Genomic DNA, 70,256 nt, shown 5'->3' with positions numbered 1-70,256 from the left:
GAGGATAAAAAGATGGGGTTTACATCATATTGCATGAGTTTATCCCTCTACATCATGTCATCTTGCTTAAGGCGTTACTCTGTTCTTATGAACTTAATACTCTAGATGCATGCTGGATAGCGGTCGATGTGTGGAGTAATAGTAGTAGATGCAGAATCGTTTCGGTCTAGTTGTCTCGGACGTGATGCCTATATACATGAACATACCTAGATATTCTCATAATTATCCGCTTTTCTATTAATTGCTCGATAGTAATTTGTTCACCCACCATAATACTTATGCTATCTTGAGAGAAGCCACTAGTGAAACCTATGGCCCCCGGGTCTATTCTCCATTATACAAGTTTCCAATCTACTTTATTTTGCTATCTTTTACTTTCAATCTATATCATGAAAATACCAAAAATATTTATCTTATTATTATCATCTCTATCAGATCCCACTCTTGCAAGTGGTCGTGAAGGGATTAACAACCCCTTTATCGTGTTGGTTGCGAGGTTCTTATTTCTGTATGTAGGTACGAGGTGACTCGCGCGTGGTCTCCTCCTGGATTGATACCTTGGTTCTCAAAAACTGAGGGAAATACTTACGTTACTTTACTGTACCACCCTTTCCTCTTCAAGGGAAAACCAACGCAGTGCTCAAGAGGTAGCAGTGTTGTTGGATAGGTTTGTAAGATAATAAAGAGCGCGTAAATAAAAAGTAGGGACTGTTTAGATGAAGGCACAACTAAGTTAGGTTTAGTAGAGAGCTTTTTGTCACACAAGAAAGTTATTTGTCCCTAGGCAATCGATAACTAGACCGATAATCATTATTGCAATTTTATTTGAAGGAGAGGCATAAGCTAACATACTTTCTCTTCTTGGATCATATGCACTTATGATTGGAATTCCAGCAAGCATCCGCAACTACTAAAGATCGTTAAGGTAAAACCCAACCATAGCATTATAAGGCATCAAGTTCTCTTTACTCCCATACGCAAACAACCTACTTACTCGGGTTTGTGCTTCTGTCACTCACGCCACCCACCATAAGCAAATCATGAACATATTGCAAACCCTACAGCGGGGATCCCTCATGCTTGCGCGACACGAAGAGCACCATAGGAAAGCACCAATAATAAAACATGCAACTCAAACCAATCACGATCATCAATTAACCCATAGGATAAAACAGATCTACTCAAACATCATAGGATAGCCATACATCATTGGAAAATAATATATAGCGTTGAGCACCATGTTTAAGTAGATATTAAAGCGGGTAAAATAGGGGTTACACCGCTTCATAGAGGGGGGAAGAGTTGGTGATGACGGTGGTGAAGTTGTTGGTGTAGATTGTTGTCGCGATGATGGCCCCAGCGGTGTTCGAGCGCCACCGGGAGAGAGGGGGAGAGAGCCCCCTTCTTCTTCTTCCTTGACCTTCCCCCTAGATGGGAGAAGGGTTTCCCCTCTGGTCCATGGCCTCCATGGCGGCGGAGGGGCGAGAGCCCCTCCGAGATTGGATCTGTCTCTCTGTCTCTCTCTGTTTCTGCGTTCCCTGATTCTGCCCTTTCACCGTTTCTTAAATTTTCGGAGATCCGTAACTCCGATTGGGCTGAATTTTGGACACAATTTTTATTTGGATATTAGCTTTCTTGCGATGAAAGAAGGGCACCAACCGCCTTACGGGGTGGCCACGAGGGCCCAGGGCGCGCCCCCTGCCTCGTGGCCCCCTCGGGCATCGTCTCGCATTGATTCTTCTTCCCAAAAATCACATATATTCCCAAAAAAATCTCCGCCAGTTTTTATCCCGTTTGGACTCCGTTTGATATGGATTTTCTGCGAAACAAAAAACATGCAACAAACAGGAACTGACACTGGGCACTGGATCAATATGTTAGTCCCAAAAATAGTATAAAAAGTTGCCAAAAGTATATGAAAGTTGTATAATATTGGCATGGAATAATAAAAAATTATAGATACGACGGAGACGTATCATGTACCTCATCTCTATCTCTTCTTCTCCCCTATCTCTCTGTAACGACCTTCCTGGTCAATCTCTCAATCTCTTTCTCTGTAACTTGTATGCCAAGGCTTTCGCCCAATATATACATGCGGCCCGAGACAAAGGGTTCTACGCTTCCCATATCGTTTTACACATTCTTCTCTTCGGTACATTAATAACAAGTGAAAAATCCATATATACTACTGAGAATTTGGTCAGTTCCAGATACGCCACTCAAAAAAGTCCCGACTCCAAGTGCACCACTCAAAATTTGAGCCAGTTCCAAATATACCACAATCGCTAGTTGACTATTAGTTGGCTGTGAAGTGTCTGCGGAAATCTTGCAGCCTCCATATTTGGAGGCTGGGATGCCAATATGAAGCTTGCTCCATAAACAACCGTCAGTGCGAGAGGAAAGTTTCAGCTTCTTTCACCCAGTGCCACATCCGGGTTTGAAGCGTGGCACCGCCATACACGCATATCCATGTCCCAATTAATCACTGGTGAGTGGGCTGCGTGATCGGTAACCATCGAGCCATTAATGGTGGCCACTGCTTCCCTCGATTCCCAAGGCGGACATTCGAATGGCCACACGGCTTCATTCTCGGCTATAAAAGCCCGACAGCGAGGCCTTCTCATCCACCGAGCCCTAGCCGCTTCCCCTCATCTCCATCTCCTTCTCATCGCCCCCCTCTAATCATCTCCTCCTCTCTTAGCGGCAATCTTGTCACGTCAGAACGCAACCTACTGGCCGAATGCACCGGCAGAGTGGAACGACCTGTCGTAGATGTCGTGCAACCGCGGGGCGAACATTCCCACAGAGCACTAATTAACCATGGCAGCCATCGGCTCCTCCTCTCACGGCGGCGGTGAACCCAATGCATCCAGTGGTTTTTGGCGACGGCCGTGGGGGGAGACTGCCCCCTCGTCCGGGTGAAGGAGGAGGATGAGGAGGACGCCGTCCCCATCGGCCCAATTGCTCCCTCGTCCGGGCGAATGACACCACCCTCGTCGCGGCCCAACCGGAGCCGGAGGTCCCGATCATCGCCGTGCTCGAGCTCATTACCCGCCAAGCTTGCAACAAGGCACATATCATCCGTGACACGGATAGCCCACACACATTGACTAGGAGGAACAACGGCGGCTTGCGATTGCCGCTCGTGAGTCCGACCCCTATGCGAGGGCGCCGACCACCTAGTAGTGTAGATAGTATATATAGCAATGTCGCTCGAACAACGACCTTGCTTAGGTTGAAAATGCCGTTAAACAACATTTGTAGTCGCTAATTAATGCGAAGGATTTTGGCCACTCTTATAGTTTATAATCTATCATGTTGAAACATGCGTCCTGTATGTCTAATTTGAGCTTAAATTGTCCCTACTTTTGATAAAGACAACAACAACAAAAAAATCAAATAAACGAAGGCCGCATTATGACGACTCTGTGTTTGCTCACACCCGCCACGACCTCTATGTGGCGGATGACGAACGTCCATATGACGACTTCGCTAGAGTTGCTCTTAGCCATTACAACACTCCTAAGAGCATCTCCAACAGACGCGCAAAAATTGCTCCGCGCACTAAAAACCGTTCTTTTTGGACGTGGAGATGCTCCAACAGATGTTGTAAAACAAGTGCGCGTGCAAAAAAGTATAGAACATGCGTTAAAAAGCACTATCCCACGCTGCAAATTTGGGGAGCCGGACCGCACACGCTTCATAATTTATACCGCTTGTTTTTTTTGGCGCGCGTTTTTGGACATCTGAAAAATCAATGTTGGCCGCGGCGCGCTAAAAGTGCTACAGTGACATTGTAAAACTATTTTTACGTGTTTGTTGGAGATGCTCTAACAAAACCGAGTTTTCTTTTGCGTTTGGTCATCTTTTTGTTGATGGATGTGGTAAAATGTAAGGAAATATAATAATAACCTAGCTAATTTCTCATACCGCAAAAGAAAGGAGAGAAGGATATCCGATGCGAGATGCCACTGCCATTGCCATTGAATGATCACGTGAATGCATTGCTCTCCATGCCCCATGCATGTCACGCGCACACGACTCTCAAAACTACATCTCGCATCATAGTTCGTGCTCTCATGAAAAGAAAATCGAAGATAAGATCTGGATCACATAATGCATGGACGCAGAGCACAACGTTTCTCAGAGTTCACAACGATCAGGTCAGATGCTATGCACATGCACGCGACGTGTCCGTTGGGGCGCTGCTTCCGTGGATGAGGACGACGAAGTTTCTTACACGTAATCACATGCACATACATATACGTACCAATAATGCTAAACATACAAAGAGTTACACGCACTTACATGCTTACTAGAATTTTTTTCATCTACTAACCAACCACAAACTTGCTCTTCTTAATTTTCAGGAAAGGGTGGGCCGCCTTCCCACCTATTGATCAATTAAATTAATCCTTTTTGTAAAACCTTGTAACTTGTTTGTACGTGTAGCATTATTCATATACGTACATATGTGTACTAGTCCTAACTACTCTAATAGCCCGCGCTCCATGCATGTCTCATGCAAGCACTAAACTTCATACACAAGTACGTAGTCGTACTGCCGCGTCCATCAAAAACGGATCTGGCATCACATCACATGCATGCATTAACAGGTACTCTCCTCGATCAGGTTAATCTCGTTGACGATGGGCGAACACGTGTCTGCGCCCCATGCATGGCAAGCTGCCACGTCGAATTCGATTACTGTGATCAGAACCCCTATATAAAGAGGGGATCATCACCTGTTTACTCCACACACACACACACAAGTGCACAACCAGCACCAGAAAACAAAAAGGATGAAGATGATGAGCACCAGGGCCCTCGTGCTCGGCGCGGCTGCCGTCCTCGCCTTCGCTGCGGCGACCGCGCAGGCCCAGAGGTGCGGCGAGCAAGGCAGCAACATGGAGTGCCCCAACAACCTCTGCTGCAGCCAGTACGGCTACTGTGGGATGGGCGGCGACTACTGCGGCAAGGGCTGCCAGAACGGCGCCTGCTGGACCAGCAAGCGCTGCGGCAGCCAGGCCGGCGGCGCGACGTGCACCAACAACCAGTGCTGCAGCCAGTACGGGTACTGCGGCTTCGGCGCCGAGTACTGCGGCGCCGGCTGCCAGGGCGGCCCCTGCCGCGCCGACATCAAGTGCGGCAGCCAGGCCGGCGGCAAGCTGTGCCCGAACAACCTCTGCTGCAGCCAGTGGGGATTCTGCGGCCTCGGTTCCGAGTTCTGCGGCGGCGGCTGCCAGAGCGGTGCTTGCAGCACCGACAAACCGTGCGGCAAGGACGCCGGCGGCAGGGTTTGCACTAACAACTACTGTTGCAGCAAGTGGGGATCCTGTGGCATCGGCCCGGGCTATTGCGGTGCAGGCTGCCAGAGTGGCGGCTGCGATGGTGTCTTCGCCGAGGCCATCACCGCCAACTCCACTCTTCTCCAAGAATGATGATCGATCTTGCTATGGCAGTATTGCAACGACGAATAATCCGTGGCAATCTCATTGCCACCTACGGTTTCCCTTCACTTACTTTTAGAGTACTAGTCCTTAATAATTCTCTAGCTTGCAATATGATGTGCAGGTTACTGCAGCAGAAACAAAATATTGCTGTCGTGCATGCATGGAAATATTGCAGTGAGAAAGTACTGTGTGGCAATATAGGGTGTACTATTGTTGCCGCAAATTAGTTTTCTTGTTATGACCTGTTGTCAGGATGCATGCATGGCTGTTGTAATGTTGGAGTACTTCGTGATTTCGTTGCAATATATTACCATGGTTCTCACGACATTACTCCCTTTGCTCAGTAAAAGTAAAAGTGGTAGTCTTGCATAAGTATTGTTAGATATTTGTACAAATGTTCAAATATTTTGTGTTTAGGTTGCATACTTGAAAACCATAAGTATACATATAGATTAGTTTATAAAAATATTTTCCCAATATGTAGTTCTTTTAGTACTAATAAAATGAATTTTGATACCTCGCTACAACCATAGTTTTAAATAGCAGGCTATGCCAAATAGCGGCACCCTGCTCAAACAACTATAGCGCAGCCATAGCGAGGCTATAGGTTGCTATTTTGTAATTTTATAGAACAATCACACATTAATACTATTTAGTGACACACTGTTCAAACCGATATAGTCGGCTATTTAAAACTTTTATTATAGCCAGTTTCATGAAAACCGGAAGCAAAAATGCCCTCAAATGCCGCAGTTTTCCGAAATGTACGGTCTACAAAAAATATTGAGCACAAAAATAAGTAGGAGGCTGACTAAAATACCTTTTAAAGCTTGTTTAGGAAGATCTGACTGCACGACCAGGATTGGCATCATGGCAATGACTGTGTGCCCCATCGTCACTTCCCGCGTTAAGACCTTCCTCTTCAAGAATGTCAACCCATTACTGTCATTCTCTGTCATATCAACTTCTTTGTTCAAATTCATTCACTTATTATCTCTGGGATGTTCTGGGAGAAATAGTTAGCATCACGGTGATATTTTTTTGTGTACACGCAATACGCTATGATGATTGGGGGTAGTCCCCACACAGTGGGCTACCTCAGTGGCCCTGCGATTGCCGGTGGTGAAGCCAACCATTGTCTCCTTCATCCATACAATGCGGCGAGGAGCTGCACCGCATAGAGGCGTCGCCGCCTGGGCACGACGAGGAGAGGCGATGGGTTGATCCAGAGCATGGGATAAAAATGAGGACAAGTTCAATTAATATTTACTCAAGCCATCTGATGGATTCATATAGAGATGTGATGACTTAGTGGCGGAGCTAGTGCCAAATCTCTGGAGGGGTAATGGGCTGAGGGTGGGCGAAATTATGAGGTTTGGGTTATTTTTACTACACTTATGAACCAAATTTTTTTAGGGGCACTTATGGCCCAAATACTAAGGAGTATTAGGAGATTTCTTCATGGGCCGGGGGGTGGGTGGCCCAGGTTGACCCCATGAAGCTCTGCCACTGTGATGACCCAAAGAAGTCATGTAGGGGACCTCCTATTCTCCGACCTATGAGGCGAAACATGGAAATGCACACCCTCCCCCCCCCCCCCCTCGGCAAAGCTGAATTGACCAGACCAACTAGGACAGTGAGAGCTATCGAGCTTGTCTGATGTGTTTTTTTGCTTGGTTTTCCAGCATCTTTTTGTTGCAGAAATGAGGTTTTTGCCAGTTTTTTAGATTTTGGCCCGCTTTCTATTTAAATCTTCATAAAATAAAAAAGGCTCACAGAATTTTTAAAAAACATGAATTTTGAAAAATGCTTCAAACTTTTTAAAAACTTCACCGATTCATCTTTTTTGTTAAATTAATACAAATTGTTCCCAGTTTAAAAAAATCACCGATTCAAAAAATGTTCGTGAACCTAAAAAACTGTTCCTGAATTTTAGAAAATTGTCCATGAACTTGGAAACTTCCCATGTTTAAAAATTGTTTGTGAATTTTAAAAATGTTTGCGAGCTTCAGTTTTTCCCCAAATTTTTAAAATGGTTGACTATTAAAAATTGTTGTGAATTTAAAAAATTGTTCACCGATTCAGAAAATGCTCGCAAATTCAAAAACTGTTCACAAATTCAAAAAATGTTCATGAATCCAAAAAATATTCACAACTTTGAAAAAAAATGTTTGCTAGTTTGCGAATAATGTTCGTGAATTCGAAAAATGTTCACAACTTTTAAAACATGTCTGTGAATTTGAAAATTGCTCATGATTTTAGAAAAATAAATTATGAGTTGAAAAGTGTTTCATGATTTCATGTTTTTGTTGCAAGTTTTTAAAAAGTTTGGAAATTTGTAAAGAAAATAAATAAAAATGAAGAGAAGAAACATATAAAAATCATAAAAGAAAAATAAAAACATAAAAAGAAAGAATAAATAGAAGAAAAAAAGAAAACCTGCTTCAAGAACTTTCCCAAAACCTTTGGGGAAACCCCGTAATGGGACGACCCATTCAAAGGACAAGGCACCTGGGGGTATGCGATTGATCTCTATTCCCGGACCTACCTACTCGGGGAATAGGATCTACCGTCATGGAGATAGTGCAGTGCTAGCTCACTGAGGAAAGACCAACAGTGTTCAATGTCTTTACAGAGACAATACCACATCAATGATGAACATGATCATCTCTTTTTTCAATGTGCAGTGGCTAAACATATCTAGAATACAGTTAGATGTGCATTTAGTTTGCCATCTATTCCTGTTAGTTTTGATGATCTTCCTAGATGATGTAACAACTTTAATTCGAAGTCTATAAATTAGTGGTTGGTGGTGTAGCGTCCCTTATCTTGACCCTTCCAAAAGCCCTTAATGATGCATGCTTTAGCAATGATTATCCTTCTAACCCTAGTAGCTTAATTTTTTTGTTTCTAATTACATATCATTTAGGGGGAATTGTAGAGAGTAAAAGTTCAAAAAACATAGTGCAATGGAGCAAAGCTACTAGGCCTTGTAGCCAATGTGGGTTTAATTTGGATAATAGGATGTGGTCCTCTTATTATCATATTAGAATGCTGATGGAAGTCTTTTTTGCTTGAAGATGGATATTGTTCGTGCTTTTCTTGTTATTGCTAATGGTGAAGTATGACTTGATGAATGTTTTGTGCCCGTGAGAGCTTATTTAACATGTGAACATTTAGATGATGAATGCAAAATTCATTTGTGATTTACTAAAATTCAATAATTCTCTCTGGAGATCAATAAAAGTATAATAAAAAATAAAATAGCCTAAATCACGCAAAAAAAGGAAAAAGCTGCGTGTAAGCTCTAGTCAAGTTATTAAGCTATATTACTCAAAAAATATATTAAGCCATATAAAAAAGAATAAATAATATTAGCCCTTAAAGTAAAGAACATAACAAACCTGAATGCATGGCAGATTTCGAAAGTACTTTTAGGGAACAATTGCACAGATTAGAAGATCTAGCAATGGCTGCTCAGCACGTGTGGCTGTCAAAGCTCCCTGTAAATGCATCATGTGTTGTGACCACCGATTTGGTTCGTCTGAGGTAATTGGAATGCAATGTGTTCCTTCTCAAAGAAAAAAGATCTAGCAACGACTATTGTCTGTACCTCATAAGCAACAAAAACATGTGGAATCTGCCTCATCTCTAAAATTGTGGCCGCAAAAATAGTGTTACATGTGTCACCATTGCTCTGTAGGTTGAGCAGGAAAAAGGCTAGTACATGAGAAAAAACTAATAGATTAAAAATGGAATTGCATAAGAACACAAATAGATATTGGTAAGTGTACGTAGATAGATAGATAGATAGATAGATAGATAGATAGATAGATAGATAGAGAGAGAGAGACCTTGGCATCTTTTCCTAAATAAAAAGATCAGATAATCGTAAAATGATAAACCTAAGTAGAAATAAACATAGGTGAAGAAGGGACATAATGCACATGATTCCCTAAAAAACATAATGCACATGAGAAATCGATGCCCAAATAGGCAGTACCGAATTCATAGCACGCCCCGCGCCTCGCCGCAAGACGCAGGCAGGCCGCGGGCCACCCTCTTCTTCACGTCATCGGGTCCTCTGCTCCTTCTCTCCACGGAACCATGCCATCGCTGGCCTCCTCATCCTGACCTCCATGGCTCCATCGAGTTGTTGCATGCTCCTCCGGAAAAAAATCTCGACACCGCATCCTTCACGTTGTCGAATCCTCGGCTCCTTCTCTCCACGGACCACGCCGTCGCTGGCCTCCTCCTCCCGACCTCCATAGCTCCAGCCTGCTCCTCCGGAGGAAAGCTCGACACCACATCAACGGTATTGAGCAGATGAATTAATAGTGGAAATTGCATTGTCCAAACCATTTGGTAGCTAACAAACTGGAAAAGTGAGCTCATGGAGGGAGAGATGTAGCACACCAGAGCCATGGATATAGGAGCAGTAAAAGGAATGTCCAGCCGTGGTGAAGGACGAACGGATAATTGGGTGGAGCATGGCCGACGGTCCATGGGGATGAAGAGTCATGCTGAGTATTGGTTTTAATGGCCCAAACGTCCCTTTGGACCCTTCATCAATTTTAGACATGGGCTACGCGATTCTTCCATTAGTTCCTTCTTGCTAGAGATTGTGGAGGAGAGGAAGTGGTGTTGTGCAACGTAAGGTCTTCCGTTTGTTTGTTACGGAGAAGAGAAAGAGCGAAGAAGTGACAGAAGCAGAGACAATTTTTTGCCGAGGTGGCATAAGAAACTAAAGGGAAATTGTCGATTAGCTGACCTCGCTTACATGGCATATGTGATGACATGGATAGGCTGCATGTAAGCAGAAATCAGATAGTGTGGATGGGCTTTTTAGGTATGTAGGATTAGTATCACCAAATACATAACAAAATACACTTTCATACCTATTTAATATTGTAGTTGCACTACCAGAATCGGCAACTTTGTTGAGTGCCAGTGTGTTTGCCGAGTGCATAATGTCAGGCACTCGACAAAGGTCCGTGATACTTACTACAGAAAAAAGCTCAGCAAAGATAGGACACTTGGAAAAGCCATGTTTAGTCGAGTGTTGCCCGCGTGGCACTCGGCGTGGCATTCCTTTGCCGAGTTCCTACCGCGTGGTACACGGCAAAAAAAATATTTATATTTTTCTTCTCCTTTCTTTTATTTCATTTCTTTTGTACACTATTTGTTTTCATTTTTCCTTTGTTCTTTTCTACATTATTTTTCTTATATTTTCTTTCTCCCTCTCTCTTTCCTTTTTAAGACATTAAGTGTATTTTCTAGGCATTTAATGCATATAATTCAGATTTCAAGTACAGGTGTATGAAAAAATGGGCACAAATGGGAAGTAAACATGTATTTAATTGAAATTTAGTGAATACAAACTGCAAGTGCATAAAAAAGTTGACAATATTGGGTTGATAAAAATCATGTTTGTTTCCTTTCATCTATGTTTAGGCCTTATCCAAGAAAAGGAAAAGAATTCCAAACATGGGGTGTCAAGACTCGATCCCAAACATGGAGGTTATTGGTTTTTAATTCCAAAAAATGAAAAGAAGTCTGAAAAACATGAACTTGTCATGGTTTCCTCGGATGACACCAATTTATTGTGGTAAAAATTTGAGAATGTTTCACAAAAGTTTTAATGTACACTGCTTAGAAACCGGAATAATATTTGTTACCATTTTGAATATTATTTACTAACTTATGCATCCGCACGAATAGTAATTGTGTATGCGTACTGTGATGAATATTCTTTTCACATATATCATGAGGCCATTAAAGCATATTCCATCAAGGATTTGGTTAAAACTACAGTAGTACCAAATAACATCATTAAATATACAGTAAATATATTTCATATCTATTTAATTAATGTTGTAGTTGTTGATAGTTTTTACTAAAAATGTTGTCAAATTTACACTGTTTGACTTCATACAAAATTCATACGCCTTGTAATTGAGCACAGATTTTCTGGATCCGTCACATCTCAAACATCATCCGGTTCCCCTAAAAAACATCATCCGGACATTAAAGGAAAAATAAATTACCACAAACAGATGACATACATATATACATTCTCAGGCTCATATGTCTACAAATCAAAAGTACACAACCTCGCAAAAGAAATATCATAAGTCCACAAACAATACACAGCCACTATGATAAGGCGAAAACATAAATATATACGAGAAAAATATGTAATCGGCAGTAAAGTCTGAATCAAAGCGTCAGTCTTTCTTGAGGATCCTGATCCCCTTCCAACGAGACTCCATGCAGCTGGAGTCATGGTTCTGCGCGTACACACCAAACTTGAAGTAATGTGAGTCGCCGCCACGGCCATTGACGTGCAGCTTCTGCTTGCCGTCGATGTACACGGTCACCGTCGACGCCTTGACATCGTGGACCACGTTAAGCCGGAACCATCTGTCATAGATGTCGTCTTCCACGACCTGGCGGTCGTAGTACCGCAGCGCACCGTTGTAAACGTGCAGCATGAGGGTGGTGGCTGTCTCGCCGGCGCCGAACACCTGCATGATGGACACTCCGGTCGTGCCTGAGGGGACGTAGCCGTGGCCCTCAAACTGCCACACGCCGGAGCTGTAGTCGTATCCCTGCAGCAGGTAGAAGAATAGCAAAAGCAACCAGTAAGATCTCTGATTTTATGTATACCCAAATACATATTGAGTAGAAGTAGTAATAGTTGGCACGTACTGCCATTCTGATCTCAGTTCTTGGGCTGGTATGGCTCTGGCGAGCGTGGGGCTTGTCGGAGGAGAGCACCCACAGCTTCCGGACGGTGCCGTCGAAACTGTACCGGGCGCCGCTGGTCTCATCGAACGGCCGCTGCAGCGCAAAGTTGCTCTCGCCGAGCCTCACCGCGGTGAACCCGGCCGTCGGGTCGTTGGTTTTGGGTGCCCGAGCGCCCCTCGCCGCAACGCATGACGACGACGCCAAGAAGATGAGCAGAGACACACTAATCCAAGAGAGAGCGTGAGGAGCCATGTGTGTGTACGTGCGTTATTCTACACGTGTAGCCGTGTAGGTAAATGGCTTGTGATGAACTGCAAGTAACCAAGCTCCCTGCCGAATATATAGTGTTCCTGCAAGCTTAAATAATATTTTCCTGATGCTTACACTAAAGAGGACTTGCCGGACTAAGTGACCATTAACTAATTAGCGTAGTAGCTAATATATTCTTGATGTTTACACTGAGAGGACTTGGCGGACTAACTGATCATTAAATTAGTGTAACATATACCGTCGACTTCACTACGCTAGTGTACTCCTACAAGGTAAGATTGGCGGCTCCGCTGCTTTGCTAATTTGATTTGTTTTGTTTTGTTTTGTTTTGTTAGGCCTGGATTTCACTAAGTGGAGCTGTTTTCTGTATATATGTTGTGAGTGACGATGTTACACTTTGTTGGGTGCTCCGTTGTGTGCTCTTTTCCGAGCATTGGAGTTATATCCCCAGCCGAATCTGATCGCCAATGCCAAAAGTAAACTTCCGGAACACTATCTCAAAAAAAAAATGCGTAGACAGTTGCACTGAGATGATTTGTCGAACTAATTGGTCACTAATTAAGTAGTGTAACGTATGATCCACTTTGGTGAGCTATAATAATGTGTATATAGTGTTTTCATATTATTTGGTTTGTTTTACTAAGTCTTGATTTGACTAAGTGGAGTTCGTTTTAGAGTTAAATGCACATGCTTTTTTTGCGGGGTAAATGCACATGCATCTGTTACCCTTGCAAACATGGTCTACACTAGGGCAATCCACTTCACCACCCTACATATTCATCATAATTGCAGACATCCTTCAACAACTCATAATCCAAAACAAAAACCCAGACAATGCTTAATCGCGTGGGATAATGTTTGCAAACTAAGAGAATTTGATGGTCTAACAATAAAAGGTATCCATACATAGAATATCTGCATACTCATGAATTTTTTCATTAAATTTCTCCTACCTACCAACAATCCTTGGGTGTGTTGGGCACAACTTCAGCATCCTAATGCCACTTGCACCCAGAATCATGACTCTTTTCTTCCAAATACTATTAACCAACAAATATCTAAACTACAATGGGTTTATTTCGTTACGATGAAAGATGGTCACTACACCGTCTTTGGGCTAGATACCAAACCTGTTTTTCACCCATTCCGTTGGACAAAACAATCTGGGTATCTCAGTCATGTTGAACAATGTAACGCCAAACCTGAGGAATCGCCTAACCCCAAGTGCCTTCCTTTAAATTATAGTTTCTCTTGTCTTAGTTGCATGACTTTCTGTTTGGTGTTAGGCAAGACAAATGTTTCCTCAACAAAGGCGCTCCCTTCTCCACCAAGCACACCTATGGCCTTTTCATGCACGAGGGGTTCATAGATCAAAATGTCGACTTCATCCGGGAGTCTTGGGTATGTGCTCAATAAAGTGAAGGTATTTGTGTAGCTCTTATTCTGCAAGTGCCTCAACAACAAGCTCAACCTCCACCACAAGCATATTGTCGTGTCAAGTTCTTGCCTAAGATGTCAACATCAAACTGAGTCAACAGAGCACATGTTTCTCTATTGTTCCTTTACTGTCAGGATATGGTAACACTTGGGAATTGACCTAAATGTCCAAGATATCAATGGTATTTGGGAATTCCAGCCGCCAATACCTCTGCTCCACCAAGTCTGGAACACCGCTATTCTCAACGCCCATTGAAAGATTTGGGAATGTGCTTGTATTCAGTGACATCGATCAAGATAGCTCTACCACATTACAAAATATGTTAAATGACTTCACCCTTTGGTTTCATAGGTTTAGGAAACTAGAACACAAGGACACCACCAATTCTTGGAGGTTATACCTTTCTTCTTGCCTACTTTTGATGATGTAACAAATTGGCCTTGGCCAACTTGAGTAATATTTTTAGTTGGGGACCTCCCCGCCCAACACACACACATGATTCCTCAAAACAAAGCTTCTAAGTATGGTTCAATCTAGTGATTGAACTAAGAAAATGTTCTTCTAAGTCCCTAAATCGCATCACGAGGTTTGTAAACACATGTCTCCTTCTGTAAACTATAGAAGTGTGCCATATCTGACATAATGGGGCTACCAAGACTGGCACATGGCGGTTTTTAAACAATAAATATGAAAAAAACCTCCTTTACTATGGTTTTGACCAGCCTAAACATTTGATCAATTAAATCAGTTTAATTGGATTCCCTAAATTAAATATTGGATTTAACTTTTGAAATGAACAATTTGATCAATGTACTAGGCGGATGAGTACTACAGTTCTATTTCGCAAATAGCTAAAATAATTAGTTGGTTTTAAAAAGAATTCCAAGAAGACATGAAATTCATAATGTTTTTCAAATAGCAATTCAGTTTTTATTCATCAAATATACATCCATGCTCAAGTTGTCCTTCCGATCATGTGGTGAGTCATGACACATGTTGAGTAGCAAAGGATCAGGCTTCAAATAAGATCTGCTACACATGTACTGATGATTGTCAAGAGATGCAACAATCTGAGGATGGTAGTATTTAGAGAGGTGGAACACTTGATTAAGAGATAGTAAATTGGAGAGCCATTTGAATTTCGATTCTTGAAGAATAGAACAGAGCATGACCACACATACACAAGATTTAAGTAGCCAAACTAGGCAAAATGCTTTGGTGCCATAGGATGTAGGACCACAAAAATTTAGTTAGTTTGACAATGACAAAGCGGGAAGGCGCAACACAGGTGCAAAGTACATTAAGAAAAGTAATTCTCATCAAAAATATTGATGGAAGAATGGATACTTTTGGACAAGGAGGCAGGATATAATGCACAGATAATCACCAAAGCCTATAATTTTGCATGGCAGCGCAAACGGTGATAAAAGAAGTTACTATATGAAATAAATTTGCCATTAAATATAAGTACTTTGGACTAAAGCCTAAAGATACACTTAAATTGGAAGTTTATTTTATCAAAATTTACCATGTTTCTTTGAGATGCATCTTTGGCTACAATGTTATATGTATATTGATTGGCACATAAAATCCAAGCTAGAGATAATATATCCAATAATAGTTAACAATACATGGCTGAAAATGATAGGAAAGGAAAGCATACTCACAATTCTCTGATTGGGCCAAGACCTTTATCTAACATGTGTGCTTATTTGTACAACTCTGCACCTAGTCAACTAGACAATAGAGTTTGTTAGCTCTTTTTACCCTCTATATTTAACATTTAACTAAAAATGCAGGGAAAATATGCAGTATGCCAAGACCTACTGTTTGTTTCGCCTCAAATGTATTTTTTAGTTACCAATATGACAACACATAATACATCTGGACACACAAATGAGCGGGTAATCCAAGCAAATCCATGTTAAAAGCAATCCCGGCAAAACAAAGTCTTGGGCATAGTAATAATATGCTCCCTCCGTCCCAAAATAAGTGTCGCTGATTAAGTACAAACTTCTACTAACTTTGCACTAAATCAACGACATTTATTTTGGGATGGAAGGAGTAGTAAGCATTGAAAATATTTGAGATCTGTAGAGTAAACCAAAGAGATGAATATTTTGAACCATTAATTTGAGAGTACTTGCTATGATACTCACACTACAGGAGGTCTTAACTCGAGCTTATATTGATGAACCAACATGTGGTTGAATGATTAGAAGGACAGTGGCATCCCCAGCCCACCAGAATTCAAGTATTTTTCTGGATTTATTTCAGGCCTTTCGACAATGTGCTTTTAGTAGGAGGAGACGTTCCCGCCAACTACGAAGGTGTCTGTAATGACTTCGTCAATCTTAAGATGATGTGCCCGCTCAGTTTCTTGGAGGTGATCATAGATGTAGGGAGTATCTGTGTGTATATGGGCATCTGCGTCTGTATTATGTTAAAAAAAACTCGAGCTTATATTCAATTGTACTCTAGCCAATTACTCTCCCGAGAAAAAAAATTGTAGCCAACTACTACTTCGATGGTTCGATCGACTGAACCAAGATGTGGATCAGGCCTGCCTTACCATCGCAATATTCCTAACAACCGACCATTTTTCCTAACAAAGGATATCCGGTGCGAGATGCCACTGCCATTTTTTCCATTAACTGGTCACGTGCATGCATTGCTCTCCTCTCCATGCGTGTCACGCCCACACGACTCTCAAAACTACATCTAACATCTCGCATCATAGTATGTGCTCTCATGAGAAGTAAGAAAAAAAGATAAGATCTCGATCATATCATGGACGCAGAGCACAACGTTCGCATCGATCAGATGCTATGCACGCGACGTGTCCGTTTGGGTGCTTCTGTGGATGGGGACGACGAGGTGTAATCACATGCGTATGCGTACGTACTAGTCCTAAGTTAGTAGTCTAATAGCTCGCGCTCCATGCATGTCCCATGCAAGCATAAACAGCATATAAACATTACGAATCTTACGTACAGTGCAGTGCCACATCTATCAAGAACGGACCCGGCATCATATCACATCGCATCCATTAACAATCTCCTCGATCAGACGACGATCAGGTTAAGATCGTTGACAATGAGTGAAACACGTGTATGCGCGCAATTGCATGGCAAGAGGTGCCACATCGAATTGGACTGTAACCAGAAGTTCAGAGCGCCTATATAAAGCGGGGATCATCACCTGTTTACTCCACAGACACAAGCACACAACCAGCCCTAGATCGACAAGAGAGGAAGTAAAAAGGAAGAAGATGATGAGCACCAGGGCCCTCGCTCTCGGCGTGGCTGTCGTCCTCGCCTTCGCGGTGACCACGCACGCCCAGAGGTGCGGCGAGCAGGGCAGCGGCATGGAGTGCCCCAACAACCTCTGCTGCAGCCAGTACGGCTACTGCGGCATGGGCGGCGACTACTGCGGCAACGGCTGCCAGAACGGCGCCTGCTACACCAGCAAGCGCTGCGGCAGCCAGGCCGGCGGCGCGGTGTGCCCCAACAACCACTGCTGCAGCCAGTACGGGCACTGCGGGTTCGGCTCCGAGTACTGCGGCGCCGGCTGCCAGGGCGGCCCCTGCCGCGCCGACATCAAGTGCGGCAGCCAGGCCGGCGGCAAGCTATGCCCGAACAACCTCTGCTGCAGCCAGTGGGGTTACTGCGGCCTCGGCTCCGAGTTCTGCGGCGTCGGCTGCCAGAACGGCGCTTGCAGCACCGACAAGCCGTGTGGCAAGAACGCCGGTGGCAGGGCTTGCACAAACAACTATTGTTGTAGCCAGTGGGGATCCTGCGGTATTGGCCCGGCCTACTGCGGTGCAGGCTGCCAGAGCGGCGGCTGTGGCGCTGTATTCGCCGAGACCATCGCCGCCAACTCCACCTCCACGCTTCTCAAAGAATGATCTCGCCATGGCAGTATTGCAACGACAAATAATCCATGGTAGTCTCATTGCCACCTACTGTTTCCCTTCGGTTACTTTTAGTAGTACTAGTCCTTAATAATTCTCTAGCTTGCAATATGACATGCAGGACTGCAGCAGTAACAAAATATCGCTGCAGTACATGCATGGAGATATTACAGTGAGACGTACTGTGTGGCAATGTAGGGTGTGCTATTGTTGCCACAAATTTAATTTTTCTTGTTACCTTCGGTTGTCAGGATGCATGCATCCCGGTTGTAATGTTGAAGTACTTCGTGATTTCGTTGCAATACATTACCATGAGTCTCACATTATTACTCCCCTCGCTTTTGCAGGAAGAATAAGGTTAAAATGGAATTTAGACTAGTATAGTATATCTCTACAAATATTTACATTTTTTATGTTTAGGCTGTATACTTGCATATGAATTTCTGTAGGAAAGTACTTTCGCAATATTTAATTCTTTCACTACTAAAAAAATGGACTTTTGACCCCTCCACAATCACAACCGGTTTCATGAAAACCGGCGGTGAAAATGCACCCAAGTGTGGCGGTTTTCCGAGATGAACACACTGCAAAGAAATAACGGGATCGACTAGAATACATTTTTGAGCTCTTTTATGGTACCCTGTATTGAATACAGGCCGTCCAATGGCAAAGATCCAAGGATAGTTAGATATCTGTACTGGTGAAACCGGATCAGCAGTATTGCTAATACTGCGTGTCTCTCGTCCACCGGTATATGTGCTTGCAGTTTATTATGGGGAGATCACAGTCTTCACCCGGCGAGATTGATCAACCTGACCCAGCCGTTCTCCTTGTTAAATCGGTGACTCTCTGCACCTCCGACAGATGCCCCCGGCCGCTCGTCTCCTCTTCGACCGCACGCCCGCCGGCCCGCTGCGCCACCATGTGGACAGATGCTTCTACGGTTATGACGTTATGGCCCGTCGCCATGCACCCCATCATCACCCATAGCATCACGCTTAGTGTGCCTCATGCATGGCGGCAGCACATGGCAAACCACCCTGTGTCGCGGACGAGCTCGCCGCCGTTGACGATGAGGTCAGGATACGCCCGAAGAGCTGCGGCTAGGTGAGTGCCTGAGCGTGGTGGAACTGAGGTGGCAGCGACTAATTCATCCCACTCCCCTCAAATCCTGGGGTGGGGCTCCATTCCCTCCAATCTTTTAATGACACCCCTTTCCGTAAGCTTAAGTCTGTTAAAAACTGCCTGTAAGTGTATCATTGCTCGTGGTGGAACCTCGTGCTAGTTCGTGCTAACCTTGTCCTCGCTAGGCTCATGGTCGTCTTTTTTCATTTTACTAGTGCTCTACTTCGGCCGCATCTCGCGGGACGTGGAGCTGCTCATCTACCTTTGATGTGAGATCGACAACCACATCGTGTGCTAGAATGCTCACCCAGGCATATTGCTCGACCTTCTTGTGTCCTGGTCATCACCGCCGTTGTCATCGGCGTGCACGATGGCTCACCAGAGCAATTCCCTTTATGAACAATAATAGTTTTCAACGTAAGTTTTCTGATGAATCAGAGATGTATGTAGTACTATCCTTAAAAATCACGATGGGATCACACATATACTGCTCGCTTCCCAGTAGCAGTATAGGGTACCGTAAAAACCCTCACATTTTTAGCTAGTTGACGAAGAACTGAGTGCATGATCGGTAATGGCATCATGGCAAAGCCAGCGCACCCCACAGTCACTTCGAGTGTTAGAGCCATCCTCTTCTAGAATGGCTACCAATTAGTGTCCTTCCTTGTCAATATCAGTTTCTCTGTTCGTATCCTTTCAGTGTTTTTCTCTCGCATGTGTTAGGACAAATTGTCACCATCACACTGAACATTTCGTCTGTTAGTTGTCAAATTAAGGGCACCTCTAGTTCCTAATTGTAGTCCTATTAGCCGATGCCTGGGAATCTGCCCTCAACTCTCAGAAAATACTATTGTTACTATTGAGAGTTAGATCACTCTAGCAAATTCCCAAAAGGTACTTAAAACCCCCAAGAAAAGGGAGTTCAAAAAAAGGACTCGCAAACTTGCGATAAAGTGCTCACCCTCAATATACCTCGCAAAATGATTTGTTTTGTGGATGAAACTTCCACGCTAATAACCGCTACCTACACCATCTCCTTTCCTTTTGTCGCCGGTGTTGTTAAAATTGTTCCAGCACCAGCAGCCAGCCGCCATGCCGCAAAGCTCCTCTTCAATGCCTAGATTCTTGTTGGGACGCTCCTAATAACCAATTATTTGGAATTTGGAAGTTAAGTTTACGGGATATTTTCGAGTTGCATTAACACAAGATGGGGGGTCGGGGTCGACCAAACTGGAAGGTGGTTTAATTAACTTGGAAAACTTTTTTTAACACAGTACAAATGCAAGCGCTCATATATACGTAAATCCACAACTTCTTTTGAAATGGGGACAAAATATTTGTGTCTTTGCATTGATTAAGATAGAAGAGCACAAAGAGTTACAAGACGGTACAACACATAGTTAAACAAAAACCTGCTACCCCAAACGTGAAACTACTTAAATGCTTTGCACATGCCATTTCCAAAGTGAATTTTGCAGTTTGATTCGGCTGAAGACCATAGTTGGCATGGTGAAGACATTTCAAAACTGGCATTCTTCTCGTTCCAAATTTTCCAACCGGTGGGCAAAAAGAGCCAAGCAAGCACCTTCCGTTGGTTGTTGCGGATTCGAATTGTCTCCATCCAACGCTCCTTGACATATCTTTTACCATCGGGTGCCCACAAGGTAGGATCAAAGTCGACCCAGCAAGCCGATTCTTGTGAAGCCCCAGACTCTCATGAAAAAGATGTGTCGCCATATCTTGAATTACTTACAATACAAAGGGGGGCAAACACCACAGTTAGGCCGACTTCTTCGTTGAAGACTCCGCCGTACACACTCGATCCTGAATGATCAACCACGCAAAAGAGCTACACTTTGGGAGCCAAATTTTTTCCAAATGACCTTGTTCATGGGGTAGCAGCCTAGCTTTGGAATTCAATCTGTAGTCCGAGGAAGATGAGTAATCTCGTCTCCTCTGGCGGGGAGGTGCTTCCAGATGATAGAGCCTCCTGGGCAGAACAAGGAGGGGCGATGAACTGATGCAGAGCAGGAAAGAAAGATACCAAGTTCAGTATATGAAGTCATCTGATGTATTCAGATGGAGACGTGCTGACCCAAGAAGCTCTCACGAGTTTCATCATTTGCTCTTGGATGGGATGCTTGAACCCTCGTGATCAGACCACTCACGTTCAGCGTTAACAAACCACCAGCCGTCGAAACTAGACGAGAAAACTTGAAATCAGTGTTAAATTTACGGTGATAAATAAAGAGAAAAAAGAATAGACCATGTTCAGAGTTACTCAAATCAATCCGATGAATCAGATGACCATGTGACGACCCAAGTTGCCACAGAGCTTTTCATCACTACGGTGGCCGTTTGTAGGTGGGGTGAGAGAGGCTCGAACTCTCGACCTGGATCACTCTCAGCTATGAGATGCGCCACCACCCCACTTGTTGTTTTGCAAGCGATACAAACGATGTTAATTAAGCAACTGGACCATGCAAATCATGGATGGCTCCTGTCTTTTAAAAAAAAAAATTCTCGACAAGTACTACGAGACACAGGATTAGTTAGGAGCAAAATGAACGCTGTAACTGAAAAGTGTAATAGTACAAAGCAAGCTCTCAGGCCTGGATTTGTTCAAACCCTTGCTTCAGCAATTCACATATGATCCAGACCAACAACCTGTTCTATCAGTCACACCAACAGACAGCAGGTCATGTTTCAAAGACCACAGGTTTATGACATATCAATATTCAACACACTGGCATCCTGACGATTACTACTAATGATTATCACCGAAAAGACATTGGTTTATGCTCAAATGCTGAAGAAAATAAATTATCGAAAAACCCAGTGTGCGCACACTTGGGTGGCGTGTTATAAAGGGTTTCATTCCAGTTCGAGATAATCTGTAAAAGAGACATGTTGGGAAACAAAGCAACTCTGTACAAGGTGGAGCTGAAAACGAGACTACACAAAACATATCTGTCTAAGTGACATGTTGAGAAACAAAACAAGTCTGTACAATTCATGTCAAGAAAACTGTGCAATTGACAACAGTTCTATCTGTAGCCTTTACATACATTTTTCTTTCTCGTGACTCATAACCATAATCTGCAACTCAGAATCACAGTATGCACTTTGGCAAAAATATATGTAAAGGCTACACATAGAACTCTTGTCAATTGTACAATTTTCTTGATATGAATTGTACAGAATCACAGTATGCACTTTGGTGGTTCATTCATCATGAACCAAACAGGGAGTCACAGACTTGTAGAGCTTCACTAGAACTGCGATCCAGTTCAGAGTGGAGCTACCAACCACCTTTATCTCAAAACAAAAAAGGAAAAGAAAAAAAAAGAAGGAGACCAGGTTCAGACTTGCTCAATTTCACCTGATGATTCAGGTGTAAATGTGGCGACCCAAGTTGCCACTGAGCGTTTTCATCACAACGATGGCCTTTGGGTGATGTGAGGCTCGAACTCTCAACCTCAGGAGCGTTTTCTAGCGATGCTAACCAACTGCACCACCACCTCTTTGTTGTGTGCTATGCGAAACTGACGCCCTTGTAGGCTGCAGCACCATGCAAATCATGGATTTGGTCTTGTTTCCTGATTTTTATATTGACACGAATACAAATCATGGATGATTTATTTCCTTATATGACTCTTGTTTCCTCGTTATTTATCCTGAGATGTACTGAACTCTGAACACTGAAGTTAGATCTGACAAGTAGATTTCTCTGAACCCTGCTGCTGCTGCCGCCGCGCTCGTGCACTGCCGCTGCCGCCGTTCGAGAGCCCATGCGCGGCCATTACTGTCGCTCGCACGCCCGTGCGTGGCCTTGTTGCTCCTGCTCGTGCCCGTGCGCTCTGGTTGAGTTCAGCTCAGATCCTCTCGGCGGCTGATCCTTACTGTTCTGGTGATTCAGCTCAGATCCTCTCGGTGGCTGCTCCTACTGCTTCAGTGTGAACCAGTCGATCAGGGACCATGCATGAATCCCGTCCGCTACTGATGTTGCTGCTGACTGAAATTGGTTCAGTCGTAACTGGTTGATTGCTTCAGTTTATCAGTCTAGCTAAGAGTTCGTTTTCTGCTAATTGTTTAGCATGGCTGAGTCATATGTGTTTACTTCACTAATTAATAAGAATTGTTTTCTCTTGCCAGCTTCAGCTGCAGCAGCGTCTTGCCTGCATCATATATTTTGTATTATGTTTTTGTGGGCATGTTGGTTCTGAATTTTGGCATCGATGGATAGAATTTCGTGCAAACTATAATGTTGTTGTTCAAGTGTAGGATAATTCGTTTTGATGTCATGTCTCTGTTGTGTGTGCACGTGCAGGTGCCAAAGGCGTCTGATAGAACTCAGGTGAAGGCCAAGGAGGTTTGGCTCTCGGACATGCCACCAGTAACACTCGATGATACCGACGTGCAGATTGTAAGTTCTGTTTCTCCCTATTTGATTCAAGCTTGAAATATTCATGGATGCTATACTTCAGTCAGTAAATGAACAAAACAGGTGGCACTGATCTTTTAGTCAGTTTTCTGTCAATGCCCATGACTTCTGGGGTAACAAGAGTACCACATTTTGCCAACATTTTCAGGTTTGTATGAATAAGGACGAAGTAGTAGTTCATGGGTTATCCCTGATTTTCCCTCTTAGGCGAATATCTAAGCTGAAGATAGTTGGTTGTGTAATTTAGATATCACCTTAGCAACCGCCAAATCTGCTGCTGTTGTTGATTCATTATTATTACTGGTTTCTCATACATAGACAACAACAATTCTAGAATATCATCATCCAATTCTGAGCATATAGGTTTTAGTATTGTCTCTACTTGTGTGCTGGTAGCCTAATACCATCTACCAAAATGTAGTTAGTAGTTACCTATGGGACAATTGCCTTGTTGATGCCGACTGATATGTGATAATTTGCAGTAGAATGTCCAGTAAACACATAGACAGGTATAAGGTGGCATATGTATTTCTTACTTATTTTCTTCATTTTATCACTATAAGAAAAGTATGGATCCCAAGTTCAAAGCCATATCCAATTAGTTTGTCTCTCAAAAATATACAAGGAATGCTAAAGGATGATTTACCCATGGAGGCATGGATCGAGATTGCTTTAATTTGGTCGTACGGAAGATTATGTTTGATGACATCCAAACGGCACAAAAAACAAAACAATTGATAGAAATACATTATCTGGACATGAAATATTGGGTATGTTTTTATATTCATTATATACTTTTTTTCTATATTCTAAATTTTTAATCACCTTTCTAACCAATTATTTTATATACTGATTTTTTAATTGTTTTGGCTGGAGACTTGCTTGCTGGTGGCTGGTGCCCTGCATGGACCTGGTGGTGCCGTCGGCCGCGGCGCTGCCGCCACCGTCGTTGCAGCAGCTAGGTCGGGAGTAACCGAGCAGGGGAGAAGCATACTGAAGTCTGGATTCTGCTCCTCCCACCGGCCAGTTGAGGGTTGGAGTCGTCGGCCGGCGCCGTCGTAAGGCATCAGCTAAGTTAAAGAATTGGGAATCGGGTTCGTACGGGTGGGCTGCTCTTAGTGCTCTGCCAATTTGGCCTTCAGATTGTTGCCTGCTTAACTTCTTGTGGGATGTATAAGCACAAAAAACAGTGCAAAAAAAAATACAAATGAAATATAATATTTCAAAAAAATGTTCATCACCATAAAAATGATAACCTTTTAAAAAATATTCTTGAATTTTTATTAAAAAAAACACCTCAAAATAAAAAATATTCATGCTTTCAGAACAACCAGAAAATACTTTCATCTGATGAAATGAAAGTGCAGAACTGAAATAGGTATGACGAACATTGTTAGGGTACATCCAAATTTCATGGTCCAAAAAAAAAAACTCAGTGTAATCTTATTTCTGGCGTTTGCAAAAACAGGACTAAAAAGTGTTGCATAATGGCACATGGAGCAGATTTTAATTTTTTGCCCCGAGATCTTCTGTCGTCTCCTTTCATTCGTTCTTTCCTTTTCCTTGTCGCTGGGGTCAAAGGGTATGCAAAACTTAATTAGGCACTGTAGAGTTGGCTGTGCAATGGGGGAAAATGACTTTGATGCTTAGCTTGGATGTTTGCTTAGTATGCTTAGGAATTGATGTGGTCCATGTCTGGTCTGTACCGCCCTGTTTTGGTGTTAGGTTGATTTTCCATCAGAGCTGTTCTCGCTGGTTTATGATGCATTGGGTTGCTGTAGGTTAGGTGCACAAGATTTTGTGGACCAAAACATGTGAAAAGCTAATTCGGACGGGTCTTCTGCAAATAATTTTCATCTTCAGACATGCCTTGAGTAGATTATTTAATCATTTTATAAGAATCAATTTAACTTTGTATTGTTGCAGCTTCATTATATATGTACTTACAAGTGCATCTAAAGGTTCAACAATGCAAAAACCACCATCAGTCTTGGCTAGATTGACATTGGAAGAAAGATAATGATGAATCATGAACTTCATATAATCCTCGGCCTAGATTGCATGCTCCTTATTTTAAAAATGTTCCTTTGGACTGGTATGCGTGAGCAAGAACCGCAGTATCAATGCGAAGACTTGAAGAAGAAGGTAGTTTTATTGAGCTTACAAGTTACATTTTTTGTGTGTAACATAGTTCTTTTATAGTAAAATTGGATCTCTCTATTGGGTATGGCTTTCTAAATGGCATTCGGTGTAACCTGCCAAATCTCTCCCATGCATAAATGATTTTTCAAAGTATAGCACCCAAATGATTCACCCATGACATGTTCTTGAAATTGATTTGTACTACTGATTATTCAAAACACAAGTGTTAGATTTTGTAGTCTGAAAATATGATAATGACGCTGAGTGAAGAGAGCATGTGTATGATCCATGAACATGATGTGCAACAAGAGATGGTATGACTTCTTCAGAGAACCATCTTGATCCTTCTTTTTTCTTCATAATATTGCCAACCATTAAGATTGTGGTGCGGAAGGTCACCGGCGCTAGAGATTGTGGCACGGTTTAGAGGGTTGGCCGGCGAGGGAGGCGGCAACTCGGGTAGGGGGCGATGGGCAAAATATTTCAAAAGCCCGTGGTAACACACAGACATTCTACTAGTCAATATTCAACATGGCGGCATATAGTTACGCAACGCTTTGAAACTTGACGGATGTTGCATCAAGGGTCACTGTGCCCGAGTAGCGGCAATTTCACTGAACATAGTCTCAGCAACCGCCACACCAGGACCCTTGCAAGCTCCTCTGTAGATAGTCTCTGCAATGTCAACAAACTCTTGCTTGTCTCTGGATACCAATTAAGTTCCAGAATTAAATAGTACTCCAAAGACATTGCGGGGTAACTTATTGCATGTGAATGCCAATTAAGTTTTAAAAATTCGACTTGGGAAATTGAGTGCTGATCTGTGGGCTTGGCAAGGGAAAACACATGGGCTGCACACGGTAAGATCAGCCTACACATTATTGGTTAGACATTCCAGTACTGCCGATTACTAATGATTACCACCGAAAAGATATTGATTTATGCTCAAATGATGAAGAAAATAAATTATGGATTATTGGTTAGACATTCCAGTATTGCTGATCACTAATGATTACCGCCGAAAAGATATTGATTTATGCTCAAATGATGAAGAAAATAAATTATGGATTATTGGTTAGACATTCCAGTATTGCTGATTACTAATGATTACCACCGAAAAGATATTGATTTATGCTCAAATGCTGAAGAAAATAAATTATGGAAGAACCCAATGTACACACATTTGGGTGGCGTGTTATAAAGGGTTTCGTTCCGGTTCGAGGTAATCTGTATCAGAGACATGTTGGGAAATAAAACAACTCTGTAGAACATGGAGGTGAAAACGAGACTATATGCCATGCCGTAAAAACCAATTTGCTTCAAGTTAAGAAAATTGTACAATTGACAACAGTTCTATGTGTAGCCTTTACACATTTTCTCTGTCTTGTAACTCATAACCGTAGTCATTTTTTTCCTTTTTTTTTGCGACTCCATAATCTGCAATTTTCAGAATCACAGTATGCATTGTGGCAGCTCACTTACCACGAACCGAACAGCAGCAAATCTCTTTTTTTTTGCGGGGACAACAAATCTCTGTTAAAGGAACTACATACAAGTGTGAGAATCCTCCGCCGTCGGTTGCCAACCCGTCAGAGAACATATAAAATTGGAGCATAATTCTGCACTTAGCGTAGACAGTGCCATGAGAACTGAAACAACATGGAGGAATCATCGTAAAGCTAAAGTGTAGTTCTGATAATTCAGACTTCCCCCAGTCCAGTTCAGAGTGGAGCTATGAGCCACCTTTATCTCAAAACAAAAACCAAAAGAAAAAAAAATAGAGACCAGGTTCAGACTTGCTCAATTTCACCTGATGATTCAAGTTGCATATGCGGCGACCCAAGTGTGAGAATCCTCCGCCGTCGGTTGCCAACCCGTCAGAGAACATATAAAATCGGAGCATAATTCTGCACTTAGCGTAGACAGTGCCATGAGAACTGAAACAACATGGAGGAATCATCGTAAAGCTAAAGTGTAGTTCTGATAATTCAGACTTCCCCCAGTCCAGTTCAGAGTGGAGCTATGAGCCACCTTTATCTCAAAACAAAAACCAAAAGAAAAAAAAAATAGAGACCAGGTTCAGACTTGCTCAATTTCTCTGTCTTGTACAATTGACAACAGTTCTATGTGTAGCCTTTACACATTTTCTCTGTCTTGTAACTCATAACCGTAGTCATTTTTTTCCTTTTTTTTTGCGACTCCATAATCTGCAATTTTCAGAATCACAGTATGCATTGTGGCAGCTCACTTACCACGAACCGAACAGCAGCAAATCTCTTTTTTTTTGCGGGGACAACAAATCTCTGTTAAAGGAACTACATACAAGTGTGAGAATCCTCCGCCGTCGGTTGCCAACCCGTCAGAGAACATATAAAATCGGAGCATAATTCTGCACTTAGCGTAGACAGTGCCATGAGAACTGAAACAACATGGAGGAATCATCGTAAAGCTAAAGTGTAGTTCTGATAATTCAGACTTCCCCCAGTCCAGTTCAGAGTGGAGCTATGAGCCACCTTTATCTCAAAACAAAAACCAAAAGAAAAAAAAAATAGAGACCAGGTTCAGACTTGCTCAATTTCACCTGATGATTCAAGTTGCATATGCGGCGACCCAAGTGTGAGAATCCTCCGCCGTCGGTTGCCAACCCGTCAGAGAACATATAAAATCGGAGCATAATTCTGCACTTAGCGTAGACAGTGCCATGAGAACTGAAACAACACGGAGGAATCATCGTAAAGCTAAAGTGTAGTTCTGATAATTCAGACTTCCCCCAGTCCAGTTCAGAGTGGAGATATGAGCCACCTTTATCTCAAAACAAAAACCAAAAGAAAAAAAAAATAGAGACCAGGTTCAGACTTGCTCAATTTCACCTGATGATTCAAGTTGCATATGCGGCGACCCAAGTTGCCACTGAGCGTTTCATCACTGTGAGAATCCTCCGCCGTCGGTTGCCAACCCGTCAGAGAACATATAAAATCGGAGCATAATTCTGCACTTAGCGTAGACAGTGCCATGAGAACTGAAACAACATGGAGGAATCATCGTAAAGCTAAAGTGTAGTTCTGATAATTCAGACTTCCCCCAGTCCAGTTCAGAGTGGAGCTATGAGCCACCTTTATCTCAAAACAAAAACCAAAAGAAAAAAAAATAGAGACCAGGTTCAGACTTGCTCAATTTCACCTGATGATTCAAGTTGCATATGCGGCGACCCAAGTTGCCACTGAGCGTTTCATCACTACGCTGGCCTTCGGGTGATGAGAGGCTCGAACTCTCAACCTATGGCATCAGTTTTAGCTATGCTAGCCAACTGCGCCAGCACCCTTTTGTTTGTGCAATGCGCCATGCAAATCATAGATTTGCTCTTGTTTCCTGATTATTATTGACACGAAACAAATCATGGATGATTTATTTCTTAATAACTCTTGTTTCCTCATTACATTTATCCTAAGATACATCACTTCCATTCCAAGGCAGGGACCTACATCAGTTGAACATTTCTTCCGATCATGCACTTGAAAAGGCAAGATGCATATTTTTTCAATTATGTTGGGCGTCCATGGTGAATTCGAGATGGACTTCTTATTGGAGTCAACGTTCAATTTAACCAATCAAGTTCTGCAAAATTCTATACGCAAATACCTCCCGGATTTGTTCAAATCTAAGGTAGTACTCCTATTACCTCCGTCCTAAAATGTCTAACAAATCTAAGACGAATTATTCAGGACGGAGGGAGTAATGGACAGATCAATGCTTCCATTGGTAGATGCAAGAAGAACACACAAGAGAAGTGTCATTCTACCAACTTGGTCGTGCCAGCCCTTGGTTCGGCAATTCAGAAACGATCCAAACCAACAATCTGTTTTATCAGTCACACCAACGGACCGCGGGTACTGTTTAAAAGGAGCACAGGTTTATGACATATCAATATTCAAGATACAGACATATACTTACACAACATTTCAGTGAACATAGCAGGCCAGAAATTGTACATAAAAAGCAAGACACGGAACACCTTAACAAAACGATATTTGGTGGAGTAAAATTCTTGTCAGCAATCACCAGAACATCGTAATCATCCGGTTACAGCTAACTCATTAACAATATGAATTTCTTTCTCTAACTCATTAACCATAATCAGAAATTCAGCATCACAGTATGCATTGCGGCATTTCATTCATCGACCCGAAATCCAGAATAGGGAGTCCCAAACTTGTGGAGCTTCAGTGGGACTGCAATCATTTCTTGTGCAGGAGAACTAGTACTGGAGCAACTGGCCTGTTAATCATTTCAAACTTGCAGCTCACCCATGTATCAGCAGGCAAGCTTGACGCAAATGATTCAACAATATCGAGTTCATCCCTACAGATAAGAAAGCGAAGAAGATAAATGGATTCAGTCTTAAATGATAGTTGATTGGAGTTTGATATTAAACAACAAGATTCTGATGTCAAGTTACAAGCAAGTCTATAATCAAATATTATTAATTGCCAAATACCTACACTACGAAAATTTCCTTCGTCATGATGAAGGATGGCCGATCCTCCTTCTTCTGGCTACATACTTGGCTTCATCAACTACTGCTTTTCCAAATATTTTCTCTCACTCCACTAAGCCTATTCGGGTATCCTCAATCATGTCTGACAGTATCTAATCAGAGGAATCGCCTAATCCATATGGCCTCCCTCGAATTGCAGTCTCTCTTGTCTTTGTTGCAGGACTTTAGTTTGAGCTTGGTAACGACGGACGCTTCCTCAAAAAAGGCGCCCTTCTCCATCAAGCATGCCTACAACCTCCTCATGCACGAGGAGGCCATAGATCCAAACGCCGCCTCAATCTGGCAAAGCAAGGTGCCAAACAAAGTTAAGGTGTTTGGCTGGCTACTATTCAGCAATCGCCTCAACACCAAGCTAAACCTATTCTTCATGACTCTCAAGCTCCTGCCTGAGATGCCAACTGCACACTTATTCCTCCACTGCCCTTTTGCCACATGGATTTGGCAACGCCTAGGTATCGATCTACACCAACAGGATATCAATACTACTTGGGAGGTGCAACCGCCTATACCTCTACCACCAACAGTATGGCATACCGCACTTCTCAACGCCATATGGAAGATTTGGGATGCAAAGAATGTGTGCATCTTCCGCGGCATTGATCAGCTCCACTACTGTCCGGAATTTGCTAAACAACTTTACTCTGTGGTCGCATCGGTTTACTAAGCCGGCTCACAAGGTAGCCACCGACTCTTCCAGGTTATATCTTTGTTCGTCTACTTCTGATGATGTAACTAACTGGCCTTGGCCATCTATTTCCCCGGCGATTCCTCAAAAAAAGAGTCTATAATAGATAGACACACTGGCAATCAGCAATCACTGAAAAAGCTAACAGCTAGCGATCACTTCGACACAATATTAGCAGTTGCCAACTGATATTTACCTTCCACCCAGATGCCCAGTGTAGACAAGGACACTTATGAGTCCCCCTGAGCCAACAATTCTGCTGGCAGCTTGTAGTGCCAGCTCAGTTGTCTCAGGTACTGTGATTATTTTTTTATCTCCTCCTGGAAGGTAGCCCAGATTGAATGCTACAAGCCTAAAAGTACATGTTCAAGATCATAGTTACTTGAACTGCCAATTTCAGGATAATGGAATCATATAATTAAAACCAATGAAGTAGTAAAAGAAATTCATCACCTGACAGTAGAATCTTTCGGAATAATATCCTCCATTCTACTGTGACATATGCAAAACAATTTGACTAGCTCCCTCTGCAACAAGAAAAGTCAGACAGCACATGACACAAAGTGAGGTACCCTGAAACTAATATGGGCCGTCAATTTCTCCCGATCCAATGGTGATCGTGATTTGGTACTCCACCACTAGTCAGACGGAGTACTAACTAAAAAAGTCACGGAGTACCTTGATCCAAGGGGCAAAACTGTAATCATAACAAACCTTTTTTGGATCTTTTTTCTCCCACCGGTAACCTCCGAGTATTCAGCATCTAAACAAGTCATTCGTTTTTACCAAACCCCATTTTATTCATGGCGGCCGGAGCTTGGATTGCCGGCCACCACCACGGCACCACCACCCTGGGGTTGGAGCGACTTGCATGCTGTCCCAAGGCAGCTTCTGCATGTCCGTAGTGGGCGAGGAGCCGGGGATGAACCTGAAAAAGATCGACGCCGTTCAGGTCCCCATGGCTGATCGTTTCCTGGGAGAAATTTAAGTTGGATGTATGAACGAATTAGTAGAAAAATGTCTCGCCTGCTATTTCATCACAGCCATACTCGTTCTACAAATTATTCTATCTAGTTCATCTACACATGAATTAACAACTTCAGTAGTATTCGGGAGCAATCAATTGAGGACGAATCTGCTGCCCCTGGTTTCATCTGTACTCCTAGTTTTCCTGATCCAGACGTCAGCACATGAGAAATCAATCTCAAGCAAGCGTCACGAAGACAAATCAATCAGCACGCCCAGGGCAACACGATATGCCATACGAGCCACGGAGTTGAGCGATCGGTGCTGGAGGGCAGAGCAGCGTGCGGCGGAGAAGTGTATCCGGCTGAAGGCGGCACCGCCACTCTTCCAGGATTTTCTTCTTCTGGTAGCTGAATGATCGGGACGGTAGCCACCAGAGGATGAAAAAAAACAAATTACCCTTGAAGAAATGACTAAACAGCCCTTGACCATGGACGGCCAGATATGCTTAGTACTCCGGTGTATGGTTTTGGAGTACCAGGGTACTGTAAAATAGCTCCACATGACAATGCAGAAGTGATATCGGTGATCTTATGTGAGTATTTCTACAACATAATAATCGTTCCCAAAGGAAACTAATAAGAGAAACCACATATGGTAATCCCCACTCAAACCAGCAACAATTTGTACCGTTTTCTGCAGTTGCATACCTCATGGCTGTCGACGGCCATTTTCAGAAAAGAGGAAGTGCTATCTATCGCGGACTCTTGGATGTCCAGTCCATAGACACGCCCTCGCCCGCTTTCATCAGCCACCATCTTGAGCAGAGCGAGCGTATCGTTGCCATTCCCGCAGGTGGCATCAACCACTGCATCTCCTTTCCCAACGATACTTCTCCACACCCTACTCAGACAAGAACGCTAGAATTAGTAACCTCAAGACCGCCCAAAAAATAGCTTAAAACACATCTTGCTTGAACGAATTCTGCAAAGGAATCCACATGATTTTTTAACTTCCAAGGGCTGTAAACTGGGACATACGTACATAGCACTAACACATCATTTGAGAATGCTGCCCTGCTAGAAGGTGATTCAGGCGTTTAAGGCTAACTCCACCGCGCGACCCTATCCTGTCCGCCCCCGTCCGTTTAGGGTAAAAGGGACAAACGAGACGGCCCAGCGCGCGGGCGCAAACGGACTTTTGTCCGCTTTGTGTCCGCTTTCGACCCATCCCCGGCCCAAAGTTGCGCGGGTTTTGGGGTGAAACGGACAGCGCGCGGACGGGCGGGACGCGCGCGCTTGTCCTCCCCTGGCCCGCCTGTCGGTGGGAGAAACCAACCCCCCCCCCCCCCCCACGCCCATTTGGCGCAATTTCCCCCAAACCCTCCCACGTCCCTCCCGCCACCCCCTCTCTCCCCCGTCCATGGCCGACGCCCCGCCGAGTTCCGGCGGCCTGGCCGTCGACCCGCCCGCAAAGGTGAACAAGAAGGCGCCAAGGAAGCCGCGGTCGGAGTGCACGCCGGAGGAGATCGCCAAGTTGGACGCGGAATCGGCGAAGAGGAGGGAACGAGAGCGGCCGTCAAGATCAATGCCGCTGCGGCCAAGTTCGCCGCCCAGCGCGAGGAGCTGGAGGCCGCGCGGCGCAAGGCCGCTGCCGACAAGAAGGAGGACCTCGTCAACAAAGCGCACGCCATCCTCATGCTTGGCATGGGCCGTCCGGCGGGGTTCCATGCAGCGGCCGTCGGCCCGGCGAGCACAGGCTCGTCGGTCGCCCGGCCTACGCATTGCCAGTCGCCGACGTCGCGCGCCGCGCCTATGTCGCCCGGCTTTCCTCCTCCCAAGCACGCCGGCCAGACCCGTTTCTCGGCGTCGCCGGACGTGGGCTTGTTCGCACCGTCCACACCACGCCTCGCGGCCGTCATCGACCTCAACGTCACGCCTGGGTCCAGCAGCGGTGGGCGGCCGTCCGTCGAGATGCAAAGAAAGCAGGCGCGTGCACCGTTCACGGGCACCATGCCGGCCCCCCGCGTGTTGTTTGACGGAATGCCATCCTCAACGCCGACGGTGGACGACCCCTTCTACAACCAGTACATGGAGGACGTGATCTTCCAGGGTGGGCATGGCCGTGCCTACGACCCTGAGGAGACCCAAAGTCAGGATGGCCGCGCCCAGTACGTGCCCGATGAGGAGGCCGACGACCGTGCTGACTACGACCATGGTGATTCGTGGCATGAAGACGACGACATCTATGTCGAAGGTGAAGATGAAGATGAAGCCAATGATGTTGATATTAATGGCGCTCCATTGTTCATAGACGAGCTCACCCAAAGAGCGGAAGCACAAAAGAAGCGGAAGAGCATTCGCACCGGTTCATATACACAAGATGAGGACAAGTTGATTTGTCAATGTTGGATGGAGATTAGCCAAGATCCAAGGACCGGCGTGCAACAAAAGGGCATTATTTTTTGGACGAGAGTCCACAAAACATTCCATGAAAGGAAGATGTTTGAGCCCTACCAAATTGCAAGCAACCGTGGCATCGGTTCGATTCAAAAAAGATGGTTGTTCATCCAACAAGAGAGCAACAAGTATTGTGCCACATTTGAGAGCGTTGAAGCACGACCCGTGAGTGGTCTCGGCATTGGGGACATGGTATGCTCTTCTCTTTCTAGCCCTTTCCTTGCTACGGCCATGATACTTCGGCCGTGTATATGTTTACATGTTCACTTGTTGTTGATCATGTGGTGTAGGCATTTCAATCTTTGGAGGCATTCAAGGCCCGGCACAATGACAAGCCATTCACTCTTACGCATTGTTGGACGCTCATCAACAATTGCCCTAAGTTCAAGGATCAATACCGTGAACTTCAAAGGAAGAGAGGCAAGAAAACGGCCAACTTCGCCGGAGGTGGGGATGGCGAGGCGTTGAAGAGGCCGAGGGGCAAGACCAACTCCAAGGTGGACGACATACGTGACGCCTCAACCATGGCCTTGCATGAGACTTTGCATGGCATGATGTCACATAAGGATGTGAGGGACTAGAAGAAGCGGCAAAGCAAGGACGAGCAAATGAAGCAATACCTAGACCTCCAAAGATGGAGGAGGCGGCCAAGAAGAGGAAGATAGACATGGAGGAGGCGGCCCGGCAAAGGCAGCTCGACATGGAAGAGGCCGCCCGGCAAAGGCAGCTCGACATCGAGGCCGGCAACGTCAAGGCCAGGCAGAGGCAGCTCGACATCGAGGCCACCAATGCCGCCACCAAAGCGAAGGAGGTGGCCCTTGCGATCATGAGCGTGGACTTGTCGAAGATGAGCGACAAGACGAGGGCCTGGTTCGAGGCCAAGCAGAAGGAGATGCTCGACGCCGAAGGCCTGAACTAGGTCGTCCGATCGGCGTGGCCGTTCTTTTTGGAGGCTGGCATGGGTGCCGCCCGCCCGCTGGGCCGCTGGCAGTGTGCCGGCAAAAAAACATTCACTTTGGAGGCCGGCTGTGTTGCCGGCCACTGGCTGTGTTGCCGGCGAGGACAGCTATTCATTTTGGAGGCTGGCTGTGTTGCCGGCGATGGTCGTGTAGGGCGCTGGCTTTGTTGCCTGCGTGATGAACTGAGGTCGTGAACTGGGGCTTGACATTTGAAACGTCCCTTTTTTTTAAATAGACGCGGACAGGATGGGGCAAAAGGATGCGTCGGCGCGGTGGGCGCACGGCCACCGCATCCCAGGACAGGCCCGGACACGACCCCAAATCCCTACCCAAAGGGACAAAAACAGGACAAAACGGATGTCCGTTTAGGGTCGCGCGGTGGAGTTGGCCTAATTTCAGCAATGGAGCGGAAGCAGGGTTAAGTTAGGCGGGGAGTAGCGAGTACCTACGCGTGGGCTACCTCGGTGGCCTTGCGCTTGCCGGCGACGAAGCCCGCCACCGCCTCCTCCACCCCTGCAAACCAATCCCGGTCACGACATCGCACGGCGGGCACGCGTCATTTAAGGGGAAAATAAATAGATAATACGAACCTGCGACGACGAGCGGGTTCGCGAGCCGCGCGACGGAGAGGGAGAGGTGCCGCCGCTTGGGCAGAGGGGACGGGCTGAATCTGGGGATTCGTCGGAGAGGGGATGGAGTTTGGGAGCGGCGGAGGAGTAGGGAGAAAGGAGGGCGCAGCAGTGACGGCGGAGGCATGGCTGCTACGCCGGCGGCGGCTGAACCCCGGTGTAGGGGGAGAAAAAAAGATAGACCAGGTTCAGATTTGCTCGATTCACACCTGATGATTCAGGTGGAGATGCGACGACCCAAGTTGTCGCTGAGCGTTTCATCATCAGATGGCCATTTTTTTATGGTGGGGCGAGAGAGGCTCGAACTCTCGAGTTCAGGATCGCAAGCTTAGAGCATCTCCAACAGCCGTGCAACGCGTCGCGTGCTAAAAGTTGCGATACAGCGCCGGGTTAGCCAGCTTTTGCGCGCAGCGATGCGCTGGCTCCAGCGGCCGCCGCAAATTAAAGCGCGCCCACGCCGCTTCAGCAGGCGCGCTATATTTCAGTTTTTTCTACTACATATTTGGTTTCGTAGATAGTTCTTCTACTACATATTTAGTTTCGTAGATAGTTCCGAGACGGAGCCGCATGCCGTCGCCCGACCGAATCTCGGCGGAGTAGGTGTCGGACGGAAGCACGCGGACGCCGCGGTAGCCCGTACCTCCCCGGCGCCGAGGCGGCATCGTGGCGCAGTGGTGGCGTGTCGGCGGCAGAGCGCGGCAGGGGGCGATGGAGAGACGGAGACAGCGGCAAAGGGAGATGGAGAGAGCGGCGGAGGCACTGCAATTTATAGGCACGCTGGATGCGGCACGCCAAATGTAGCGCGCGAGCGGCCGCCTTTTCCCGTGCGTGCAATCGTTTCCCGTGCGCGGTAGTTTCGCGCCACCGCTGGAGCGCGCGTAAACGTCTCACGCGCTATAAAGCCAATTTACCGCGCGCGCGCGTCTTTTGACGCGGCTGTTGGAGATGCTCTTAGCTATCGCTAGCCAATTGAGTCACCATCCCTTTGTGTTTTAGATGGGAAACAAACATCATTGTTAAATAAGAGCATTTTCAACCCGCGTTTCGGACCGTTGCCACGCCCATTCCTGACTACACGAATCCCTCTCCTGCTACCGTGCGGTTTTCCGCCCTAAAAGATCAGCGCTGCTCTAAAGCACTAGTGTCGCATTCGTGCTGGCTTAGAGTGGCACGACCTCTCACCGTGCGTCGCCGAGAGCGCCGCACTCACCGCTTCCCGGTGCATGCGGGTGCCCCGCATTCAAACGACAACCTGCTTGTCCGCCTGCCTACATTAAGCATGTGTGCGGTTGCCGAGGAACGGCGAGCCACCTGTCCGTATACCACCCATCATTAGTCAAGTCATCGCCATCCCCTTGCTATATAAACCGTAGGCCCGACCATAGCCGCTCCCTTCCTCCTCTCTACAGTCTGCACCACGCCTATCATGACCTCCTCGAGCTCCAAAGCCATCTGTGACGACCTCTCATCTAAGTAGAAAAAGGAGATTCCTGCCATTGCAGCCGGCTGGTAGATGGAGGCCAGCGCTGCAGATGTCCCAATGGAGGATGCAGCCGAGGACAAACGGGCGCTACCCTCCTCGCAGGTGCATATGCCAGCATCACCATGGGCGAGGCATGTACCCACTACACAGACATGGTGCAGGAGGAGCCGGAGACCGCGTTCCGGCAGGTGAGGTCGACCAGACCACATTTCAATCATGGAGCAAACATCAGTGTGAACAATATAAAGAGTATTTTCTGCATGGTGTTAAGAGAGTGTACAAAATGCAACCCTATGTTGTTCGCCGGCAAAACAATGTGCACAGGATTTCAAGGTTGTATCTTTCAACTCAGGGAGGTACTCGATGCGAGCAAGGGCATGCATGCCCTTCTCACTCATATGCTCAAGCCTCTTGTGCCACAAGTCAACTGCAGTGTCTTTCTCAGCAATGTTCAACACTTCATTGCATATCTTGGTTTTAGTCACAAAGAAAGCCTTTCATGTTTTCTCGAGGCACAATCAAAAAGCCAGCAGGTTCACTGTGGCTAGGCTCTACTTGCTTGTTGGGTTGGATTTGAATGGATGTAAGTGCATTCTACTCGATTTAACCCCCTCCCCCCACCCCCGTTAGTAAAAATCCTATGCAATCTCATTCAAACCGCTCAAATCCGTAGTGGATATGCTATGTTTGGTCCCAAATCAGAGCCTAGAAGTTGATTTGATGCCTAAATCGAGTTCATGAATGATATAATCGATGCGTAAATTGAATGCGACCATGGTAATCGATGCGTAAATCAATGCCATCAGGGATAGAGGGCTTACCGCCATTGACAAATGCCCGCCTGAGCAATGATGAAGCCGATGCTCGTTGTCTAGATCTTTGCTCCGCTGCTCCTTGTTCAAATCTTGCGCTCGCCGGCGCCAATGTGAGAGAGAAGAGCATGAAGAGTTTGCCGTGAGGGGATCTGTGGTGCCGCCTCGGGAAACAACCCGACGTCTCTCGCATGTTCCCGCATGTGCAGCCGCCTCCACTCACGTGTCTCGAGTTGTGTCGCCCGGGCCTGGCTCTGGAAAAATGATCGATTCGATCATTCCTCCAGATTCAGGCTGAGATATGTTTTAAGATTCGTGCGGGCCAAGAGGTTGTTGTAACTCAGGTAACCAAACGAACCAAAATTTGCATCCAAGCTACTTTTTTGTCATAGGTACCCGTTGGAAAAGTCACGCACTTTTCATTTTCATTTTTTGACGAAAGAAAGCATCGCCGTTTTCATTCATTAATAAGAGGAGAAAAGCGTACAAAAGGGTATGGTGAGTAAATCTGAACGACTGAACCAAATCGAAAAAAGAGTAAATAAGCGAACCACATTGAGTTAGAGGGGGGGCTCATCAAAAGAAAGAAAAGAGGTTTGGCACCACGACGTATAGGAACAGTTAACGCGGTTGGCAGGCAGGTTTGGCACGACAGGGGACCGACGGATGCAGAAAGATCAAAGAGAACGGCCAATTTAACTAGACGGAAAAGCACACATGCATGCTTTGCTCTCCATTTCCATGCACACGTAGGAACACAGGCTGCTATTTATCTCCCATTCCACTAGACAAGTTGCACCTCAGACCAAACAGACCTACACGAGTGTGGAAATGCATAGGCGCGTACGTAACACCGATCCATACCGGCCTTCCGTGCTAATATTGTGGACTGCAGTTTGGCTGCCTCACCGTATGTAGGCCGGCCGGTGCCTCATTTTCTGTACAACGCATGCCCGGAGCTTCAGATGTTACATGCATCTACAGCCTTGATCTGCAAACCCGGGCCCTCAAACACCCGCGGGCGCGACTGGGCACTTCTTAAATTCTGTCGTTCACATCCGTGTATCTTATATCTGGTCCCTCATATCCATACTAGCATGCAACATAGAAAAAAATAATATAGATCATCACACAAACATAGAATCGGACAGAGAAATGCACATTTTGATCACCAAAAGATCACCAGTGGATGTGCAAAAGATCATCAAAGTTCACATAATTCACACGAACAGCGGACAAGTTCAAACTAGATTACTAAAAACTTGAAACTGAAGACGGAGACAACGTAGATTCACCACTTCCTCGCCAGCCCTTTGCCCTTCCGGTCACCGGCGCAGCTGTAGGCGTCGACTGCTGGTGGCGAATCGTCCGAGTCGTCGGACAAGGAGCCATGGTGGTGGTCGTCGGCGGAGGTGTAGGAGAGGATGATGAGCCCTTACAGCCGCCAGATCCTCTTGTCCTGCTTACGCTTAAGCTTCGTGAGCCGAGCCACCTCCGCCGCCTCACGCTCAGATTGCTCAATGGCAATTCGGAGCGCCTTGGCGCTCTTCCGGCGGAGCCGCCGTGCGCCCGTCTTCGCTCGTAAGCGACCGGCGGTAGACCCATTCGAGGACCGTGCGTCCTCGTCGGGCTCCGCCTGCATCCCACGGCGGTGGCGCACGGACTGCTCCGCCTCCCTCCTCTTCCTTTTCCGCCGCCGCCCGCGGCGGGCGGCGCGCGCCTCTGATTCCGGCGTGCGCGTCCATGCCGGCGTGGCAGGCACAAGCACCCACTGCTGCCCGCATCGGGGAGCAGCAGTAGGCGGGGGCAGGGGACGGCGTAGGGGAGACACTGATTGTGGTAGGCCGCCTATCAGAGATGCGCACGGGTCGGGAGGGGTCAGCGCCGGCGTCTGAGCTGCGCCGACGGTGAAGCTGCGTCTGCGGCGAGGCTGCAGATCCGGAGCTTCCCCGGTCTCCACCTTGGACCGTTCCAAGGCGATGCGGAGGGCAAGCTCATAGTCCGGATCCAGCTCGGAGTCGGAGCGGCTGCCGGAGCTTGACATTGCGCCGGATTCGATCATAATTGGTACGAGGAGAGGAGAGGGTAGATTGAGAGAGGAGAGTGTGAGTGAGCTAGGGTTTCGGTGCGATGAGTTCGGATGGGTTTTTTTGTAGGACAACCCTGGGTCGGTGATGGGTCGGGCGTGCCCGAACAACCCCATGTCCGCCCTATATATAGGCTGGATACGAGGGGTGTCGTTCAGACATGGTGTTTGAGGCCCGTTTGACGTATCCGTCTGGGTCAAAAAATCATGACCCGTCAGTGACCGAACGGGCCGTCCGGACGTTTGAGGCCAGTTTGGGGCGCCCGGCTGTAGATACTCTTATAATCTCACATGAATTCAACGATGGTTCAAGCCAACACAGCACTAGAATTGTGCTGTTTAAACTTTGATGTCACACAAACAACCTAACATAGAAACAAGTGACAGGGCCATATAAATCATGGGCAGTACATTACTGCGCTGTGCTGAACGGGGCCAGTAATAATGATTTAACAAGCACAACATAAACTGATTATTAGTACAACCCGGGGCATGTGGCAACTAGAGGACAGATTAAGACAACTCAGCTTGCTTCATAGCGGCGACGAGATCGGACAGAGATCCAATGACAAGCCCATGGCATGCCACCGTAATCAGTAGCTTAGGATTCAATATTCGTCCATGCTTCATACGTATATCACTGGTAACCATGCAGGCGGAAGAAGAAGATGGCGGTGCGGTGTTCAGATCGTGATGCCGCCGGCGCTGAGTGGTCGTCGTCGTTGTCGTCTTTGAGGATGGAGGAGTAGTAGGTGTAGGACAAGGCGAGGCCGAAGGCAACCATCAGGATCCACCCCAGCAGGTCGTGGCTCAGCCCGGTGCCGTCGGTCGACACCCGCTCGTCCACCAGCGCCAGAACCAGCGCCGGGGCCAGCACCGGGGCCGCCGCCACCGCCATGGCTTTCGCCTCAGCGAGCAGCGGCGCGCCCTTGACCACGGCCATAGCCAGAGCCGAAGAAGCCTTATTCTTGAGGTCCTTGGAGCAGCTGCACCTCAGCCTGCTCGCGGTCTTGGCCACTCTCAGCCGAGGCAGCCCTGTGCGCAGCAGCGTCTCATTGTCAGTTAGTAGCAACTTAACATGTTGCACATGGCCGGCATTTTTGCGGGGATGACAAGCTTTTTGCTTACCTGGAGACCACGGCGGTCCGGCGGCGACGAAGACGGCCGTGGCGCTGATGGTTGCCATTGCTAATGCTTGTAGATGTGCAGCGCTCTCTGATCGTAAGAGAGCCAATTATTTGGATGTGTATCCAGGCAGAGGGCAGTCCAGTATATATATTGCATCATCATGGTTCATGGGTCACTAGCTACTTGCCACCTTGCATTGGAATTTGGACATTACAGATTCCTGTTGCAAATTCGCCGGAGATTGGTAGGCAACACGCACTGTCAAACGAGTCCGACCGCGACCAACCTGGCTCCCGGAATAAGCAACTGTGGACGTTGGGCGTCAGGTATAATCAGCACGGTTGGCAGGCAGGGTACACACAGCAAGAGCGCTATAGATTTGGCACGACAGGGACCAATGGACGACGAAAGACAGATAACGGAAATGGTACAAATAGTAGAATTGTTTGATATTTTAGTATTCACACCAGGAGCATTTGAGCTCGAGCTGAGAAAGGGACTTTCAGGGACTCACGGTATTTACTCGCAAGCTTATATGCTCCTGCAGGAACAGTAAATTCAAAAATATAAGTAAAAACTTAAGATTTTCAGTGTTGGGCCGGCTTGATTGGGGATTTAGTCCCGCCTCGCAGAGCGGTGAGGAGTGACGCGGCCGGCTTAAATAGCCGAGTCCTCCCAAAGCAGTTAGCTTCGGTCGTCAACATATCTTTTCTTAAGGTTGTAGACTGTCATTATGAATCTTCTTTATTCATAAACTGAGAAGATACATCATGACTGTCCATGTTCCTTACAAAGCAAGCATAGATGGCCCTGCTTTTATAAAAGTTTATTAATCATTTTCGACATCTTCATCTGAATCTGAAAGGGTACATTGATGACCAAATAATTCTTTTAAGTCCGGTGGCGCTGACCTTTAGTATCAAGGAGGGGAGGACAAATACAGGCGAATTGGCACGGGCCCTCCAGGTCAATCCGACGTGACGGAGGTGCCCAAACGCGTCTGGGCGTCCCCATATCCGCCTTAGATTTGGGCTGAATATGAGGAGTGACGGTCAGTTCCGGCTTTTGGGCCGGTTGTGGGGAGCCTGAATGGGTGGCGTTTTTGCGCCCGGACACTGACCAAACAGCCCATCCGGACATTTGAGGCGGGTATAGGGAGTCCGGTTGTGAATGCTCTTACATCTTATATTAGTGGATTCTTAAAGATGAAGAATAGAGTACCCAGCTCTATCCGAGTGGTTCATACTGGTGTAAGGACAAATGAAGGTACTCCCATTTCTTCAACACCCAAATTTACAGGCGTAGATCAAAAAGAGCAATCCTATTTTTTGTAACCCATCTACAAAAATCGTACGCACCAGTACAATCGAATGACGGTTATTGCCATGTCTAGCTCCAGGGTGGTTAATTACTATCCCTCTTTGAATACGTAAAAGTTTTTGTAAAAGTATACGCAGGAGAATAGCATTTCTGAATCCAAAATAAATCAGTGCCTGGGGCAGGACGAGCAGGTGGGAACTGATGACAGAGGTACAAAAAGGATAATTTAGACTTCCCCAGTCCACTTCAGGAGTGGAGCTACCAACGACCTTCAAAACAAAAAAACAAAAAACAAAAAAAGGAAGAGACCAAGGTTCTGATTTGCTCAATATCACCTGAAGATTCAGGTGTACATGCGGCGACCCAAGTTGCCACGGAGCGTTTCATCACAACGATGGTCTTTTTCGGGTGTGGGGTGATGGTGGCTCGAACTCTCGAGCTCAGCTATGAGACGTAGGAGCTTGCCAACTGCGCTCAGCTCACTTGTTGTCCAAGAAGCGAAACAAACGTCCTTGCTGATGACAGGGCTAGTATAATGATGTGATAACACATCTTAAACTAGTTATTACAACCCTTGCCCGTGACAACTCACAACTAGACGATAGATTAATACAGCTACTAGCGCTGAACTTGCTTCATGCATAGTGGCAAGGAGATCCGCGTTACAAAGTCACCCCCAGTACGACTGCAACTGGTACTCCCTCCGTAAAGAAATGTAAGAGCACTTATATTTCTTTACGGAGGGAGTACTAGTTACTACTCCCTCCGTTCCTAAATACTTGTCTTTCTAGGCATTTCAACAAGACTACATACGAAGTAAAATAAGTGAATCTGCACTCTTAAATATGTCTACGTACATCCGTATATAGTAGTCATTTAAAATGTTTAGAAAGACAAATATTTAGGAACGGAGGAAGTAGTATTTAACATTGTCATCATAGTACTACTATACCATAATTAGTATAGCTCGGTATTCAATATTCATCCATGCTTCATAGGTTGATGGTAAATCACGCAAAGCTTTCACGCATGAGGCCGGCAGGCAGAAGAAGAATATGACGGTATGATCACGCGTGATGCCACCGGCGCTGGACTGGTCGTCGTCATCTTCGTCATCGAGGATGGAGGTGTAGACGGTGTAGGACAAGGCGAGGCCCAAGGCAACCACCAGGATCCACCCAAGCAGGTCATTCTTCAACCCGGCACCTTCCGTTGGCATGATTTGCTCGTCGACCAGCGCCAGCACCAGCACCGGGGCCAGCACTGGGCCCGTCGCCACCATCATGGCGCTCGCCTCAGCGAGCAGGGGTGCGCCCTTGACTACCGCCAGAGCCAGAGCTGAAGACGCCTTTCTCATGAGGTCCTTGGAGTAGCTGCACCTGCACCTCAGCCTCGCGGCCTTGGCCACTCTCAGCCGAGGCAGCCCTGCATGCAGCGTCTCGTTGTTAGCTAGTATAGCACTTCATCCGTTTCAAAATAAAGGTCGCGGTTTTAATTTAAATTTGAAAAGAGCTAAAACCACGATATTTATTTTGAAACCGAGGGAGTGGAAACTTGACATGTTGCAATGATGTTGGAGTTGCCCGAAGAAGACACACACACACTTGGCTTTTTTTCTCTTGTTCACCTTGACTTTTCAAACCATGCAGAGCACTGCATGATGTGTTATTCTCTATTAAGAAAGAAAGGATCAAAAACAGCTGCTAATTACAAGTCCTTTGATAGAGGCACGTGTTGGAATTTTGCTAGTAGGCCTTTGACCCAAAGGCGAACTAAAATTCTGAAATTCTCTTGGCTCATTCATGCACACATGTGAGTGGAGTGAGTGGGGCTAAAGTTTAGTCCCACCCTAGAAGTTGAGAGAGAGTTGCACCTCTTTATAAGATGAGCTCTTCTACCACTTGTATGAGCATGAGAAGAGGAGACCTACACGCGCGCTCCTCCTCCTCTCTCGCCTCGTCGCGCCTCGTCGCACCGCGCCGCGGGTTGCGGGATTGAGCCGAGCCGAGGACAGAGCTATGCATGAAAATTAATGAGTCATTAATTAATAATTAACGGACACGTTAATTACCGAACCGTTTCCGATTCTTTTGGATCGTGACGACTCGGACGTGGGGTTTACTCCCACGACCTACCCGGCCCGCACTGTATAGTCAGGCAAACGTCTACCCTAGCCGCCGCCGCTTCGTATGGTTTCTCACCACTGTTCCAGATTATTGCGCCGCCAAGCAAGTCTTCTCCATCCCTCCTTCGGCGTGCACCGCGAGAAAGGACAGCAGGCCTCCGAACCCCGCCTCTCGTGATCCTGTATGGGAGAGGGGCGATCAGATTTTTGGGGAGCGCACTCGCGCGACTGCTGGCAGCGACGACTTCGCGAACGACGACTTCTTCCCCGACCTCGGCAACCTCGTCCTCGACGACATGGGCGACAACATCAACGCCGGCGGTGCTGCACCCGCTGCACCGTATGTGATTCTATCCTTCCTGTTCGAGATCGTGGTAGAATTCATGCTTCTAGTATGTGCCTTAGATGTGTTATGTTCATCTGCTATGCTAGTTCGTATGATTAGTTTAATCCCTGCCGCTGTGGTCATAATTTATCTTATGTTTATTCGGATTAAATCTCGTAGTAATTTGCTCGTATTTCCAACAACACGCACGTTCTCCTGCCTGATACTCTATTTGCTCTCCACTACCGATAGCAAGGTGGCGATCGAGTAACAACAACCTTTGACACGGCCGCGCGATTCAGCCGGCGCAACTTCATGCTGCTACCAACAACTAGATAACAAGCTAGCTAGGTTAAGTCTTAAGACATGACATGAGACGCGATCGACCGACATTTTCCATGGATGATGAGCTTGCTTACCTAGAGCCTGCGACGGTCGGGCGGCGACGACGAAGACGGTGGTGGCGCTGATCGCTGGCATTGCAGCTGGTAGACGATGCAGTGCTCTCTCCAGGCAGATGGAGACACTCCAGTATATATAGGCAGAGGATGCATGCAGAGGGGGTGGTACTACTGTAGTTGCCACGCACCGAGCTAACCTTGACATCACAGATTCCTGTTGGAAAATTCGCCGGGGTTTGGCGGGCACGGTTAAACGAGTCCGAACACTCTGATCGGTCGATCGGAGTCCGGATCACAACCGACTTGATTCCCGGAGGAAGCAACTGTGCAGAGGCAAGATATATGGATGAACGGAAATGGACATCTCTAACCAAGTTGGCCCGATCGAGGAGGTGTCAACACCGACCGATACCGGCCTTCCGTGCTCGACGGAAAAACTCGGGCAAGTTATATATGGCGAGTTGGCGACTACTCTCCAAGTTTTTGCCTTGCACACTACGGCAGTTTGGCCGCCTGTGTCACCTCTCTGGCGCAGATGAGTTTCTTTCTTATTTTTTTTACTCTTGGAGCTGGATTCAGGTGTCATCCATTTGACATCAGGGTGGTCCGACCGCCTCAAAATTTTTTTTTACAAGAAATATGACATGTGGATGTTCTAACATCAAAACAAAACGTTGATGGGCGAGATTCACGGAGCCGCTGTCGGGGCGACGGTGCGGCGATTCCCGATCGTGAGCGGGGAGAGAGCACCGACGGAGAGATCTGAAAGACTGGAGGGTAAGATCGGAGGGGAAATTGATGGAAGGGACGCGCTGACGGAAGGAGATCCGTTTGGGCTTGAGGAATGCATGGCTCCAGACGAGGAAGAGGATCGCCCGGATCGCCGAGGAAAGGAAGAAAACTAGTCGGAATCTGACGGAGATGGCAAGAAGAAACCCGGATCCATCCGGGGACACTGTAAGAAGGATCAGGAACAGATTACAAACAATGAAGGAGAAGCTAGCTCTAGGGCTCGGGGGGAAAGATATCAACCCTAGTCTGCCGGAGTCGCCGGGATCATGCGGGAAGGATCCTCCGGATAAGGAAGGTGGGATTGCAGAATCGGCGATGAAGGTAAGAGATCGCCCGGAGAGGCAGAGCCCTTCAATGGAGATAGGAGAAAGAAAGGAATCAGGTCAAAGTAACTTGGGTATAAAGGTCGATGATTGCAGAGGCACAATCACACACCCCATCCAGCCCAAACCACCTAGTGCTTCCCCTCTGCCAATGGCGAACCAGAACCAGAAGGACAAGGCCCCCATGGAAGGCGTGAACGGTTCCCTCCGCCCCTCTGGTGGGAGGAACCTAGCGGGAGTGCTGATCCGTGGCGAGTCCTCCCGCCAGGGTGAGAGGGCGAGCTTGAGGAGGCTTGGCGCCGGTGGCGACGTCGTTGCCCCAAGGTTCCCGGTCCACCTTGACCCTCGGGTTGATGATGTGGTGGAACTGGACCTGACCAAGGAACGTGCCGCCATGAGGACAAGGTGGATAGCTGTAGGGCTCTACTTCTCGCCCCTGCCCTACAGCAACGAAGGACTCTTCGGCGAGCTCAAGGGCAAGTGGGGTCTCCGGGGGCGACTCAACTACAAACCCCTCAAGAACAACCGCTTCCTCTTGGAGTTCGAGAGGGAGGGTGACCGGCGTTTCATCCTCAACAATGGCCCCTGGACTCACCAGGGGGACGCCTTCCTGATGGTGACCGTGGATGGTGGCGCGCGCCCGGGCGACGTGGAGGTTGCCCACATGCCTATTTGGGCTCGCATCCATGATGTGCCTCCGGTCATGCTGGATGAAGGGGTGGCATGGAAGCTGGGAGCCATGCTTGGGGAGGTCCTTGAAGTTGACACCAATAACAATGGTAAGATTTGGGGTGATTTCATCCAAGTTCGTATCAATCATGATGTAGATGAGCCATTGCGGTGTAGGATCAGGTCGCATGATAAGCCAAAAAATGAGCTGTTTTTCTTAGAGGTTAAGTATGAGAGAGTGCCACGTTTTTGTGGTTACTGTGGTTTCCTTGGGCATGGCCAACGCGATTGTAAGTTGCCGGAGGACCTCCAAGAGATGAGGTACACGGCAACGATGCGCGCCTCCCCTTATAAGAAGAGCAACAGTAGAGGGGGATATGTGGCCCCAGTAGCGTCTAGTGCTCGCCGGCTGCTTAGTTTCGGGAAAGAGGCTCATTGGGAGGGATCCTGGACCCAGGCCAAACAGGACCAGGAGATGGTCTCTGAAGAAATCCTGTCTAACCCGCTCGTGCAGGCAGCGATTGCAGCTGTTAGTGCCCTGAAGGTGTCTGATGGCGGTGGAAAAGGCAAGGATCAGGTTCCAGAAAGGGCTGCAAGCCAAAAAGAACCCAACAAGCAGGCCACAACTGTTGTTGTCGGCGACCATTTGGCTCTGAGTCTGAACCCACCTTATTTTGGGGCTGGGATGGATGGAGGCCAGGAGAGCGGTCAGACTGCTACTAAGGCAAAGGCTGCGATGATGGACAAACTTGACCCATCGTTGAGCCTTGACCTTGGACTGGCACCCACCCCGCCTGAACCTGCAATGGTGGCAGTCCATGTTGCGTCAGTTGCTGATATAGTAACGGAGGGCTCTGGAAATACTGTGGTGGATGTGGGTGACCCGGCGTTCCCTCCTAGTTTCGGCCCGGTTCCGCGCTTCACCCAGCAAGAGAAGGTTTGGACCGTTGAGGGTCTGTTTAACAAGAAGATGTTCAATAACAGCAGGGTCGGCAAGAAGAAGTCTGGGCAGGTGAACTCGGTTCTGGGCAAGAGGGGAGGCAGAGAGAAGGATGAAGCAGCGAATTCAGAGTTAGCAGAGACAGAGGGGGTGTCAGATAAGAATAAAAAGGTGTGTGCTGCAGGGCTGGTGGAAGAGGGCAGAGATGGCAACATGGAAGCGACCGGGCCAGGGGCTCCCAGTAAACTGGTGGGCGCCGAGGAGGGCACCCACCAGGAGCCATGACAATCTTGAGCTGGAACTGCCGAGGCCTCGGGCAACCTCGGACAGTTCAAGAACTCGTGTGCCTCGTTCACACGTATAAGCCCAAGCTCGTCTTCCTCACTGAAACTCGGCAAAATAATAAGTATGTCTCGAACCTAAAGTGGAGGCTTGGCCTTCGCCATTGTATCATGCAACCCGGCACCGGAAAAGGTGCTGGCATTACCCTATTCTATGATGATAGTGTGGAAATAAAAAAGATTGCCGCGGGGGCGAGATATATCAATGTGTTGATCAGGTTAAATGCTAATGGGCTGCAATGGAGGGGGACATTTGTATATGGTGAACCAAAAGCTCATGAACGACATCTCATGTGGACTTTACTAAGAAGAATCAAGGATACAAATAACCTCCCTTGGCTCATGATAGGAGACTTCAATGAAACAATGTGGCAATCTGAACACTTTTCTGCCTCAAAAAGATCAGAGAGATATATGGAGAACTTTCACAGAGCATTGGCGGACTGCAACCTTTATGACCTGGGATTTAAAGGCCCGGGATGGACCTATAACAATAAGCAGCAAGGAAACAACAACTTGCGAGCCCGCTTGGACAGAAGTGTTGCGTCTCCGGAGTGGTCAGATTATTTCAAAAATGCATCTGTGGAGCACATTTGCTCCTCGAGGTCGGACCATCTCCCCATTCTGCTGCGGTTTGGAAGCAGGAAAGAGTGGAGACGGATGGGACAGGAAAATAAGAGCATATTCAGATATGAACAGATGTGGGAGAGAGTTGAAACCTTGCAGCCGACCATTACTTCAGCATGGAACAGAAATGGGACGGCTGAGAACCTACAAATGTTGGGTAATAAAATTCAGAGCATGTAGAAGGAGCTAAGGGACTGGGCTCAGCGAGACTTTGGGTCAGTCTTGAGGAAAACAACAGATGTGCGAAGGAAACTGAACAGAATATGGAGCAGACCGCAGTCGGCTGAACTGGAGGAGGAAACAGTGAATCTGTCAAAAGAACTAGATGAATTGCTTCTCAGGGAGGAACTTATGTGGAGGCAGAGGTCGAGGGCCACGTACCTGCGCGAGGGAGATAGGAATACCAGGTGGTTCCACCGGAAGGCCACTTGGAGACAGAAGAAAAATACTATTTTGAAATTGAAAGATGACAAGAGCAACTGGGTTGAGGACGATCAGGGCTTACATGCATTAACAAATTCGTTTTTCAAGAACCTATACAAGAAGGAAGAGGGCATCGATCCAAAAGACATACTGGATCTGGTAGCTGAGCGAGTGAATGAGGATATGAATTCCATGTTAACGAAACCTTTCTCAGAGGGGGAAATAGGTGATGCACTTTTCCAAATTGGTCCGCTTAAAGCCCCCGGCCCGAACGGTTTTCCGGCACGCTTTTTCCAGAGAAACTAGGGAGATCTAAAAGAGGACGTCATAAGAGTTGTGCTGGATTTCTTTGAGAGAGGTGAACTACCAGAAGGAATGAACGACACGGTGGTAGTGCTCATTCTAAAGGAAAAGGCCCTCAAACGCTGAAGGACTTTGGACCTATCAGTCTGTGCAATGTCATCTACAAGGTGATCTCAAAGTGCCTAGTGAATCGCCTTCGCCCTATTCTTGATGACATCATCTCGGAAACACAGAGCGCATTCATTCCGGGAAGATTGATTACAGACAATGCTATCATTGCATTTGAGTGTTTCCATAAGATACAACACTGCCGAAAAGAGAGGGACAACTATTGTGCATACAAGCTGGACCTTGCAAAAGCTTATGATCAAGTGGACTGGTGCTTCCTCGAAGGAGTTCTCCGGAAGTTTGGTTTTTGCAACAAATGGACTACGTGGGTGATGCAGTGCGTCCAGTCAGTGAGATACTCAGTGAGATGTAATGGCACGCTATTGGAACCTATCTTACCGTCCCGTGGCCTACGTCAAGGAGATCCGCTAAGCCCCTACCTTTTCCTCTTTGTTGCGGATGGACTAGTGCACCTGTTAAAGGAGTTAGCAGAAAACAATCTAAACCCAATTAAAATTGCGAGAAATAGCCCGGGAATCTCGAATCTCTTGTTTGCAAACGACAGCTTGATCTTCTTCAAAGCGGTACCGGAGCAAGCTAGAACGATCAAGAAAGTGCTGGATACTTTTCAGAAATGCACAGGTCAGCTCCTTAGCCAAAGCAAGTGCTCCCTCCTCTTTAGTGAAGTTTGCCCTGTTGAAACAAGGGAGGATATAAAAACCATTTTGGGGGTAGTGTCAGACTCCTTTGAAAGCAAGTACTTGGGCTTGCCGGCCCCGGAAGGGAGAATGAAGGATGAGCAATTCCAGCCGATTATGGATAGATTTGGTAAAAGATGCAACGACTGGTCGGAGAAGTTCATGTCCTATGCGGCGAAAGAGACCCATGTCAAGTCAGTTGTTCAGGCCCTTCCGACCTTCACCATGAGTGTGTTCCTGCTATCTAAAGGCTTTTGTGATAAGTACGAGAAACTTATAAGGGACTTCTAGTGGGGGGATGATGAGGGACACCACAGGGTTCATTGGATGTCTTGGGACCGCATGATAAAGCCCAAGCGAGCGGGGGGGTTGGTTTCCGAGATATGCACTTATTTAACCAAGCGCTTCTCGCCAAACAGGGTTGGAGACTAATTCAAAACCTGGATAGCCTATGTGCAAGAGTGCTCAAATCCAAATACTACCCAAATGGAAATCTGTTGGACACAGTGTTTGCGAAAGACGCGTCCCTTGTTTGGAAAGCCATTGAGTTTGGCCTTGAACTCCTGAAAAAGGGTCTAATCTGGCGGGTGGGAGATGGCAAAAGCATACAAATCCAGCGGGACCAATGGATCCCGAGAAGAGAGGGCCTCATGTCGGCTGCTTTTATCAGAAGATCTCGGATAAGATGGGTCAATCAACTTATGATTCCTAATAGCAAGGAGTGGAATGAAGAGTTAATCAGGCAGATTTTTTCCCCTTCGATGCTGATGAAATATGCAAGATCAGCATCCCCTCATCGAACGTGGAAGATTGCATTGCTTGGCATTATGAGAAGAATGGTATTTTCTCGGTCAGGAGTGCATACAAGCTAGATGCAGCAAAGCTCAGCCAAGTGGAACAAAACCCCTCGAGTTCCAATAGAGAACCTAATGACCGCAGTATCTGGGATCTTATCTGGAAAGCGAAAGTTCCCAGGAAGGTACGCATTTTTGCTTGGAGGGTAGCCACTAACACTCTGGCCACAAAGAAAAATAAGTGGAAGAGAACCTTGGAAGTGGATGCTACTTGTAGTATTTGCGGAAATGGTATAGAAGATGAACACCATGCAGTTATTATGTGCACCAAGAGTAGGGGCCTGAGAGCGGCTATGAGGGATTATTGGCACCTCCCAGCAGAGAACAAATTGTGGTACACAGGGGATGATTGGCTGCAAGTTGTTTTGGATACTGAGAATGAGGAGGTGCGTGCAAAAACACTGCTTCTGCTATGGCGGTGCTGGCATCTGAGAGAGGACTGCTTAAGGAACAATGGCAAAGAGACCATCAGGAGCTCTGTGTTGTTTCTAAAACAGTACGAGGAAGAATTCAGAAATGCTTCTGAAGCTATTGACGGGGCGGAAGGAAAGAAGAAAGCACGGAGGAAGGAAGATGGTTGCAAACATACTGATGGCGATCCAGGAGGTAAGTGGAGGCCCCCTGTCGTGGTTTTGTCACGGCAGATGTCCTCGTGAAAGGACTTAGTCGTGGAGCCATCGCAACGGGTTAGCTTGAAGGGGTTAAAGCGGACACAGGGACGCAAGAGAGTTTATACTAGTTCGGCCCCTTCGATGAAGGTAAAAGCCTACGTCTAGTTGTGATGGAATTGATGGGGTTTCGATGACTAGGGAGCAAACAAGCTTCGCCTAAATCTCGAGTTGTTGTCTGTTGTCCTGAACCGCCGCCGGGTCGTCCCCTTATATACACGGGTGACGCCCGTTGGTTCACAGAGTCCCAATACCGGCTCATAGATGTGTCCGGTTTGGTCTCTACTTATTCCTAACTTACGATACAAGTTACATACCAACGCCGGTTTACGGCTACAGGCCTTGAACCGACTATGGGCCTTGAGCCCTCATCTGCCTTCTTGGGCTTTAACATAGTTAACTACTGACGAAGTTAACCTGGCCCAGATATGCCAGTTTACGCCCACTAGTGATATCCCCAACATTAGGCCCCAGATTGATTTGAACAGGTTCATGTCAATCCTTAGCAAAAATCTTCATCTTCAACATCTTCTTGTAGTTTGTTGAACCGCCGTGATGTCATCTTCTCCGGTCGTTGTAAACCGGCGTGACGTCACCTATTATAAAGAAACTTATCCATGATACCTTTTTTGTTTAATAGGTCTGCGACAATCGAGGCGACAGCTTCGTTTCCACCCACGGTCCCTTGATTTTCGCGCCTGACACATGTCCCTTGCCTTATAAATAGGACCGAAGGGTCATTTCTTTTTCCCCTTCGTGCCCTTCTGCTTCGTCTTCCCTGCATCGTCCAGCTTCGGAGCTCCGCTGCCGTCGACGACCTCTGCTCCAACCTTGGCCGCTGCATCACCCTGATTGTACCAGAGCATCGCGGCGACCTTCTGCTTCTTCCTCGGCTCCGGTGAGTTCTTCACCTTTTCCTCCGTAAACCTGCTCTAGGGTTTCCAAGTTCTTCGGTGTTCATCGTCTGCTTCGTACTCATATGATAGATCTTAGATGAACCTGTGAACCTTTGCTCTGTGTAGCGGTAGTTTTTAGCATCCGCCTTCACTTACATGCCTCAAAACCATAGATCTATCTGTATCTCTGCCCATTGATTCGGTACTGTTCTTTTTTGAACCTTGAATATTTTCCTTCTTTTCTGAACTTGCTTCAGATCCGTCGCTATAGAGAAATCTTGTGAAATCTGTTTCTGTACACTTACCCATCCGCAATCTCAACTGTTTCAATGCTTAGATCCGGCGGTTTAACTTGGTGTAGAAAAAATTAACAAACCGGTATATACCATTAGTCCCCTTGTTGAACCGCCAGATGCTGTTGCTTCATAAAACTCCGGTTTAGATAGAGCTGTCTCCGGTTTAACATTGTACATACCAGTGTACTTTAATCAATGCATTCTTGAACCAGAATCACCTATCTTGTAGATTTCATTATGGCCAAGCAAGTATATGAGTGCAACTGGGTTCCTTCTCGCGTCACAGAGACTCAACTGAACAATTTAGTCCTGATCGGTGCTTTAGGCAGCAAAAACACCATCCATTGGAGGGTCCCTGGCAAAGAATGCCCTCCCACACCTCAAGAAGGAGAGGTTGTCGTTTTCGTAGATCACTTAGCCCGGGGCTTTAAACCGCCCGGTTCTAAATTTTACCGGGATGTTTTGGCCGATTTTCAACTCCGCCCACAAGACACTGGCCCTAACTCTGTTACAAACATGTGTCACTTTCAAGTGCTCTGTGAGGTGTTCTTTCAAGAGGAGCCCACGGTTGAATTGTTCAGAGACTGCTTCCATCTAAACTGCCGCACTGAGTTTACTGATGGTTCCAATACGGAATTGGGTGGTGTGGCGATTCAGAAAAGGAAAGAGGTTACATACCCTCATGCCAAACTGCACAGCCATCCCAAAGAGTGGAATCAAACATGGTTCTATTGCAAAGACACCTCCCCTGCTGGTGAAAATCCTTTGCCTGGCTTTCGTCCGGAGCGGCTTAGCAATACACACCCCTTTCCGCAAAGGTTGACTGCCAAGGAGAGAAGCAAATACGCCCCTCAACTGTCCAAGCTCAGAGCCTTCATGGCCAATGGTTTAACAGGGGTTGATCTTGCTCGCTGTTGGATATCGTGGAGCATACTGCCCCTTAGTCAGCGCTCCGGTTTGATGTGCGAGTATACTGGCAGTGTTGATGATCCACTGCGACATGCTAACATCCAGCTCACCGATCAAGAAATCACAGAGGCTGTGAATAAAATGCTGAATGAACCGGAACACGTCTGTGCTCGAACCGGCCTGCTTCCCTTCTGTGCCACCAACAAACCGCCAGCTGTAAGAGCTTGATTTTTCTTTTTACTGAACCTGTTATTGATATATCTGGTCATTGTTTAATATCAATGTCTGTTTAAACAGGGCGATGATCTGTTTTGGAGCAAGAAACTTTCACAGGAGAAGCCAGAAAAAACAGACAAACCGGAACGACCAACCCGACCAAAGACTAAAGTCCTGAAACGGCCTGCTCATAAGAAGAAAACCACTGCATCTTCTGATCCGGCCCCTGATGATGATGTGGGTAATCCGGACCTTGAGGTAGAGCTTGACTCACTTGGCTTATTTTTCATGCGCCTTATTGATGATGATATTTGTCAGGATGATGCCGAAGCCAGCCATGCTGATGCTGCAGAGGTAATCACTCTCTCTTCTGATTCAGACCCTTTGCCTTCACTAAAAATCCGTCAAGCAAACCGAAAGGTTAAATTTTCTCATCCTCTTGCTTACTTGGATCTCAAATTTCTTATGAAGACCCAATAGCACGAAGCTCGCCGCACAACCCGGCACAGCGGCCAGGTAGTTACCTCCGCCGGTTTACCGAACAGTCCGGTTGGGAAACACCGTTCAGAGGTCTCTAATTTGCTTGTCAGTGGTTGTCCTAAAGCGGGTTGTTTTCGTCAACCTCTTAATCCATCTGACTCCGATTATCAGGTTACTTCCCACTCATCCTCTGGCGAGTCATCGGCTACTCAGCTGCCACCGCTCAAAACGGTGCTTGGGTAAGCTATACTTGTCATAATATTTCTGGTACATCACCTTGTAACATATGCTGTATTTGACTTTGTTATTCCTTTCAGGGCCAAGCCTAGGCCGAGCAAGAAGGCTCGCCTGGATAAAGCGGCCGAGGAGGACATCGTCCCTGAACCGGGTAAAACACTAGATCTTGAAGCGGCTATTCATGAAGATATACCCAATGATCCACCACAGCAGGATGATGATTTTATTGCTGAAGAAAGGCCTATTGACACCTCAGGCCCTGTCAACCAGCCCACAAGCCCCATCCGGTTTGGGAGATCCACCAGTCCATCCCAGCCTGCTGACAAACCGACTGCGCCAGTGCAAACCGGTGATGCTAAGGATGATGAAGTTGTAATTACTGGTATTGGCCGCACAGAGCCCAGCAATCCTGTTGCTTTATCCAAGCATACCGCCAAAGAAGAATTTGCTGCCATGGGCAAAGGCAAGTGGAATGTTGACTTGGCGACCTATGCTGCTCTGAATGCCCAAGATCTTCATTCTGGCTATCTGAACCGGCTGTATACCAGCCGTGATTATGAAGCTAGTCTGGTGAATATGATGAAAGAGAAATCTGAGGTAACTTCCCTATGCTTTTCCCTGCTTGGACATTTCAATCTTGTTAATTCTCCTAGCCCCCAAGGGCCGGTTTAGAATCTCCATTCAAACCAGGACTTGCTAATATAAATCTCCATACTTCGGAATTCGCTGGTATAGCCCCCAAGGGCCGGTTCAACTTAGCGTAGTTAAACCGGGACTTTAAGTAATTGTCATCTTTATTTGAGCAAATAGACATTAGCCCCCAAGTGCCAAGTTGAATACTTGTATTGATCTTGGGACTTTAGAATCTATTGAAAGATTTAAGATCAAATATACATTAGCCCCCAAGGGCCAAGTGCATAACTTGTTATGTGGTTGGTACTTCAATTGTTGTACTGCTTGCGGAATCATATATCTGTCTGTATGCAGGCTGAGCTGAAGACAAAAGAAAGCCAAGTCGCCGATCTCCAAGAAAATCTGAAATCCCAACAAGCTGAAACCTCCAAAGCAAAAGAGGAATTAACCAGCGCTTTAAGCGCCATGGAACAGCTTAAGGAGGGCTTCAAGAAGAAGCGGGCGGATTGGGCCACTGAAAAATATGCTTTAACCAAACGAGCAGAAGATGCCGAGGCTGCACTGAAACCGGTGGTGGACGAACTGACCAGCATAAAGCGGCAAGTGCATGCCATGACCGCTGCTATCTTTGGTAAGCTGGTTTGATTTCTGGATTGATTCGGCCGTCTTATAAAGCTGCCGGTTTGTTAACCCTTTGTAATATTTCAGGGACACGCATTGGTCACTTGGGGTCAGATGTGCGGAAGAAATTGAAAGCCGCTTACACATTGACCGAACAACTGTACACTAGTGCACATCGGATCATCTCTGCTGCATCCCACAACAATCCGGCGCCCACTTTGATTCAGGACACTCTAAAGAGACTGTTGATGCTTCCTGCCCGGGTTGAAGAGCTGAAGAAATCCGCTGCTCGAACTGGTGCGATCAATGCCTTAATCTGGGCAAAAGCTTGGGTACCGGATTTTGATCCTGTTGAAGCGGCTCAGGGCTATCCCAGCTTGAAGGAAGACGGGTCAGAGTTTATTGAAGCGGATCTGCGATTAATAAACTGGGAGGTGCGTCCGCTAGCTTGTCAATTGGTTGAAAAAGCAGACTTGTCTCATTATCAAGCCCAATATGACAACCAAAACAAGCGAGTAGTTGCACTAATTCCTAAAGCGGAAAATCTTATCCCTCCAATCCGTAAGCATACTTACGCTCCCGATATTGAACTGTCATTGCTGATCCATGATGAAGCTGTCTTTCAAGCATTAATGGGAATCGACTGGACAACTGTTGATTTCCAGCCGCTGGGTAGAGAAGTTGAAGTTGAAGCGGCGTGGGATGACCCACAACCATCAGGCCAGGCTAGTGACCAAGCTTGAATCAGAAGCCGTTCTAAACTGCTTCTCTTTGCGAAAAAACAATGATCTTATTTTGGGCACCGTGTTGCCTTGTAATAGGCTAGCCGATACTCTTGATTTTGATATGCCTTCGTGCATAATTACTGCAACTTGTTCTTCCTTTGGATGATGAACTTTCCAAAGTATTTTCTGTAATACAAAGAATCTTAAAGCGCCACCGCGGTTGTACCGTCAGGTGGAGTATGATGTCTACATATGTGAAATCAAAATATCTGAAATATGATCAAATCTTTGGGATACATAATACCTGCCATCGTTGGGCATGAAGTTGGCTTGGCCAATCTTGAAGCGGAGGTTTATAAACCCACACTGTTGGAGGAGATAGCAGCTCCTGTATATATATAATGCCGGTTTACCATGTAAACCGTGCCGGGTTATAATAAAACACCGTGTTACTCCGTAATAGGATGTTAAAAAATCAAACCGGGAAAATAGTCTCCGGATTAAAAAATGGACCGTGTTCCGTCAATTGACACTTTGAACCGGTTTAAAACTTTGTCGGTTTAAAAAAACCCAAGAAAGAAAGAAATATATATCAAAGAAAATTGTGAAGCAAAGGCAATGATAAAACCGTTTGCAAAAAGAGGCTTATTTGAGCCGATCAGATGGCGTTACCATGGTCGGACACGACCAAGCTCCCGATAGGTGTAGCTATGGTTCAAGTCAGCCAGGTCCCCAAATGAAACCGTGGCATTTATGCCGATCAAGAGGCATGGCAATGGTTTAGGTTCGACCAAGCCCCCAAGTGATTCTGTGGCCTTAGGCCGATCAAGAGGCGTGACTGGTTCAGACTTGACCATGTCCCCAAGTGATCTGGTGGCTTTCGCCTATCAAAAGGTGTTGCATTGGTTCGGATACGACCAAGCCCCCAAGTGATATTACATGATGCTTTGAAAAGCTAACTCAAGGGGTAAACCGGAGGCCGCTTTAGAACAACTCCGTGTAACCACACATGATGTAAAAGAACAGATACCCCGCTTTAGCTGAGGTTCTGGTTTATTATATTAATCATAATATATACATCGTCGTAATATGTACATAAGTAGAGCCAATGGCTCAGGTATAGTAAGGCCGAAGATGAGCTATGTTCCACGGCCTGTTGGTCTCCTCCTCTGATGTACGTGAGTCTTTATGCTCTCGAATATCAATCAGATAGTATGACCCGTTGTGCAGATTCTTGCTGACCACGAAAGGTCCCTCCCAAGGTGGGGATAGCTTATGCATATCAGTCTGATCTTGGATGAGCCGAAGCACCAAATCTCCTTCCTGAAAGGTTCTGGTTTTGACTCGGCGACTGTGATAACGACGAAGATCCTGTTGGTAAATCGCCGAGCGGGCGGCTGCTATGTCACATTCTTCATCCAACAGGTCCAAAGCGTCTTTTCGTGCTGTCTCGTTGTCCGCTTCAACATAAGCCGCCACATGAGGTGAGTCATGACGGATATCACTTGGGAGAACCGCCTCCGCTCCGTAGACCATGAAGAATGGCGTGTATCCTGTTGATCTGTTGGGTGCATCATGATGCTCCATAACACAGATGGTAACTCTTCTACCCAACAACCCGGTGTTCTCGACCTCAGGATCACTCGCATGTTTGCTGTGAGACCTACGCGCCACCACCCCTCATCGACAAATTACCGAAACAATCGCTATTACTTGGCGGCTCGTCCGCCTTGGTAGCGCAAGATCCGCTGCATACATCTGATCTGATTTACTACATTTGCACCGTACAAATCATGGACGATCTCTTATGTTTCGGTTTTGTGATTATATTTAATTTGTATAGTGGCATCTACTACTTTTAAGGCCCGTTTGTTTCTTCAATTTAGTGCCAACGTCTATGTAACCTGCATTTAGTGCATCCGGTTACAGCTAACTGCAACCTTTACGGAATTCCTTTCTCTAACTCAAAACCATAATCAGAAATTCGGCATCATAGTTTGAATTGCGGCATTTCATTCATCAACCGGAACAAGTAGTCCAAAACTTGTGCAGCTTCAGTGGGACTGTGGTCATTTCTTGTGCAGGAGAACTAGTACTGGAGCAACTGGCATGTTGATCATCTCAAACTTGCAGCTCACCCATGTATCAACAGGTAAGCTTGACACAAATGATTCAACAATATCGAGTTTACAGATAAGAAAGCAAAGAAGATAAATGGGTTCGGTCTTAAATGATACTCCCTCCGATCCAAAATAAGTGTCACCGGGGGCAGATCCACAGTTGGTCATGGGTGTACATTCAAAAATTTTGGCTAGAATTTTTTTTATATGATGTATACTTTAAGGGTATGTCTAGGTCTCAGTCGACTGAGACTTCGCGAAGTCTCAGTCGGCTGACATCACCATGAACAGATTAGGCCCATTTTATCTCCCTCCCTGTTGGGTCTTAATTTACCCCATTGTGGGCCTGGGGTGTGGGCTCTGTTTGCTTGTCTTTTTTGTTTTTGTTGTTTGTTTGGCCCGTTTTATGTCCCTCCCTGTCCATGGAAGCAACAAACATCAGAAACATGCAGTTGACGTCATAGCTGACCTCCCTCCCTGTCTATGGACGCAGCAAACAAAAGAAATTAGGCCATGCTCCAGCAGGCCCATTTCCAAATGGAACTGCTAGATGTCGACGTCCCAGCTGACCTGAGACGTCCTGTAACTTGGAGTGAGCTAGAGTTTTAGTGAACTACTAGGACAAGTGAGCTGGACACTAGTGCTAAATCTACTGAAAGAGAACAAAAAATATTAATGAGGTACTCCCTCCATCCAAAAAATAGTAACGCTATGTTTGGATGTACGCATTGAGAGGTAGTATTGACATTGGGCATTTGTAACTACCGAATGCCAGCGTTTGGATGTCTTTAGTATTCGGTCGCGGAATTACAACCTGATATTGGACACAGCCCGCCAAGACTAGCGAGTCCCCGCGCGAATTCCTCGCCTCCTCGCTCGGTTTTCGGGTGAAATTGCCCAACCCCGCTCCCTTTACCTCTCCGTCCCTTCCCCAAAACAAAAAAAAACAGAGCAGGCGCGCGGAGCAAGGAGAAGCGGTGCTCATCTCTCGCCGTCCTCCGCCTTCTCTCCCGTCTCCGGTAGGTCTCCTCCATCCCCGCCGCCCTCCTTCTTCTCCTCTAAATCTGAATATGGCAGGCCTTCTCCCTATGGTTCACACACCCCCCCCCCTCGCGACCCCAATCCTCCCCAATCTCCTACCCGCCTCTGTCCCCTGCGCCCCCGCCGCCGGTCAGCCATCCCCTGAACGGCCCTCTCCCAGCCCTGTTCCTCTCCCACCCATATCCCTCTTCTTTCTCTCTAACCCATCCCTAATCCCATAGCCCTCCCTCCCGGTCAGATCCAATGGCCTCCCCTCCCTGTTCCCCATCGGTTGTCCCTCCCTCTGCCCCATGGTCGCCCCTCCGCCTGTCAATCGTTGTCTTTCCCTTTGCATACATCCAACTTCTGCATGCTAAGATACTATCTTACTAATTGTCTCTCTTAATTTAATTTTGCAGGTTATTTGGCTTGGTTTGGCACATCCCTGGGCTGATTGAAGGTATATTAATCAGTAATTTGTGCTTTTCACAAGGAACAAATATTTTCAGTTTGGTCATGCCTTCATATGATGTATAGAAAAAATCAGTATACCTCATAGTAAAGGCTTCTTGTACCATGTCTTATATGACTGAATGCTTGCTGAAATTTTGATACTTGTTGTAGCACACATTAGTACATCAGTCTTAGCTGCAGCATATGACTGAATGCTTGTCTTTCACGGCTGATTGATTGCTTGTTTTGGCATAATTTTAGATAGCTTGTTGCACGGTGTCTTGCTTATAGCTATTCATATATGAATGATTGATAGCTTGCTTGATTGCTTGTCTCCCGCTGATTGATATCTTGCTTGCTGAATTTTTGATGGCTTGTCTTTCATGGCTAATTGAATGAGGCATTCATGTCTAATTTCTGAAATGTAATGTAGCTGCACCATGTCTGACTTGGACTTGGTTGCTTACATAAACGAGGAGAACAAAAGAAGAAAGAGGAGGCGAATAGTTTTGACCAAACTATACTTTGAATCGTTTCTTCTTGGGATAGCATATCTTAGTACGCAGAGGGCACCAAGGGATTTAGGAAGCTTTACTGACGATGAGGAAAAAAACATTCATCGGAAGTATTTGCTAAAAGGATTGTATGATGGGGCAGAAGTAACATGCTATGATCAGCTACGTTTAACTAAAAGAAACTTCCATGACTTATGCACCATGTTGCGTGAGAGGGCTGGTCTTTGTGACAGTGTCTATGTTTCCGTGGAAGAAAAGGTGGCAATGTTCTTGTTGGTAGTTGGCCATGGTATCAAAATGAGGATTCTGGGTGGCACTTACAAGCGCTCCTTATGGACTATTAGTACACACTTTGACGATGTATTAAAAGCGATTCTATCTCTAACCGGGGAGTTCATTAAGCTTCCCGATCCTTCTACTCAGCCACCTGATGATTACAAATGGAAGTAGTTTGGTAATGCACTTGGAGCGCTCGATGGGTGTCATGTTGATGTGTGTGTACCTGTGTGTGACCAAGGGAGATATAGGAACAGGAAGCAAGCTATCACCACTAACATGCTTGGTGTGGTTGATTGGAATATGAAATTTATGTATGTCTTGCCTGGCTGGGAGGGTTCAGCTTCTGACTCAAGAGTCTTGCGTGATGCAATGAGGTTGAGCCGCCAAGATGCATTTGTCGTACCACATGGTATGACACTTTCTCTTGGTAATTCATTTCTCCTATGTAATTGATAGCTAACTCACTTGCTTGCCACACTAGGGAAATATTATTTAGTTGATGCTGGTTATACCAACGGTCCTGGATTTCTTGCTCCATTCAGATCGAATTATTAATGCTTGTTGTGTGTTACACAACTTTTCAAGGGATAGGCAGCATGTGATGGATGATTTGTTGCTGGTGGAAGTGGATAATGAAATAGCCTCTTCTGAAGATGATCCTCTAGATGATGCCAACTTAATTAGGAGTGTTCAAGTCAGCACTTCATGGACCAACTTTAGAGAGCAGCTAGCTAATGACATGTTTGATGAGTACCTCGTGAGACGTGCTAAACTAGAGTTGGAGTAGGATGTGTGGGTCAACTAGATAATGGTGTACGTTCTCTTTTGTGCTAGCTAGTTGATATGGCTTTGCTAGGATGTGTGGGTCAGCACTGCATGGACTTTGCTTGTGTGATAGCCTAGCTTGCTAATGGTACCTTTTGGGTATTTTGTATATGCCTCATATTAAGAAATTAATATATATATATATATGTGTGTGTGTGTGATATTACCTTGTTGTATTTGTGTTTCAATTTACATTCATCTTACATTGTCTTTGTGTTTGGATATTATGTGCATGCATTTTCTTGTAGGACCATGGCTGAAGAAGGTGGAAAAAAATTTGGTAGAAATTACCTCACATGGACAGATGAAATGGACATTGCACTACTGGAGGTCCTTGTTGAGCATCACAACAATGGTGATCATGCCCAGAATGGATGGAAGTCCCATGTCTACAGTGCTTTTATAGGTAATGTGAGTGAGAAGTGCAATGTGACCATCACAAAGGAAAACATAAGTTCAAGGTGCAAAACCTTTGAAAAGCACTATGAGGCCATTAGCAAGATGCTTTCTCAAAGTGGATTTGGGTGGGATTGGATCAATAACAAGCTGTCAATTGATAGTGAAGATGTGTGGATTAAATATGTCGCGGTAAGAAATTTATCCATTCCACATTTTGATTGTATTGCACATATGTAAGATATACCTTTCTTTGACAACTCTCTTTGTGTGTGTGTGCAGGCTAACAAGAAAGTGGGATTTTACAAGAACAAGGTCATTAAAAATTGGGATGCTATCACCACCATATACTCAAAAGATCATGCAAATGGTGAAGGTGCTGGCACAGGTGCTGAAACTGTTGTAGAACCAACTATGGAACCCAATGAAGCCTCTCCTGAAGTGCCACACAAAAAATAGCGGACCGGTGATGCCATCCTGTGCCTACTTGGCGATATGAAAGGCTCATTTAATGATGATTTGAAGTCACTTGAGCCTTTACCTCTGCCCCAAGTTACACCTCCTGCTGAAATCCTCGCGACACTTGAGATGATCCCTGATTTGGCTCGTGGTGACATATTGCGATCTTATGGTAAGTTGATCCTTAGCGAACGCTTGTACCAAGCGCCTCTTGAGCTTCCCATGAACTTCAGGAAGGAATGGTTGTTGATGTTGGAATAGTAGAATGGCTCTTGATAGATAATATGTATGTGTACTGCTACTTTTAGTTCTCCTAGTGTGTGTGAGACTTTTGAACTTGTCCTAAAGTTGCATGGTTGATGCATAAGACTTGTTATGTGTTCTGGATGATGTGAGACATGTTATAATGTGTAATGGGGTTGGCAAGGCTATCATAATATGCTGCTGCTACCTACAGTTTTGAGCCTATTTTTCACGCTTTTGAATAGTTCATATTGTCCAATGCATGATTGTATGGTCCTGTTGCCTATCTACACTTTTCAGCCTATTTTTCATGTATTTTGGATAATTGATGTTGTCTGTACCAATTTTTAAATTATTTGCATGCGATTTTATTGTATTATAATACATAATCTCAAGTATATGGCATGACGATTAGATTTCATTTCGAAACTTGTACAAGCAATTATTATATTGTTCATACACTTCACAATGTCCAATTCTACACTATGGGCATCCAAACAAGATTTGGCATTGCTCCGTCCCTTGAATTCCAAGTGCCCAATACAAGAACATCCAAACACAAAGTGTGGCATTGCAGCTCAATACCAATGCCTTGGGATATTAGGCATTGGAGCCAATGCAATACCAAGGTCTTCAATGTCTACATCCAAACATAGCGTAAAAGATAGTATCAAGCAGTACAGCTGTAGTTTTAGAAGAAAAAACTAAATACAAATGCACCACTATGCACCAGCAACTACGAGTAATAAAGCTGAAGCTGCGGAGTGGAGTGGTGCCATGCATGAAGCAGGCTACACTCAAGATTCATCAATTCTGCTGCCCTAGTTACATCAATAAACAACACATCGATCGATCTCACTAATTTCAAACCATAGTCCATGCATTTCAACAGGTCCATTTTCACACAAGCAAACAACACCTATGAGAAAAAAACAATGTGGCTCCAACAAAAAACACATAATTCATGATTTGAGCATGGGTGTGACAAAAACCACACATGACCTACAAGTCGTTCAAATTTAGTAAAGGGGATCTTGATTGGTATTAAGGATGTTGACAAGATGATGGCCATTGGATTCCCTCTCAACTATACTGTACCAGTTAGGTAGATTAGACAAGCACACCTAATAATAACCAAAAATATCTATAGAAAATTTCACAGCCCTGTGTCAGAAAATAAAGTAGTAGCATCTAAGAATACTACACTAAAATCATTCGAAATCTGCATCAGAGATAGTTAAGTTGAACTCCCCTCTTAATGGTATTCTTTATTCTGTCGTAGTTGACCAGAAGAGCTAGATCGACCAAATACAGTGAGAAATACTACATGTGCAAATCACTTGCATGGTAGTACTGAGGAGTGGTCACTTACGAGGATTTTATTTCCCTCCCTGAATGTGTCCTTGAAGATAGCATGTCGGCTATAACATGGCACATGCCTCAAGGGGAACAAAATTACCTCGAGCTCAAGCACGAACATGATTAACTTGTCGTTTCTGATTTCAAACAGTACTGTTGGGTGGTCTCTAGAGAGATGTTGACCCTGGGTCCACATTCCAGAGACTTGTAGAAAAATAAAGGTACTTTCCCTAAAAAAATATACAAAATAATTGATTTTTAGTTTTGATTCCTTGGGGAAACAAACCTATTTAATGCAAAAAGAAAAAAGAAAAATAAATAAGTTTGTACTTTGTATATGATTTTAAAAAAAGTAACAAATAGAAAAATATATATCTTGAAAATGGCCCCCATGCCGCGCTCCGACCAAAAAGACAAAGCTAGTTGTGAGATCGGGTGCTTGATTTGTGTTTGCGGGCACGACAAAAAATGGGAATTGTGTTTGCCTAGTTGACGGGGGAGGTATCTTACCTGCTCTGCAAAAACTAGCCCCCTCACCCCGCTGGTCGTTCAGACAAAGCAAAAAAGCCTAGTTGCAATCATGTTGGTAAAAAAAGACATGCAGTTGTAATCCGGGGACACCGCTTACAGTTGCATGACTAATTTTCCCCCTCTCCCCGCTGCCCTCTCTCTTCCCGCCGCCACCCCCTCTGACAAAACAAAGCTCCCAATTGCAACCATGTTGGAAACACATGCAGTTGCATGACTAGAGTTGGACATGCGACCGACCCTATCTTTCTTCCCGCCGCCCCTCTGACAAAACAATGGCCCCAATTACAACCAAGTTAGAAGACATGCAATTGTGTGAGTATAGTTGGACATGCAACTAGCCCCCCTCCTCGTCGGTCCCTTCGACAAAGCAAAAGCGCAGTTGCAACCAACTTAGAAGACATGCAGTTGCGTGACTATAGTTGGACATGCAACTGCCCCGGGGCCCTCTTGCCATCGCCCCCTCCAACAAAAAGGCCCAGTTGTGACCAAATTTGAAGAGATGTAGTTGTGTGCCTCGTGTGGGACATGCAACTGGCCCACCAATCCCTTCGACAAAGTAAAAGCGTAGTTGCAACCAAGTTAGAAGACATACAGTTGCGTCAGTATAGTTGGACATGCAACTGCCGCCCCCTCTCTCTTGCCGCCGCCCCATCCGATAAAACAAAGGCCCCAGTTGCATACAAGTTTGAAGACATGCAGTTGTGTGCCTAGTGTGGGACATGCAACTGGCCCCTCTCCTCGTCGATCCCTCCAACAAAACAGAAGCCTACCTGGAACCAAATTAGAAGACATGCACTTGCGAACCATGTTGGAAGATATGCAGTTCCATAACTACAATTGGGTATGCAACTGGCCCCCTCTCACACCGCCGCCCGCTCCGACAAAACAAAGCCACTTGCAATTGCAACCAAGTTAGAAGACATGCAGTTGCCACCATGTTGGAACACATGTAATTGCATGACTATAGTTGAGCATGCAACTGGCACCCTCTCTCTTCCCGTCGCCCCCTACGACAAAACAAAGGCCCCAGTTACAACCAAGTTAGAAGACATATAGTTGCGTGACTAGTGTGGGACATGCAACTAGCCCCCTCTCTTCCTGCCACCCTCTCTCCTACAAAACAGAGGCCTAGTTCCAACCCATTTACAAGACATGTAATTGCATGACTACAGAAGGACATGCAACTAACCCCATCTACATGTTGCCCGCCCCCCCAACAAAACAAAACCCCACTTGCAACCATTTTGGAAAACATGGAGTTGTGTGACTATAATTGAACATGCAACTGGCCCCTCTCTTCCAGCCACCTAGTTGGAAACTATGTTGGAAGACAAGCAGTTGTGTGACTAGTGCAGGACATGCAAATGGCCCCTCTCCTTGTCGGTCCCTCTGACAAAACAAAAGTCCAAGTTGTAATAAGGTTAGAAGACATGCAATTGCGACCACGTTGGAAGGCCTAAAATTGCATGACTATACTTGAGCATGCAACTGGCCCCCTCTCTCTTGATCCCGCCCTCCTTCGACAAAACAAAGGTCCCAGTTGCAACTAAGTTAGAAGACCTGCAGTTGTGTGGCTAGTGCGGGACATGCAACTAGCCCTGTCTCTGTCTGACAAAAACAAAATCTGAGTTGCAACCAAGTTAGAAGACATGCAGTTGCGACCATGTTGGAAGACATGCAGTTGCATGACTCTAGTTGAGCATGCAACTGGCCCCCACTCTCTTGTCGTCTCCCCCTCCGACAAAACAAAGGCTCTAGTTGCAACCAAGTTAGAAGATATGCAATTACGTGCCTAGTGTGGGACATGCAATTGGCCCCTCTAGTCGTCGGCCCCTCCGATAAAAACAATAGTTGACTTGCAACCGACATGTAGTTGCATGACTATAGTTGAGCATGCAACTGGCCCCCTCTCTCTTGCTGCCACCCCTCCGACAAAACAAAGGCCCCAGTTGCAACCCAGTTAGAAGACATGCAATTGTGTGCCTAGTTTGGGACATGCAACTTGCCCTCTCTTCGTATGACAAAACAAAGGCCTAGTTGCAACCAAGTTAGAAGACATGCAGTTGCATGACTACAGTTGAGCATGCAACTGGCCCCCTCTCTCTTGCTGCCACCCTTCCGACAAAACAAAGGCCCCAGTAGCAACCCAGTTAGAAGACATGCAATTGTGTGCCTAGTTTGGGACATGCAACTGGCCCTCTCCTTGTATGACAACACAAAGGCCTAGTTGCAACCAAGTTAGAAGACATGCAATTGCGACCATGTTTGGCAGACATGTAGTTGCGTGAACAGTTGAGCATGCAACTAGCCTCCTCTCTTTGGCCGCCGCCCCATCCGACAAAACAAAGCCACTTACAGTTGCAACCAAGTTAGAAGACATGCAGTTGCGTGGCTAGTGTGGGACATGCAACTGGCCCTCTCCTTGTCGGTCCCTTTGACAAAGCAAAAGCGCAGTTGCAACCAAGTTAGAAGACATGAAGTTGCATCACTATATAGTTGGACATGCAACTACCCCCCCCCTCCTCTCTCTTGTTGTTGCCTCATCTGACAAAACAAAGCCCCCAGTTGCAACCAAGTTTGAAGACATGCAGTTGTGTGCCTAGTGTGGGACATTACCGAGCGGTAGTAGGCCTTCTGGATCTGACTCCTCTTCCTGAGTCAGCTAAGGCCCCCTAGTGTGAATGATGTAGTCATCATCGGTGTTGTCGGGTTCTTCATCTAAAACTTCCATGTAGTCATCCTCGTCCTCACATTCTTCATCTTCAGTGGCATTCCCAAATTGAATCACGCAAACAATTGACCTTGGGGAAGGCTGGTCCAAGTAGAAAAAAGTAGCTGACTCTTCCCTAACTTATTGTCTGCAACAAACTTCCTCCAACCACTCTCATACATTGCACTCTGTCAGCGCCCCTTGCGACACTTTACAGTCTAAAACTAGCATATATTACTAGGCATGACTGAACAAAACAACAACGAAAAGATGAAAAAACCTACAGGAAACAACGTACAAATCAGAAAAATGACAAACGACAAGAACAAGCAACAAAAATCTACAGGAAGCAACCTACATGGTTTGAACATGAACATCAAACAGTGAATTCTACAAAAAGCTACACTCTACACTCTACATGGGTCAGAAAAGGGCTAGAAAAAAAGAGATACACTGAACTCTTAAAAACATGAACCAACCATATCGGTGCAAAAAACACACAGTTACAAAGAGAGGACGGTTGCTAGTAGAACACTAATAAAAAAGGTTATGCTGCTAGTTAAATCATGGCCATGGTTTCTCGAAGTAAAAGACAAGATAAAAACATTAATAAATGATCCCTATTATTTTAGACGTATAAAATCCCTATTATGCCAGTAAGCGTCTTTCTACTCTCTAACCACACAGGAAGAGCTTGACATGCTAGATGAAAAAAAAATCAATGATTCAATGTAAACAACTAGTTAACTAGGGGCTCCCCTCTGCTTCAAAAACTCGAGGAGAAAAAAAGGAAAAAAGATCAACCTTTAACAAATATATTTTGTGATGATGAGTATAAACTAAAAAAGGATCAGAAAAAATAGAGGCTGCGGAGTTAGCCCTACATTTTTTAACTCCTTCCCGACATACATGCCGATGCCACTTGCGCTTCTCCCGCAGTTGCAAGGGCTCGGACAAACTCTGCAAACCGTCTCTTGTGCACATAATAAGCGCCAAACATAAATTTGTGCTAGTGAGATGCATACATATTCAGCTAATGATTTTAGTTCAATACTTGTATGCTTCCAAAGAAAAAGGATTTTGAGATAATGATGAGTTATCATTCGTGTCGCCGCTGATGACTAAAAAGATATATTTACATTGTGATGTGGAGATAAAAAAGATGAGTATGTCGAAAGACCATATTATCTTGATTCATATACAAAAAATGAACATCGTACTGATTCATATGGTTTCAGCAAAAAAAGAAAACAGAAATAACATGTTGCTGCTGGAAACTTGGTTTCATTAATCATTCTCTTTTGATTCCACAAAAAGAGAGATTTGAACATGCTACTGACTAAATAGGGTCTCAGCAAATAAACTGACAAAACAAATAAACATGCCACTCCTAGTGATAGATTTCAGTAGTAATCTCTCCTCTTTATGGAGAAAGATTTTGAAAAAACATGCTACTGATTAGATAGGGGTTCTGAAAAACAAATAAACATAGCCACTCCTACTGATATATTCAGTGACAAACTCTCTTGTTTAAAGAGAAAGATTTCAAAACATGCCATTGATTAAATATGGTTTCAATAAAATCTAAATAAACAAACAAGAGACTGAACCACTCCTAGTGATGGCTCACTAATACATATGAGGGGGTTCTAGTTCAGTAATAATCCTCAAAACATGCAACTGACTACGAAAAAAATTGTTTCAGCAAAATCATATTCTTCAAGCTACTAATCTGGACTAAATAAACAAACAAGGGAGTGAACCACTCCTAGTGATGGGTCAGTAATAGATATGAGGGGATATGAGAAGCACTTCTAGAGACAACAAATATCCCAAAAGAACAGTATCAGTGTTAGCACTCACCAGATCAAAAAAGTTGTCCAAAAAAAAGAATGGCTAGCACAGGTTATATCCTAACAAAAATGAAATGTCAACTTAGCAAGCCTAAAACACATCTCTCTTGTCACCTACTGATGTACAGAGGGTGTAAAAATGCACTCTACTCTCTCTCTCTCTTTACCCCTGGCTCAAATACTATAGCAGGTTCTTCACGCTAGGAACCCTAAGAAAAACTTCTCTATAGTACCTACAAGCATAAAAAAATAAGTGGTGTTGATAA

The 70,256-nt window shown here is 45.9% G+C and overlaps 7 protein-coding genes and 1 pseudogene across 9 annotated transcripts; 4 read left to right on the top strand and 4 right to left on the bottom strand.

Annotated features, from left to right (window-relative positions):
- Nucleotides 1–4,734: 4,734 nt before the first annotated feature.
- LOC125537078 (uncharacterized) lies at nucleotides 4,735–5,780 on the top strand. Its single transcript, XM_048700371.2, has one exon. The coding sequence runs from the start codon at nucleotides 4,803–4,805 to the stop codon at nucleotides 5,439–5,441; it is 639 nt and encodes a 212-aa protein (XP_048556328.2). The 5' UTR covers nucleotides 4,735–4,802; the 3' UTR covers nucleotides 5,442–5,780.
- Nucleotides 5,781–11,680: 5,900 nt separating this feature from the next.
- LOC125533012 (citrate-binding protein-like) lies at nucleotides 11,681–12,455 on the bottom strand. The gene is made up of 2 exons (XM_048696824.1): nucleotides 12,165–12,455; nucleotides 11,681–12,064 (listed from the first exon to the last, which is right to left on the bottom strand). Exons 1-2 carry the CDS (start codon nucleotides 12,453–12,455, stop codon nucleotides 11,681–11,683), a joined length of 675 nt encoding a protein of 224 aa, XP_048552781.1.
- A 4,673-nt stretch (nucleotides 12,456–17,128) lies between these two features.
- LOC125537077 (uncharacterized) lies at nucleotides 17,129–18,150 on the top strand. The gene has a single exon (XM_048700370.2). The coding sequence runs from the start codon at nucleotides 17,183–17,185 to the stop codon at nucleotides 17,816–17,818; it is 636 nt and encodes a 211-aa protein (XP_048556327.2). The 5' UTR covers nucleotides 17,129–17,182; the 3' UTR covers nucleotides 17,819–18,150.
- An 11,620-nt stretch (nucleotides 18,151–29,770) lies between these two features.
- Nucleotides 29,771–43,108, bottom strand: LOC125523940 (tRNA (mnm(5)s(2)U34)-methyltransferase, chloroplastic-like). Its single transcript, XM_087539678.1, has 9 exons — nucleotides 42,953–43,108; nucleotides 42,054–42,071; nucleotides 36,971–37,000; nucleotides 35,750–35,920; nucleotides 35,609–35,672; nucleotides 32,452–32,644; nucleotides 31,229–31,302; nucleotides 30,972–31,127; nucleotides 29,771–29,894 (listed from the first exon to the last, which is right to left on the bottom strand). Exons 1-9 carry the CDS (start codon nucleotides 43,002–43,004, stop codon nucleotides 29,771–29,773), a joined length of 882 nt encoding a protein of 293 aa, XP_087395804.1. The 5' UTR covers nucleotides 43,005–43,108.
- On the bottom strand, nucleotides 40,477–41,403 carry LOC147992100 (photosystem II reaction center W protein, chloroplastic-like). Of its 2 annotated transcripts, XM_087539687.1 has the most exons (2): nucleotides 41,298–41,403; nucleotides 40,477–41,204 (listed from the first exon to the last, which is right to left on the bottom strand). In XM_087539687.1, exons 1-2 carry the CDS (start codon nucleotides 41,353–41,355, stop codon nucleotides 40,807–40,809), a joined length of 456 nt encoding a protein of 151 aa, XP_087395813.1. In that variant the 5' UTR covers nucleotides 41,356–41,403; the 3' UTR covers nucleotides 40,477–40,806. The 2 variants fall into 2 exon arrangements, with proteins under 2 accessions (XP_087395813.1, XP_087395809.1); XM_087539683.1 differs by having other exon boundaries at nucleotides 40,477–41,398.
- Nucleotides 43,109–43,559: 451 nt separating the features above from the next.
- On the bottom strand, nucleotides 43,560–45,651 carry LOC147992099 (photosystem II reaction center W protein, chloroplastic-like). Its single transcript, XM_087539690.1, has 2 exons — nucleotides 45,487–45,651; nucleotides 43,560–44,042 (listed from the first exon to the last, which is right to left on the bottom strand). Exons 1-2 carry the CDS (start codon nucleotides 45,545–45,547, stop codon nucleotides 43,564–43,566), a joined length of 540 nt encoding a protein of 179 aa, XP_087395816.1. The 5' UTR covers nucleotides 45,548–45,651; the 3' UTR covers nucleotides 43,560–43,563.
- A 738-nt stretch (nucleotides 45,652–46,389) lies between these two features.
- LOC147992098 (uncharacterized) lies at nucleotides 46,390–48,477 on the top strand. Its single transcript, XM_087538925.1, has one exon. The coding sequence runs from the start codon at nucleotides 46,390–46,392 to the stop codon at nucleotides 48,475–48,477; it is 2,088 nt and encodes a 695-aa protein (XP_087395051.1).
- An 11,737-nt stretch (nucleotides 48,478–60,214) lies between these two features.
- LOC125523949 (uncharacterized) lies at nucleotides 60,215–63,781 on the top strand (annotated as a pseudogene). The gene is made up of 4 exons (XR_015608076.1): nucleotides 60,215–60,366; nucleotides 60,787–60,827; nucleotides 62,688–63,027; nucleotides 63,118–63,781. The product of XR_015608076.1 is annotated as an uncharacterized LOC125523949 (transcript).
- The last annotated feature ends 6,475 nt before the right edge of the window (nucleotides 63,782–70,256 follow it).

Source organism: Triticum urartu, chromosome 1A, assembly GCF_056163025.1.
Source record: "Triticum urartu cultivar PI428250 chromosome 1A, HENAU_Tu73, whole genome shotgun sequence".
Classification (NCBI taxonomy): domain Eukaryota; kingdom Viridiplantae; phylum Streptophyta; class Magnoliopsida; order Poales; family Poaceae; genus Triticum; species Triticum urartu.
This window is presented reverse-complemented; position numbering and strand designations above follow the sequence as displayed.

What these genes read in the sequence shown, in the direction of transcription:
- LOC125537078 (XM_048700371.2), top strand. Translation starts at nt 4,803, where the DNA reads ATGAAGATGATGAGCACCAGGGCCCTCGTGCTCGGCGCGGCTGCCGTC.
- LOC125533012 (XM_048696824.1), bottom strand. Translation starts at nt 12,455, where the DNA reads ATGGCTCCTCACGCTCTCTCTTGGATTAGTGTGTCTCTGCTCATCTTC. An exon ending in GAACTGAGATCAGAATGGCA is followed by an intron (nt 12,065 to 12,164) that starts GTACGTGCCAAC and finishes TACCTGCTGCAG; the next exon opens with GGATACGACTACAGCTCCGG.
- LOC125537077 (XM_048700370.2), top strand. Translation starts at nt 17,183, where the DNA reads ATGATGAGCACCAGGGCCCTCGCTCTCGGCGTGGCTGTCGTCCTCGCC.
- LOC147992100 (XM_087539683.1), bottom strand. Translation starts at nt 41,355, where the DNA reads ATGGCAACCATCAGCGCCACGGCCGTCTTCGTCGCCGCCGGACCGCCG.
- LOC125523940 (XM_087539678.1), bottom strand. Translation starts at nt 43,004, where the DNA reads ATGAAACGCTCCGTGGCAACTTGGGTCGCCGCATGTACACCTGAATCT. An exon ending in GAACCCGCTCGTCGTCGCAG is followed by an intron (nt 35,673 to 35,749) that starts GTTCGTATTATC and finishes ATTGGTTTGCAG; the next exon opens with GGGTGGAGGAGGCGGTGGCG. An exon ending in CCGAAAGATTCTACTGTCAG is followed by an intron (nt 31,128 to 31,228) that starts GTGATGAATTTC and finishes ATGTACTTTTAG; the next exon opens with GCTTGTAGCATTCAATCTGG.
- LOC147992099 (XM_087539690.1), bottom strand. Translation starts at nt 45,547, where the DNA reads ATGCCAGCGATCAGCGCCACCACCGTCTTCGTCGTCGCCGCCCGACCG. An exon ending in CCGACCGTCGCAGGCTCTAG is followed by an intron (nt 44,043 to 45,486) that starts GTAAGCAAGCTC and finishes CGCTGCATGCAG; the next exon opens with GGCTGCCTCGGCTGAGAGTG.
- LOC147992098 (XM_087538925.1), top strand. Translation starts at nt 46,390, where the DNA reads ATGGCAAGAAGAAACCCGGATCCATCCGGGGACACTGTAAGAAGGATC.